The following is a 67,323-nucleotide window of genomic DNA, read 5'->3' as shown; positions in this document are numbered from 1 at the left end:
TGTAGCAACTTTTTAGACTTTGGGGTCCAACTAAACAAGGCTTAAATAGATTTCTCACGAGAATCTAACGCTCATTTGGATGGTGGTATGCTTATACACAATCTGATCATGTCATCATGTTACGTGTGCTTGGAAGGGAATTGCAGCTAAGCTACCAGCCTACCGGCTACCGGCATGGGAGGGAAGATTGCTTAACAAAGCTGGACGATAGGCGCTGGTGCACTACGTTCTGTAGCAGAGATTCGTACCCACGATCCGGACCTAACGGGTATTTACTTTATTACTAGTATTGTATACAACTTTTACAGTGGTTGAAAAATATTAACCATCAATTCGGAGAAATTGATTTCTGATTTTCTGAAAAAAGTATTCTCTTATATTATTATAGGTATAATTCTATATTGTGCGTTTGACAATGAGAAATGTTTCTAATTCTTAGTAGAATTATAAACCGATTCTCATTTCTGCACCAGTTCAGAGAAACACCTAAAATCTAGTTTTGGCTGATTCTAGTTATGGTTTCACGAATTCAACAAACTAGCCAAACAGTTCCATAAAGTTATTCTAATTTAGCATAGAAATGTTTCTAGAGAGAATTTAAAACTAAAATATTTGGGTTTTTTGTGTTCTTGCCCCTCACTTTAAAGTGCAATTGTGATTTTGCCCTCGTTTTTCTAACTTTGTGATTTTGCCCTTCACTACTAGCAAGTCAACGCGATTTTACCCCTGGTCTTTGTGAATTTGCCCCTGTTTTGACCGTTGACTAGGGGCAAAATCGCGTTGACTTGCTCGTAGTGAAGGGCAAAATCACAAAGTTAGAAAAACGAGGGCAAAATCACAACTGCACTTCAAAGTAGGGGCAAGAACACAAGAGCCCCAAAATATTTTTAGTAGAATATGGGTCCCTACTAAGGTCTTGTTTGGATGCGCATGTATTCATCTCAATTCACATGTATTGAAATTGATTGGAGTGGAATTAAACTAAGCTCCATTTCATCCCATTTCAACACATGTGGATTGAAGTTGATACACATGCATCCAAACAAAGCCTAAATATACCCTAAATACACTACCCAATGGAATACTTCATAGGGAAACCCCGCCCATTGGGTGAGTGGCGGTGTTAGTTTGGGAGTTGGGAGGGTCAGACTGCTGATACGGTTTTCTTCCATAGTGAATATGCTATTCAGCCACTTCATAGCCTTATTTTGGTTTTCTTGGTTATTACGGTGGTACCCGAGGCACAAAACTGAATTAAGTGGTTAGTAAGAACACAAGACTGAACATATGATCGATTTTTTTAACTTCGGTTAGTCTGGTTTTGGTCTCTAGTAGTTCAGTTTGATTTTGGTCATCAGTTAATTATACCAACCCCTACCATTTGGAATTTGGATCCATGGCTGTGTTAGCTAGGAACAAGCTAACAACTCTTTTACTTAACAATATTAACCTATTAATTTAACTGGAGATTTAGATGAGGCATCTAATAGTTTTTAGCAGCTAACTATTAGCTGCATGACGCCAAAATATTCTAAATTCCTGGCACAGTTTTGTTTGGGCATGGAGCAACACAAGGAGCTTTGTTTTAAGAGACTCTTAGGGGCCTGTATGGATGATGTGGTTTTCAAAAAATGTAGTATCATAAAACCATGATTTTCGTCCTATTTTTCAGCACTACTTTTTTAGTGAAGGAACAACGCTTTTCTCTCTTTTTTTTTACGTTAATCAGCGTTTTTCTCTCATAACAAATCAGCATAAGCCAAATTTCAGCGAAACGAACAGGCCTTTATAAGCTATAATGTCGGGTTCATAAACCCGGGGTCCCTCATGGACCTGCTTCCAGCAAAAGATCGGCTCAGCAGACGACGTTGCGAACGACGCACAACTCCTGAGTCGGCCCAAAAACCAAACGACAGGCCAGAAGGGCGATTGTCGACAAAAGATGCTCGGCAGTCCTTCGAGGGGTATCCCACGAAGGTAGATTGATCGGTGGAGGTGTGCATAATCAGGAACCGGATGGTGACACAAGACGCAGAGACAGGCGATTTAGACAGGTTCGAGCCGTCTTATCGACGTAATAACCCTATGTCTTGTGTTTTGGTGTATTGTATTGAGATGTAGTAGCTATCGACTAGGGGACCCCTGCCTCTCCTTATATACTCTAGAGGGGTAGGGTTACAAGAAAAGTATCATATTTGGTACTATATAATATCTTATGGTTGCACGTCGACCAGAGTGCGTGCACGCCTGATCTTGTGGCTGGGCCACCTCTGATGGTGCGGCCCATGTCTTGTCTTATGGATACCGGGGGGTCATATCCCCCCAAGCTGTCCCCGAGCGCCTTGATCAGTTGGCAACGCTTGTCTTGAAACAAGTCCGAGCACTTTGACGTGAAGCGATCAGTTTAACTGGTGATCCGAGCAGTGGAAGTCAATAACCGATCAGCTTAACCGGTGGTATCCGAGCAGTGGAAGTCGAGAAGCCGACCAGTTTAACCTGGCGAACTAAAACGTGAATGAAAGTAGGAGCCAACTAGTTAACTGGTTAGGAGACATCGGAGTTAGCCAAGTAAGGCTTGCTAGGAGAGGATGTAAGGGCTTAAGATACAATTTGAAATTCTTTCACTTAGGAGAAGTGTAGCCACTTAGACTCCGTCAATAGGGAGTAAATCAAGAGAAATAAGCACTACATTCACCGCCAGGTGAAGTGGTAGCCAATTAGTCCCTGAGCCTGCTGGAAGATGAAGAATGAATCTTGTAGCAGGGTCAAGAAAAGAAGTATGAAAGCTTACCGACGTCATCTGACATGCACGTATCAAGATCCCAGACGTTGCGCCCAAGATCAGCACCCTGATCCGAACAGCATAGAAGCAGCTGATAGCACACCGATGAGATTGTAGCAAGATCCGACCACCAAGGAAGTCCTCAGCTTAGCTGGCGATGCTTGCACAAAGAATCCGAGCATCGAGAAGTCCCTGGCCTAGCTGGCGATTATGAAGCAACGAGCGACGAACAGTCGGGTCAACTGGTCGACGATGAAGTGAACATTGAGTAGAAACGACTGGCAAATAGTCGATCAACTGGTCGACGGCGAAGTCCATGAACCTAGCGTTTCGACCAATTGATCGGGGAGAAGTTCGAGCACCAGGTGGTCCGATCACCTGGACGTGATACCTGCAATACAAATATGTAGAACGGGTAGTACATGATGTAAAATATATGAACTCCGGAGAAAAATCAGCAATGTGTATGACATAGCGGTGATGACATAGCGTATGCAGCTCGGCGATCAGTTGGTGTGAAGATGTATTTTATTTAATATAAACCGCCCGACCAGTTAGTGTATAGCTGAGTCTCTGGGCCTAGCTAGCCTGTTAACCATAACGCAGAGCGCGGAGCCCGTGTGCGCGTAGGAAGAACAAAGCGTCGCTAAGGAGCCGTTGCGACCACCCATAACGCAGAGGGCAGACGCTCGTGCACATATAGGGAGGAGCTGGAGACAGGGCCATCTCTGAGGATATCCGAGCATCAATATGACTGTTCGGGGGTTCGCCTTAGACTTACCTATATGTCATCTTTAAAATGGTATACATGAAAAAAAATTGTTTGGAGAGCAAACATAGAGAAAACAGCTCGGAGAAACATTATGGCGATATACAAGGATTAGAGAATATTTATAAGAATATTAAAGCGACGCGGGCAGCTCGCTTAGCGGCTCGCTTGACGGCTAGAACAAAGTTGATCTCGTGTTGGAGTAGGACGGACGTAGTTGGAGCTTGGCGATATCAATCTGCGTACGAAGACATGTGTCGTGGTTGTCGAAGGATGTCGACGCGATTAGCGAGTTGCCACGAAGGATGTTGATCTTGAGTTACGCCATCTGATTCGCCAGGGATCAGCACGCACGAGCCCCACGGTGGGCGCCAACTGTCGACAAAAGATGCTCGGTAGTCCTTCGAGGGGTATCTCACGAAGGTAGATTGATAGGTGGAGGTGCGCGTAATCAGGAACCGGATGGTGACACAAGGCGTAGAGACAGCGATTTAGAGAGGTTCGGGCCGTCTGATCGACGTAATACCCTATGTCCTATGTCTTTGGTGTATTGTATTGAGATGTAGTAGCTATCGACTAGGAGACCCCTGCCTCGCCTTATATACTCTGGAGGGTAGGGTTATAAGGAACGTATCATATTTGGTACTATACAATATCTTGCGGTGCACGTCAACCAGTGCCATGCGCGCCTTGATCTTATGGGCTGGGCCACCTCTGATGGTGCGACCCATGTCTTGTCTTATGGATACCGGGGGTCATATCCCCCCACAGCGATCCAATATCCGACCAGAAGGCCTAGCCAAGAAGGAACAACGCTCGCTTCTGACTCCGGCCCGCCTCTTCGACCGGAAGGCCTCGCTTCCAACTCTGTCCCGCCTCTCTGACCAAAAGGCCTGGCCAAGGAGGAATGAGGCTTGCTTCCTACTCCAACCCGTGTCTCCAACCGGGGATGCACTGAACCTCTGCTTACAGCTCTTCTCCGACTGGCGTAGTCGAAGCCGACTGGGACCAACCGATTGGGGATGCCAGCTCGGTGAGGACCCAGGAAATGAGCGGAGCTTTGGCGGGCTCAAGTGATACTACTTGCTTTGGCTCGCTAGAGTTTCCCGCACTCCCACGTGTTGGGATGTGGGATCCTCCCATCTTTGAGCCATCCTAGGCCTTTCTCTTCGGAAGCCTGGACTTCATCGCTGACTGGCTCGGCGTGCGGCACCTCCATGAGGAGGCACTTGTTCCGTTACTCGTCGGAGGAGGCGTGTCCTCCATCAGCTTCGAGACACCCGATGACTTCAACGGCGAGCGCCTGCACTTCGTTCCGAGCATACGCTCTGCTCAAACCCCACTGTGAGTAATGTATGTACTTTTGTTTACTTGCTTTTTACTATTTTCCGTCGATTCTCTGGAGGGACCCTGTTGTCCCTACCGTGACCGCCATGTAAGCCTGGGCGTTCGGGTTACCCGATTTTTTCGGGTCGGGTAATTCAAAATTCGGTTAATGAAAATTGCTACCCGATATTACCCCTGAAAAAACACTACCCGCAAATTCGGGTACCCGATAATTCGGGTTCGGGTATTACCCGATATACCCAAATTTACAGAAAACAACCAACTACACTAAATTTCAATAGCGATCTATACATAATTTCAGCAGCAATTTGTATAGAATTTCAATAGCAATTTGTAGAGAATAATATATTACAGTCACTCATTCAAATAGAGAGAATTATATTCTAATAAAGTGATAAGTTAAATGGTTCAGCTAACAACACATGATAAATACAAAGACAAAAACAAATCTTTGGGTAGTTCGGGTAGTTTGGGTACCAGGGGATATTACCCGAATTACCCAAACTAATTTCGGGTAATCAAAATCGCTATCCGAATTTGGGATCGGGTACCTCGGGTTCGGGTAATTCAGGTCTGGGTTCGGGTAATTCGGGTACGGGTAATGGGTATCGGGTATTTGCCAAGGCTTACCGCCATGTGACCAGTTCCCCTATGGCCTCGCATCCCCCGTAGACATGTACGCCCGGGGGCTCCTAAGGATGCTGGCGCCGCCCCCTCTCATATCCAAATTCGTGGGGATGGCGAGCTACGCTCCTGACTCTTTTCATGACCTCATGGATGACGATGTTGAGAGCGACGGCTCTAGCAGCGGCGATATCGTGGCACCTAGCCACCCTCTGTCCCATGAGTGTGCTATGGTGGATGCTCTGGGACAGCCGCCGGTGGTGGTGGAGTCTCTTCAGACCCACACCCCTCTGGACCATCATGCGGATGCCCTCGCATGTGCCCAGGAGCATGGCTACGAGCTATGACAAAGGCGGCAGAACCAGCCGCCACCTGCGCTGACGTGATCGGCGCACCACGATGCGCCCCGTGCACGTAACCCATCGAGCGGCGCCTAGGGTCACGCCCGCCAGGTCCAGCGCAACATCATGGATGGGGGGAATGATCCCCCATAGTTCGCTCGGGCTGGCCAGAATATCACCCTGGCGGCGATGCTCCTACGTGGTCTTCTCGAGCCGGACAACCCACAGGAGCAGGCGGTCCACCGAAACCTTCGAGCGCTGGTGGAGACTGTCGCCGTTCAACATTCGAAGAGCTCCACATCGCGACAACCGACTCGCGGCCTCTCTCCCCACTAAGGGGACGGGGACGCACCAGATGCATCGCTCCATCCGCTTGCTACTACAGCCACCAGGCATGGAACATGAGGGTGCAGCTACGCCACAGCCTGACCCGACGCTCGCTCCACACCGACTGCTTGTGCGCAAACACCACGAGCCGAACCAAGACCCTCACAGCGTCATCAGCAACCGGCGTTGGGCCCAGCATGACGATGACGTCCATCGAGCGATGGTGAGAGTAGACAACACAGGCTCTGGCCAGACCATCATGGGGACTGGTGAAACGCACCCTAGGCGTGGTCACTGACCCAACGACTAGAGTCCCAACCCAGATGGCCTAGGACCATGGGCCTTTAGTCGATGTGTCCAGAGAGCGCCGTTCCCACAACACTTCCGACCATTGACCAAGATCGCCAAATATACCAAGGAGACGAATCTCGGTATATGGCTCGAAGACTTTCGGCTCGCCTGCCGAGCCAGGGGAGTGGATGATGATCACTTCATCATTCAGTACCTCCCTGTCTGTGTGGGGGAACATGTTCGAGCGTGGCTCGAATTCCTCCCGCACGACAGCATCCGCGACTGGGCGGACCTCAAGAGGGTCTTCATCGGGAACTTCTAGGGGACGTATGTCCACCCTAGGAACTCCTGGGACCTCAAGAGCTGCCAGCAGGAGCCCAACGAGTTCCTATGGGATTATATCCATAGGTTCTCAAAGCGGTGCAACACCCTTCTTGATGTCATCGACATGGACATCGTTAGCGCATTCCTCTCTGGGATAACCTGTGAGTCCCTAATCCACAAGCTTGGCTGCCTGAAGCCCCATACCACCCGCGACCTACTCGGCGTCGCCATGAACCATGCCTTCGGTGAGGAGGCAGTCAGAGCAGTCTTCAACAGAGGTTGGGACGAGGGCCCCTCCACGTAGAGGGGCAAGAAGAACAAAAAGGATCGATGCCGACAGGCTAACTCTGCGTTGGTCACCGTAGCTGATCACATGGGAAAGCAGACCCAGCAGGGCCTACCTAACCACTTTGACAAGCTCATGGATAGCCCATGCACCAACCATGTGTACCCCATCAAGCACCTCTACAAGGACTGCGAGCTCCTCAAGCGTTTCCTGCGATAGACCGGTGGGCCGAAAGAAGGAAAGGGCATGGAGGCAGCAGCCAAGAAAGGAGGCACGGTGGGCAAGGGTGGGGACAACTTTCCTGACCCCGAGGAATGCATCATGATCTTTAGGAGATCTGATGCCTTCTACTCCAAGCGCTAGCACAAAGTGCGCTACCGAGAGGCGTGCGCCACCAAAACGGCCGCCCCCTCCTTTCGCTGGTTGGAATCTCCAATCACTTTTGATCAGAGGAACCATCCATCCTATATTGCTAGACTGGGATGCTACCCGCTCGTCATCAACCCCATTGTCTACAAGAAGCGCCTCACCAAGGTGTTGATGGATGGAGGCAGCAGCCTCAACATCCTCTATGTCGACACCCTCGACGCCGTGTGCATCCTCCGGTCGGAGCTCCACTCGACGAGCTCTTCCTTCCACGGTGTGATCCCGAGAGCGTAGGCATACCCGCTCGGGCAGATCGACCTACCTGTCACATTTGGTGATTGAGCCAACTTCTGCTCGGAGGTGCTCACCTTCGAGGTGGTGGACTTCCCGGGGTCTTACCACGCCATCTTGGGGCGCCCATGCTACGCCAAGTTCATAGCGGTCCCCAACTACACCTACCTAAAGCTAAAGATGCCGGGACCAAACGGCATCATCACTGTGGGTAGCACCTTCTCACACGCCTTCACGTGTGACCATAAGCATTATGAGCTCACCACTGCCGTCATTAACTCTTCCGAGCTCCCGTGGCTCGGGGAGTCATTGACCCGAGTAGCCCTGGACTACAACAAACTGACCTCCTCGACGGCCTTCCACCCACTCAAGGAAACTAAGGCGGTGGGGATCGACCCCACTAACCCAACCAAGACGGTGTGGATCGGGACCTAGCTCCCGACCAAATAGGAATGCGAGCTCATTGACTTCCTGCGCGCCAATTGCGATGTCTTTGCATGAAAACCATCTAACATGCTAGGCATATTGTGGGAGGTCACAGAGCACGCACTGCGCCTCATCCTAGGCTCAAAGCTCGCCAAGCAATGCCTGCGCCACTTTGATGATGAGAGGTGCAGGGCCATAGGCGAGGAGGTCGCCAAACTCCCGGCAGCTGGATTCATCAGAGAGGTATTCCATTCTAACTGGCTTGCCAATCCTGTTCTTGTTAAAAAGAAGACCGAGAAATAGAGAATGTGCATTGATTATACTGGCCTCAACAAGGCATGTCCAAAGGATCACTTTCCTTTAGCGCGCATAGACCAGATAGTCAACTCTACCTCGGGATGCGAGATCCTCTCTTTTTCTGGATGCCTACTCAGGCTATCACCAGATTGTGATGAAAGAGACTAATCAGCTCGTAACCTCGTTCATCACCCTGTATGGTTCATACTGTTACGTAACCATGCCCTTTGGTCTAAAGAATGCTAGCGCCACCTACCAAAGGTGCATGCAGCAATGCTTCACCGATCAAATCGACCCACTCGATCAGCCTGATCAAGCCGAGCGGCCAAAACCAACAATCGTTGTCTATGTTGATGACATAGTGGTCAAAATAGCTCAAGCTTGTGACCTGATCGTGAACTTGGTCATGACATTCGTGAACCTCTGAAGGTTCAACATCAAATTGAATCCCAAAAAATGTGTTTTCGAGGTTTTGAAGGGGAAGCTGCTTGGATACATCGTATCCGAACGTGGTATCGAGACCAACCCTGAAAAAATCACGGCCATCTCCAACATGGGCCCTATACGTAATGTCAAGGGCGTACAAAGGCTCACCGGCTATCTAGCTGTCCTGAGTCGGTTCATCTCCTGGCTCATAAAGCGAGGGATGCCTCTCGACAAGCTACTCAAAAGGATAGACACATTTGTCTAGACTGAGGAAGCACAACAGGCTTTGGAGAGCCTCAAAGCATCACTGACGTTGGCCCCAACCCTCATCGCTCCCGAACGGGGAGAACCCCTCATCCTCTACGTCGTGGCAAGCAACCACGTGGTAAGCACCGCCCTAGTCGTCAAAAGGGAGGAGCTGGGACACCACCTTAAGGTCCAATGACCTGTATATTTCATTAGAGAGGTACTCACCGACCCCAAGGTCTGGTACCCCCAGGTGCAAAAACTCCTATACACTATGCTAATGGCGACTTGGAAGCTTCTACACTACTTCACCGACCACGAAGTCGTGGTCGTCACTTCATACTCGCTTGGAGACATCGTCTACAACCGTGACGCCGTAGGACGGATCTCCAAGCGGGCACTTGAACTCATGGGCCATGACATCAGGTATATCCCCCGTACCGCTATTAAGTCTTAGGCTCTCATGGATTTGTCGTTGAATGGACGAAGGTCCAGCTACTGACCCCAGATGTCACCCATGAGTACTGGACAATGTACTTCGATGGGTCCATCATGGCACCCGGCTTGGGGGCTAGAGTGGTTCTGATCTCCCTGGACAAGAGTAGGCTCCGCTATGCCATCCGCCTCCATTTTTCGGCCTCAAACAACACCGTAGAATACGAGACCCTCATCAATGGACTGCGCATCGCCATTGAGCTTGGTGCTACGTGACTCTACGTTCACAGTGACTTAGAGCTGGTCATTGACTAGGTCATGAAGGAGTCCTCCTATAAAAGCCCCCTCATGGCAGCATATTGCCAAGAGGTGCGAAAGCTCGAGGACAAATTTTAGGGGATTGAGCTACATCATGTCCCCCTGAAAGGACAACGATGCCACCGATTTTCTCACAAAATTGGCCGCTAGGCGAGATCCGTCTCTGAGCGGGGTCTTCATCAAAGACCTCCATGAGCCGTTCACCCGCATCCTGGAAGGTCTGATCCAGACACACCCCGACGCCAACCCAGTGCTCGAGGGCTCTAACCCTGATGCTAAATCAGTGCTCGGGGGCTCTGACCCCAATGCCAAACTAGTGATTGGGGGCTCCGACCCTAGTGCCTCCATGATGACGTCGCCCACCGATGTCGCCATGTTGGCACTCGATCAAACCGACTAGCGAGCGCCGCTACTCGCCTACCTCCTCAAGGAGGTTCTCCCACCTAAAAGGACTAAAGCTCGAAGGATTGCTCGACACGCTAAGACGTTCATCACCATCGGTGATGAACTCTATAAGCGAAGTCCATCGAGGGTACTCATGAAGTGCATCCCTACCAACCAAGGAAAACAACTCCTCCTTGAGGTCCATGCCAGAATCTACGGACATCATGCGGCCCTGAGGTCGCTGGTCGGAAAAGCCTTTCACCAAGGTTTTTACTAGCCTACCACACTACGAGATGCACAGGAGGTCGTCCGCAGGTGTGAGGGATGCCAGTTCTACGCTTGGTAAACTTATTTGCCAGCATAGGAGCTCCAAACCATCCCCATCACCTAGTCGTTCGCGGTCTAGGGCCTCGACATGGTAGGACCCCTCAAAAAGGGCCTGGCCAGCTTCACTCACCTACTCGTAGCAATGGACAAATTTACCAAGTGGATAGAGGCAAAGCCCATCACTAACATCTGATCGAAAGAGGCGGTCAAATTCTTCCTCGACGTCATCTACCGGTTCAGTGTTCCTAACTGTATCATCACTGATCACGGAACTAACTTCACTGGAAAGAAGTTCCTGGACTTCAGTGATGGATACGGCATCAGGATCGACTGGGCCTCTGCCAGACACCCACGTACTAACGGTCAGGTCGAGTGTGCCAATGGCATGGTCCTCTAAGGACTTAAGCCACGCATCTTTGATTGGCTCAACAAGTACGCTGAGCGATGGGTCGTAGAGGTCCCAACAATCCTCTAGAGCCTAAGAACGACCCCAAACTGATCCACAGGGTTCACACCCTTCTTCCTGGCCTATGGAGCTGAAGCAGTGCTGTCCTTCGACCTCGACCACGGCGCCCCAAGAGTGAAGGTTTTTGACCGCGATCGAGCCGCATAGGCTCAGTAGGACATAGTCAACCTGCTCAAGGAGGCCCATGAGACGACCGTCATCCGCTTCACTCGCTACCCGCAGACTCTCCATAGGTACCACGAGAGGAAAATCAGAGAAAGGATCCTCCAAGTTGGAGACATAGTGCTTCAAAGGACCCAGTCGACCAAGGAGAAGCACAAACTCTCTCTAACATGGGAAGGACCCTATACGGTGACCGAAGTGATCTGACCGGGCACCTACTGACTGAAGGACGACAACGACGACGTTCTCTCCAACACTTGGAACATCGAACAGTTACGTCGTTTCTTCCATTAAAATTCGGTCTTTACCATTTTCTTTCATTCAACGTTCGCTCCTGCAAAGCACCCTGGCCTGAACACTTTCGACCCAGGTCGCTCGAGGACTCCATGAGGGTGTAATACCACCTTTTTTTACTATCATATGGTAAATACATTTTTTACCCAAACGAAAGGGTAGTCCGTTCCTTTAACTATCTTATGTAACTTTGCTTCAACATTCTGACCAATCGCACCTCGCCTCTACCTATGGTTACGAGTAGCTGAGCCTTGCGGGCCACGCTCAGGCTCTTAAGGTTGTAGCCTACGGGATGAACGGGCAGGTGTAAAAAAGAAAGAATAAAAACAAAGCTATGCTAAGGTAAAAATAAGGAACGAATAGGACAAGCTTTCTCGAACGAAGTAATTCATCACAAAATGAAAATTGATGTATTCGTCAATACAACTGTTTGCACGGGGGCTCTCTCACGAACTTAAACTATTACATCTGCTGGCTACTACTGTGGCCGCCTGGCGGCATCGGCTAACGACACGACCGGTGAAGATAAAGGCTGCTCGCCCTCTGACAGGGCAATGCTTGGCTCGGATAGAGCTTCCGACCTGACCTCCACTCCATCTGCAGGCTAGGTGACGTCTTCTTGACGCACGCCTTCAGCCATGCTTGCACAACAAGCCTTCATCACCCACCACACGGAGACTTGCTTGGCCACCAAACTGTGCGTATGGCAGCAAGCTTTCCTCTAGCGCATAGATGGCATCTGCACTCCAGTCATCGGTGTACCCTCTATAGATAGCGGCAAAGTCTAGGTCCAGGTGTCTTTTGGCCGTAGGCACCAAGTACCACAACAAGTTCATAAGTTCATGAGCATCATCCAAGAGCATTAATTGCCACCAGACATAACCACCACCGCAAGGGTCCTGCCTAATTCCACTCCCTCGACTTCGATGAGCGCAACGGGTACCTCAAGGGTGTCACATCTAAGATGCTCAGTAGAAGAACATGGAGCTCCAAACTTTACCATACAGACAGGGCAGCTCCTGGACAGGGACGCTGCCTGCCGTGGTATGGCCACCATGGCTGGAGGATGTCTCTGACATCTCATCAAACTTTATGAACTAGCCGACCTGAGCAGCTGCAAGGGCAAAAACCCCCATCGGCGTGGTCTCGTGCGGCTTCCCCTCCGACAAAGCTCGTCCAATGAAGATCCATTGAAAAAGTTCACATGTGGCAACATCCCAAAGAAGGCCTCGCAGACGGTGACAAAGTCAACGATGTATAGCACCCTAGTCAGATTGAGGTGCTGCAGCTCTAGGCCCCACTCATCAGGGAGCCCGCGTAGGATCTAGCGTGCCACTTGCTTCAGTGGAAGCTACCCCTTCTCGGTGAAGGTGGCCAGCACTGCCTTGGATGGCCTCCAGCTCGACATTAGGCTCTGGATTCACAAACGGATCTGTGAGTTCTCCCCCTCACTTACCCTCTCTCTCTCACTAAGGAACCGCCGTGGCACACAAACGCTCTTGGCGAGAAGAAAGAAGGAGGAGAGGTGGCAGATGGGGAATAGGCGAAGGAATGGGATGAAAGCCCTCTCCCTTCCCCTATTTAAGGAGGAGGCGTAGCAGTTGGGGAAATGTGTGGGATTAAAGCAAAAAAACCCTCTCTCTTCCCCCATTCAACGCGGATGGGATGTGCCCTGCCCGACGAGACGGTGCCTGGTTAGACGGGATGTGGCCTAGGCATGGCCCACCACTACCGCACGCTAGGCATGGGAAACAAGATGCAACCACCCCAGGCGGCCGTCTGCCTTCCCAGGCGGGACTTGGAAAGGCCCAACTACGGGATCTCCGCCCAGGAGAGACCAACGGGCTTCCTGAGACGATCAGACGGCTCAGGCGAACGCCGAGAGACAGGTAAGGAGCAAAGGGGCGCCCCATGTGGGCCATGCTGACTCTGTCACGAACGACGAGTGTGGATCCCGGTCGGACATATTCGATAGGAGATCCTCAAACCCCGTCACTCAAGTCATCAAGGTAACTCTACCAATCCCCCTTACTTTGTTTGAATTTATAAATACATAAACATCCATTCATCCATTCTCATACATGCATTCACACATTCATCCATGCACGCATTCATTCATTCCATACATCCAAAACATCACATATGCAGTTAAATGCATCACAACGCTTCGTGTTGCGTCATGAAGCGGCAGTTGCCTCATTCAACATGAGCAACGACCGACCGGGGTTCGAAGGCCGGCCCACAAAGGGCTCGAGGCCACCCCGCATCAAACAGAGCCAAGGGAAAAAATGCAGATGAGCCCTAGTGGCCCTCGCCTAGTCTGCTCTGAAGCAGACAGGGTCATCTCAACCTTCTCGTCCAATCCTAACCTCGAGCCATGTCCATAGAATCTCCATCGAGGGGAGGCCAGTGGGCCACCTGGGTCGATCTCCAGAATAACCCAGGCATCTATCGGGACGCGGGTTAAGGAGCAGTAGAATGCCACATGAGGGCTATGCCGATCCTGTCACGAACGATGTACCCGGATTTCACTCGAACGTGCCCATTAGCGAGCTCACTGAGCACGTCACTCAAGCCATCGAGGCAAGCGACGTTAGCTCAGCCCCTCCGGTTGCGAAAACCATAGACGGGGGGTAACGCACAAAAACTCAAAACCAACCCCTTCCGAGCCCAATAGGGCTTAAGGGCTTGGGACGCCCAACACCTCAGCACGACCTTGGCTATGCCTGGATCCGCAAATACGACTCACCCGATCCCTCGGCACATCCGGCGCCTGGATCCATGACTCTGACTCGTCCGATCCCTCGACACGCCCGACGTTTGGATCCGCGACTCTGATTCGCCCGATCCCTAGATCCGTGACTCCTTCTCGCCCGATCCCTCATTGTGCCTAGTGCCTGGATCCGTGACTCTGACTCGCTCGATCCCTCGTTGCGCCTATCGCCTGGATCTGTGACTCCGACTCGCCTGATCCCTCATTACACCCAGCGTATGGATCCGCAACTCCGACTCGCCCAATCCCTTGTTGCGTCCAACGCCTGGGTCCACGACTCCGACTCACCTGATCCCTCGTTGTGCCCAGCGCCTAGATCCATGACTCTGACTCGCTCGATCCCTCGACCCATCCGACGCCTGGATCCATGACTCTGACTCACCCGATTCCTCGTTGCGCCCGGTGCCTAGATCCATGACTCCGACTCGCCTGATCCCTCATTGCGCTCAGTGGGATCCATGACTTTGACTAGCCTGATCCCTCGGCACATCCGACGCCTGGATCCATGACCTTGACTCACCTGATCCCTCGTTGTGCCCAGCGCCTGGATCCACGACTCCTACTTACCCGATCCCTCGGCACGTCCGACGCCTAGATCCATGACTCTGACTTGCTCGATCCCTCATTGTGCCCAGCACCTGGATCCATGACTCCGACTCACCCGATCCCTCGGCACGTCCGATGCCTGGATCTGTGACTCCGACTTGCCTGATCCCTCGTTGCGCCCAGCGCCTGGATCCGTGACTCCAACTCGCCTGATCCCTCGGCACGTCTGATGCCTAGATCCACGACTCTGACTCGCTCGATCCCTTGTTGCGCTCAGTGGGATCCACGACTCTGACTTGTTCGATCCCTTAGCACGTCCGACGCATGAATCCATGACTTTGACTCGCCCGATCCCTTATTGTGCCCAGCGCCTAGATTCGTGACTCTAACTCACCCGATCCCTCGGCACGTCCAATGCCTGGATCCGCGACTCTGACTCACCGATCCCTCGTTGCGCCTAGTGCCTAGATCCTCGACTTCGACTCGTCCGATCCCTTATCTATGCTCGACGCCTAGGTCCATGAGTCCATCTCGCCTGATCCCTCGGTTGACCCTCGGTTGTGTCTGATGCCTGCGTCCACGAGTCCGTCTCGCCCGATCCCTCGGCTGTGCCCGATGTATGGGTCTGCGACTCCATCTCGCTCGATCCCTCAGCTATGCCCGACACCTAGGTCCGCGACTTCGTCTCACCTGATCCCTCGGCTGTCCCTCGGCTATGCCCGAACGCCTGGGTCCGCGACTCCATCTCACCTAGTCCCTCGGCTACGACCAAATGCCTGGGACCACGCTCCTAGAAATGATGGGTCAGAAACTGGAAAGAGGAAGCTACGCCCACCAAGGTGCACACACTCACGACCGCTGACAAAAACCCCTAGGCGATTCTGCCCGAATTGCCCGGGGGCTCCTGTCGGGTTCATAAACCCGAGGTCCCTCATGGATCTGCTTCCCAGCAAAAGATTGGCCCAGCAGACGATGTTCCGAACGATGCACAACTCCCGGGCCGGCCCAAGAACCTAACGATAGGTCAGAAGGGCGATCCAATATCCGACCGGAAGGCCTGGCCAAGAAGGAACAACGCTCGCTTTTGACTCCAGCCCGCCTCTCCGACCGGAAGGCCTCGCTTCCAACTTCGACCCGCCTCTCCAACCGAAAGGCCTGGCCAAGGAGGAACGAGGCTTGCTTTCGACTCCGATCCGCGTCTTCGACCGGGGATGCACCGGACCTCTGCTTACAGCTCTTCTCCGACTGGCGCAGTCGGAGCCGACTAGGACCAACCGACCGGGATGCCCGCTCGGTGAGGACCCAAGAAACGAGCGGAGCAAGTAAAGGCAGGGCGTCCAAATCAAACCGCAATATCAAGGATCGTACCCTGTACACCTACAGCACAGTACCAACAGGGCATGTCAGAAATGGTGCCTTGCCACCGTCCAGGCATGTCAGAGCCCCAATAGTGTTATGGGCGCCGACGTTTGCCCTACAGTGTTGTGGGCGCCCTCAACTCCCATACCAGGCAAACACGGTAAAATCCCCCACATGCCTCTGGGCATCAACATTATGGTAGACGCCGGCATCTGCTATACCAGAAGAAGACGACGGAACCTCCCACATGGATCTGACATTAAAAACAATATTGTGGGCACCTACAATCATCTTATACCCGATGGTATGGGCAACAAGACTTAATAGACATACTCTTTCTCTCTCGCTTGTAAGGCCGTCCCCTTTATCTATAAACGGAGATGCGCTCTCTCCTAATAAGGGCTCTCGGATGACCAATCTCACAAACACAGACAACAACTCCAACAGGACTCGAACGATTCGAACAACCAACGATCGATTCACCCCCTGCTAACTTTAGACACTCTAAAGCTACACCGAGCACACGCTCGAATACTTAGCGCACGTAGGAGCTCCCGTCACTCTCGGCCCGGAATAAAGTCACCGACCGACTCAAACTGGACGTAGGGCACGTTGCCTGAACCAATATAAACCCTGTGTCATTGAGTGCTAGGCCACATCCGATCACAACGTACGACAAAACTACAAATATTTACGTGTTGGTCACTTTCTGCACCGACACATAGAGACACAAAACCGTGATTTAGAAAAAATAGCTCATGAGTGGAGTTTCTAAAACTAAAAAAAAACTATAGTTTTGACAAAATCATGGTTTTAGAGACTATAAGATTTGTTGCATCCAAACACACAGTAGCTTTTAAAAATCAAAGTATTTCTCCGATCCTTCAAAAATACTTTGCATAAAAAAAAGCCTAAATCTTAATCAGAGGTCACAGCCCCACATGTCATGCAGATGCAGAGTTGTGCAGCCAATCAGCCACCCAAGCAGTGGTCCAGTCCTACGGGTCGGGCAGCGTACCTGGTTCGACCACACCAGAGCCCAAGCTGCCAACGGACCTGAACCGGTCGCGCTTCCGTCTTCCCCAAGTCCTCCTGCCCACCGTCCCGTGCGGTGCGGCGGCGACATGGCGGCGGCCGGCGACCTGTCCGACGATGAGAAGCGGGCGATGCGGGGCAGCAAGTTCGCGCCGCTTCCTCCGCCTCCTCCCTCATCGCGCCCCCAGCCGAGGTACCGCGCGGCCCCCTTCTCCGTAGCCTGCGTCCAGATCTACCGATAACCGATTCAGCGCGTGTTGTGTTGTTGCGGTTGCGGGTGGCGACTGGATTCTATTCTACTGGATACTGCTTGCTTGATGTTGCGAACAAATTGATAGAGCGGAGGCTGTGTAGGCGTGGAGTAAGGTTTTGCCAAACCGCCATTTAGCTGCTTTGTTAGATGGAAACAGCGTGTATTTGAAGTAAATTTCAAATACTGATACTAGTTTGTGTAATCCGTGACTCGTGGTTTGGAGAAATATAATTTTTAGTGCAAATTATGCTTTAGATTTTAGTTTCAGCTAATCAGTACCCTTTTTGTTCATGATACTGACAGGCGCCTCCCCTGCCTAGGGCTTCAATATGAGCAGAAAATTACTTGTACCTTGAAATTCGTATCACTGGGATGCTATTGATTGATTGGCACGTATGAATTTAGGTGTAACTGCTTTTGGAGTTCTAGGAGTTCTTTCATTTGTGCTTGCTTCTGTCAATGCAATGCAAGCTTATACATATACACCTAAAACACAAAATCCTTGTACATACCTAAAAAAAGCAAGAGAGCAAGTTGAAGCCTGACTTGTGTGGCACACTGGCACATGAATCATGAAGTATAGTAGTACTGCAGCAAATCTTGTAGTGCTAATATAACTTTAGTTACTTTAACAATATTGCTCTGTGGAAATCATATGATCTTTCCTGTGTATCTTTTTTTTTTCCGATACGCGCATAACATTATTATGTATTGCTTTATCAAATAGGATGGCCCATCCTGGAGGACCACTAACTACAAACAAGGCTGCTGCTTTAGCAAAATTCCTCGAGAGAAAACTTCAGCAGCCTGATGGCTTGGACTCCCTGAACCCTGACCTTGTAAAACTGGCTGTGAAAAATGCAAAGGAAACCATAAAAGCTAGCAATGGTACACTTCTCCCACCATTCCTCTATATGTAATGTACTCTGGATTCTGGAAAATATGTATCATGTGAATTATCCCTTTATGTAACAAGGTCAGGCCTTCATTGGTGATATTGATTTTCTTCCATACCATGTGGCACTTGTTGGTGCAACATAGGAGTATGAAATGGACCTCATATTAGTTACATAGGAGTATGAAATGGACCTCATATTAGTTACGTAGCCCACTTTTTTTTTTTGCATGCTTTACAAGTGTTTATCTGTACTGTATCCTTTTGCTAAGATACAGTGACTCATTGGGCCACATGGAAAAAGTTCAGATGAGACTGCCACATACTGTATGTAGTTTTACCTTGTGTGAGACTTGATAACGATATATGTCTGAAATAGTAAGGACAAAATTAAGCTTGACACTAGATTGATTTTACCCTTTTACCAATTAATAAACTGCGTCTAACATTTTGCTTGGTGTCGAATTGGCTTCTAAGATGATATTCTTGTGGCAAACCTCATTCACTGTTTTGTCATTCGTGATGATTGTCGAGTTACTTCCCATATATCTGTAAGGTAGCAAAGTTGACCTACATAGTACATCCACTCAGAACAATATTGGACCTACATTTTTACGGCTTTATATTGCTGATTGCAGGAGAGCCTTCAACTTCAGGAAGAGTAGTACGGCATGTTTCCTCATTTGAGGATGGATCTGAGGTATCGTTGTTGATTATAGATTTTCTTAAATGAGTCCCTTAATTTGATTCAGCACTTAACTTTTAAGAGTAACAGGATTCTGAAGATGAAGCAGAGGTGAAGGGGATCAAAAGAAAAAGGAAAAATAAGGTACATACGTATCCTTATTATGCAGTTAAAATGTCCTTTATATCTGGCATATCATATATCCAGTTGGTTTTGTGCAAGGTTCATTGAGTTGCATCTGACATAGTTATTTGTATTTATCATCAGAAGGTTAAAGCTCATCAAGATGACGAACAACAGAGCAAGAAAAAGAAGAAAAAGAAAAATAAAAAGAAAAAGGGCAAAGGTAATACAGTATATGTTCTTTTTTTCTCCCTTGCTTTTTCATGTAAAAGAAATTGATTGGTGGATGGGCAACGTACTGAAACTAAGCCACCATGCCATTGCTGAACCTGCTTGTTGTAGATCATATAGGTTTGAGGTGCTGTCAGAGTGTCAGCATGCAAACTTTCTGTTGATAATGATCCATAGTGTTCTAATGCCTCAGATTAGATCACTGGATTTTGCTATATGAAATACTCCTCCATTTGAAATTATAAGTCGTTTTGACTTTTCTATATACATAGCTTTTGCTATGTACTTAGTAACTTAGATATACACTGTGTCTATAGATTACATAGTAAAAGCAATGTATCTAGAAAAACCAAAATGTCTTATAATTTTGAATTGGATGGAGTAGTTTATTATCTGCACAACCACCTTAGCAGATACCACGTAAATGGGACATTTCTGTTTGTTTATGCTATTTTATTCCTTAATATTGAATGCACCATGATATTACTGGGGATGTTCAAGTCGTCTGCAGATAGCACTTTGTATATGTGATGAATATTTTCCTAATTGAATGCAGGTCTTTGATGATTCCATGCCCCAGGAAGCGTCAAAGAAGGGATGATTCTTTAACTAAACTTGTACTAGGATGCTACAAGCAGACAAGCTCAATCTCAAAAGAAGGGTGGGTGGGGGAGGGAATCAATCATCCCCCTTTTTGTGTTCCTGCCGTTCAAATTTACTGGTTTCATCTGGACCCGTTAGCACTGTAAACTTACTCCGCCTATCACATGAGCATCGAGAGTTCCATTTGCTCTAAAGGGGCAGGCTTAGCAAGGATCCTTGCATCTATGTGCAAGAGGGTACAATGAGACACGCACTTTACATGGGAACTAATTCCTTCCAGGTTGTACAATCGAGTTTAGCAGTCTTTGTTTGCAGATGTCATGAATGTCGTGTGCTGCATCTCCGCAAGTTTTTCCTATGCTTGCTAATCATGGTATGCAGCTGATGATCAACCTCCCATCAGGCTTTACTTGTGTGTTAAAATGCTCGCGTGTCTTTTCACTGCATACAAGACCAGTCGCATGAATATTGAAATGGGATGGGAAAACCTGGCTCTGGCTGGGCCCTTTCCCCTCCGTCCGCAGAATTCCTGCCCGCTGTTGTGTCTTTTTCTGGGATTACGTGCCATGTTCGTTTGGCTGATAAGCTATGGTTGAAATTTTGTTTGTTGGCTGAAAAAAAAAAATACTACTTATAAGCGATGATTATGGGAGGCTGACCCGGCCGGATGAAGCTGTCAGGCTCATCACCAGGACCAGGCCTAGCCTGTTGTTTCCTGAGGAGTCAACATGTCGTAACGAGAGCAGCCAAGCCATGGCCCTCTCCGCTCGTGCAGCCTGCGCTACACGGGCTGCTAGTGTACAGTTAAAGCAAGCTACGTAGGATCTGCCTGCAGCCATTGCTCTAGGAATTGGAGACTGCCCGTACGTGCACCCCACCCCCAAATGAGAGAGAGACCAACTGCTAATTGGTAAATCAGTGTAAGGACAAGGATTTGCTCTATATTTTTCCTATAAAATGGACTGTTTTTTTTTATGGAATTCTACATTCAAAACGGGCTCTTGTTATATAGTGAAATTTTGCATACTAGTAGTCCGGCAAAACTAGTGCAAAATAATGAAATTGACTCTTTTAACAAATTAGGTTTTGTTTGGAACACGGAAATTGTTTTTCCTTTTTTTATGAATTCAAATTGATTTTCATAATTTTGAATGGATTTTTTTTGAAATTCCTATATTCCACATGGATCCTTGTTATATATAGTGAAATTTTGCATGCACAAGAGGGGTGAAGCAAGGGATAGTCCCGCCAAAACTAAGGACAAAATAACAGGTTTCGCAGCATGGTTATTTGACTCTTGGTATCAGAGGACGCCTTAGAGCTAAACCTGGTAATGTTGTGAAATCTGATCTGAACTCGCCCCCAACCATTCGTGATGAGCTCAAACTTAAAAACCCACCGAGTCCACCAACTGGATTATTCCAACCACACCAACCCAGTCCCGTATGCTATTTGAAACCAAACCAATCCAAAACCCAGACCCGTGTGCAGGCTGAGCTTGCTCCCTACGCCTGCAGTACCCAGAATGCAAACGCGTCGTTGCATCTTTGGACTACGCCTGCAGCAAGCAGCAAACGAGCACATCGTTGCAACTAGGTACTTTGGAAAAAAAAAATCAAAACATAGATATGGCGATATGGCATGGTGGGATGCCATGGCGGAGTCGACGAGGCTACGAGGGTTTCCATTGGATCGAACCAAACCAACACACAATGGCTATTGCCCTAAACCGAACCGGCCCATTAGATTTTTCAACCTATTTCCAACCAAACTGTGGTAGCCCAAATACGAAACCAAACCGCTAAATCCGGTTTCGGCCCAGACCCGGCCATTACCAGCTTTACTTAGAGCATCTCCAAAGGTTAATTATCCCGCCTCTAGTCTATACCAAAAATATGCAATGTAAGGGATTGTGGTTGCTCTAATAAATTATTCATACTATTTGTAATGCCTAAAAGCTTTATGTAACTTAACTATTCAAAATCTATCCCCTCTTCCTCCAACATCGGAGATGTGGGATTAAAGATGCTGAGCCAGCCATGGCGATGGCAACACATGTGTGTACAGTACATCGTGGATAGGATAGGCAGGTGGAGGACGGAGTTTCTCTCTTTTTTATTACCCATCGTGGAAAGTGAAAAAGCCCGGCGGGCGCGGAAGAAAAGAAAACCAACCACGGTCCTTGTTGCCATTTCGGGAGGCTGTGTGGCCTGTCTGTCAGGCTCATCAGCCTAGCTGTGCGCGAATGGACCAGGCCGCGGCCTGACACGTCGCCGGGCGGCGGATTCCTCCTCCTCTCGGGCCTCTGCCCTTCTCTCAATTCATCCATGAGATTCACCGTGCATGTGTCGCGTGAACAGTGCCCCCATCCATCCATCGTTCAACTTGCTGCATCCGTCACTCACCCGACACCTGGTCTGCCTTGCTCAGTTGCTCTCTAGTCTGGTCTGGTCTGCCAGGGAGAAGCGATGGAGAAGGGAGGGCCCGAGCTGCTTTCTATTCTACCGGTACCAGTACATGTCACGCTCGGGGTCGGGGATCCGGATCATGAGTGAGAGTGAACAGTCACCTCAAGCCGGGCGCTGTCAGCTGGATGGATCGTGACATTCCTCACAACCACAGAGCGCGCGCAGGAGAGAGGACGCGTACACTAGCTAGGTAGCAGCAGCCAGGGGGAACAGGGAGCTACGCACGCACACGCATGGTATGGTATGGCGCCGAAGCACAACATGGCGAGCGCCGAGAGCAGCGCGGCCGGGCACGTCTTGGGAGCGGCGCGCGGTGCACTGCCGAGGTAGGCAGCAGGAGTGAGGCCGGCCGGGAGGCTACGCATGCGCATCCATTCCTTGTAGGGCCTCGTTTAGATTGCGAAAAAATTTCAACCCGATAAATAGGAGCACTTTTGTCTTATTTAACAAATATTGTCCAATCGTAGATTAACTAGGCTCAAAAGATTCATCTCGTGATTTCGAACCAAACTGTGCAATTAGTTATTTTTTTTACCTATATTTAATACTCCATACAAGCGGCTAAAAATTGATGTGATGAAAAGAGAGTGAAAAAACTTAGAATTTAGATGGCATGTAAACAAGGCCCAGGTCTCATGCAGCGACAACGAGTCGACGGACGACCCTTGCCTGCATGCCTTTCTTCCTTGCTGCAGTGGTTGTTGTTGGTAGCTTTTTTTTGTACGTTATCCATGATTCAATTCGATCTGACCTCAGGGCTCAGGATGCGTACACATACCGGCGACTCTTGTAGACAAAGAGATCGATCATTCGAGAGGACAGTCAGCTGGGGAGAGAAGAGAACCTCCATTTGTTTCGTTCACTCACGGTGGTCACGGTTCACCACATGTGCTGCGCCTGCGGGCGGGCAGGCACGCGTAGTGGACTGTACAAAATCAGACACACACATGTACAGTACAGGGCTACAGCCTACCCGGCCCTCTGTATGGTCATCAGAGCGGAGCGACGATCCCCCTCGTACTTGTCTCTCACTCTGCTCTCTCTCTCTCTATGGTCATCAGAGCGGAGCGACGATCCCTGCTCTCTCTCTCTCTCTCTCTCTTACTTGTCAGTTTTTGCTCCAACACAACATGCACGCATGTGCCCGGCCATACCACAGTCCACACAAGGAGGCTTCTTCCATACATGATATGGTGATATACTACGATACTATGTTCGGTAGGCTGGCCGGTGCTTAGCCGTTCGGCAGCCCAGCACCAGCCGCATCAGCCGAATATGGACGGATCCAGCGGTGGGGCTAGAGGGGCTTCAGCCCCCCTACCCATCCTGAGCACGTGGAGTTTCTCTAAGCCATCTCTTAAAATTTTATGCATACATGTATTAGGTAGAAGGGGCTAAGGTTAAGAGAAGATAAAAAACCTCTATTCTTTTGTTCAGCCCCCCCTAAATTTTTTCATGGCTTCGTCACTGCAGCCGAATGACTGGTGTTATAAGCCGTAGCGTCCAGCGTGGCTAGGGTTCGACGTCTCTCACTTTCTCCCCTTTCTCCCGTCGGTGGCTAGGGTTCCACGCGCCGCTCGTTGCCGTCTCTCTGCGTGTTTCCCTGCGGTGGTCTGTGGCGCGTCGTCGGGCCCCGTCGGTGTCCACCGAATCCGGCCGCCGCCGCCGCCTCTCTACGCCGTCCTCCTCGCCGGGGCTGCGGTGACAGTGACATCCTCCTCCTTCCCCCACCCCGCCTTCGCCCAGCAAGGTAACCCCTGAATCCCACGTCGCCGTCCTCTCACCTGGCCGCCTCTGAGCCGCAGCTGTTCGTCTTGTAGTTTGACCCCCGCGCGGCTAGGGTTTCCCGCACTCTTGCTGGGCCTCGGTGACAGGGCTCTCCGCCTCTCTCCTCGGACCCCGCCTCCATCAACGACGACTCTCTCCAGCATGGTAAGCCCCTCGGAACCCGACGCCACCGCAGTTTGACCCGGCCGGATCTGAGATCCAACATGTATTCATGTCTGTTCCTGTATGTGTAGGATAGAAATCCCCACATCTTGTGTAATTGAATGTACGCTTATTTGAGGAAGTTTCTGATGTGTGTTAGAACACCTTGTATCAAGTTGACAAATTTTACAGATTTGCAAATAAATGCAAGGAATTTCGGCTGTGTAATGAATTTGCGTTGTTATTTTTTTTGTTTCTACATTACAGAACTGCTCTACCTACAGATCCATGTTTTAGCTTACTATACCGTATGCTCCACCTCCGCCTCCCACTGTTTCCAAGGCCAATCCATGTTTTAGCTTACTATACCGTATGCCAATCCATGTTTCCAAGGCCAAATCAATTTGCCACAGTGCCCATGTAAGATTGGTTCTACTTATGTTGGCTCTTTTCAATTTGCCACAGTGCCCATGTAGTAACTCTTGGCCTAAGGGACCTCTACATCAAACTGCCATTGAACATGTCATCCTTGTACATCTGATGTTGCTGTTTGCTTTCAATCAAAGTATACTAGTAATCAATATATTTAATGCAATTTCGAAGGTATGCAATATATTGAACATGTCATCCTACAATGTGCACCTGAACTTTGCAAACTAAACATGAAAGTATGACTAATGAATTTACAACATTACTATTCCAGTGGTCAAAATGTGAGACAAGAAATTCTCTGTTGATATTCTAGTTCAGATTATGTTTGACAACACACATTTAATGTTCTTCACCACTGCAAATGTTCTATTTTTAGATTATGTTTAACATCTTACAAGTGTGCTCTATGTTTGCACTGCAGACATAGAAGGGACGTTTCGTCCGGTGGTGACCAACGCTGCCCAAACTGCCAGCGTCGTCAGCTTCGTCTTGTTCTCCAACTGCTGCCAGCCATTACAACCTCCGCTCAAAACGCCGCAAATGGACCCAAAAGGCAAGTTCTCTTTTTCGTCGCTGTCGACGAAATATGGTCGGCGGTCTACCTAGGGGTATGCCCAAGGTAGTAGATTGTCGGCAGACAGATGCGCAAGCTACAAACAAGACAGTGACGTAAGACAGACACGAGGTTTTATCCAGGTTCGGCCACCAAGAAGGCGTAATACCTACGTCCTGCGTCTGATTTGTATTGTTGTATGTCAATGAGAGATGTTTTTTAGAGGGGTCCCCTGCCCGCCTTATATAGTCCAGAGGGCAGGGTTACAGATCTGGAAACTAATCCTAACCAGTTACAATTGCCATATGTGACCGGATAAGGATTCCTATTCTAACCGACTAGGATCTTGCCCGTTCACCAAATCTGCCTTGACTCCTCGCGCGGGACTCCGAACAGGTTGGCCGGGCCACGCGTCGTCTTTTGGTGGACCGGACTCACCGATCCGGGCTGGCCCAAGCTTAGCTGTAAGGATATAGTGGTTAATACCCCCACAGCTAGTCCCCGAGCACCATGTATTATGCTGCGACACGCCATTTTAATCTTCTCCGACAAGTAAGGCTTGAGTCCTTGACATCTTTGACCACCATTGTCGCCAAAGAAGTAGGTTGTCTGAAGAATGTATGGTGCTCTTAAAAAAGAAAAAGATTTTTGTCCTAGGAAGTGTGCCCACTTGTATTTCTGAACAGAAATGTAAGTGCGTCTTGAAGCGTAGCGCCCTTGATCATCAGAGGCGTAGGAGTCGAAAAACAAACACATTCACCACAAGGTGAAGTATGCCCACTTAGTCCCTGAGCCTGGTAGTAGGTGACGTAGGCACGTGGTGCCAGGGTCTAAAAAGAATTCCCAGTTAAGTTGAGAACCCAAGTGTCGTACAAGCAATACGAGATGCACCGGCAGGTGCATCTTACCGATGTAGTCCCCGAGCTTACTGGAAGGCGAAGTATGAGCCTTGTAGCAAGGTCTAAATAAATGTCTCTCAACTGTACGTGAGTACAAATCACATGTAGTCAAGGAAAGCAATCTCCGAGCAGTGGTCGGGATAGTCCCTGAGCACGATAGTAATCCTTACTATCAGTCAAAGCATAAGGGTCGATTAAATAAACACATTCACCGCAAGGTGAAGTGTGCCCACTTAGTCCTCGGGCCTAGTAGTAGGTGACGTAGGCACGTGGTGCCAGGGTCTAAAAAGAAGAATTTCCATTAAAGTTAAGAATCCAACCATCATGCAGGCGATACGAGATGCACCGGCAGGTGCATTGTACCGATGTAGTCCCCGAGCTTGCTGGAAGGCGAAGTATGAGCCTTGTAGCAAGGTCTAAATAAATGTCTCTCAATTGTATGTGAATACAAATCACATGTAGTTGAGGAAAGCAATCTCCGAGCAGTGGTCGGGACAGTCCCCGAGCACATTAATAGCCGGAGCAATCCCCGAACACGGCAGTGGTCGGAGCAGTCCTTGAGCACGACAGTGGTCTGGGCGGTTCCCGAGCAAGGCAGTGGTCTGAGCAGTCCCCGAGCATGGTAGTGGTCTGGTCCATCATTGGGCACAAGACATGCAGCGAAAGGAAAAAGAACGCCGCTTGTATTATTATTTGGTGTATTTATTTATCTCCTTACTCTGTCAAGTCTAAACTGCCACGTCTGGTCAAAAAAGTAGACATATATAACACGTCACTCTCCCTTATTGCTCTTTCTGGCAAACAGTCGCTTGGCACCTATATGGAGGTGCGTCAGTGTGGGCCCTCTCACACTATCAACAAAGAGGCGCGTACACTGGTAACGAAGGGTCACGTTTATTGGCGTAGATCTCGAGGTTGTGAAAACAACCGTCTACGTTGCGTGCGCACGTCTCCCAAGAATCTCAGGCAGACAAAACAACAGAGCTCTTGGTTATTTATAATATAGAACTGGTAAGTTACTTTTTACCGATCCCCATTGTCATTCACCGCCGCAACCTTCTTCTTCCTCTTGCCGAACCCTATTCCTCCGAAAATCATCACCAACCCCCCCCCCCCCCCCCCCGCCACCGCATCCACCCCCTTAGTAAGGACAGATTAATGGCGAAGAGAGACGCCCAGAAGAAAGGCGGAGTCATGGCGAAGGAGTGGTGGAAGTCAAGGAGCAATGAGCAGACCATCAAAGACCTCATCGCCATGGGAGTGCTCCACAATAAAGCACTCGTGGGATGGCGTGCGCCGGAAGGAGAAAGCTTCCCCGATCCACAATCAGGTGAGATTATAGTTTTCGAGGATTTCTTCAAATGGGGTTTTGGGGTTCTAGTGCACCCTTTCCTTCAGGGTCTCTGCTTGTATTACGAGATTGGGATTTGCAATCTGCATCCCAACTCGATTCTTCTTGTCTCCACCTTCATCCATCTTTGTGAGGTCTATGGTGGCTTCTAGCCCCATTTTGACCTCTTTCGCCACCTGTTCTGTCTGCGGAAGAAAGGGAGTGGCGGCTCGAAGATAGCCAGAGGCGTCTACCTCAATCTGCGTGATGGTATGAAGGCCTAGTACTTGCACTGCCCCTAGAACACCTCGTTGGACGAATGGTACAAGAAGTGGTTCTACATCCATGAAGAGCCGAACACAATCACCCTATGTGACATGGGGTTGATTCCAGAGAAGAAGAACAGCTGGTCAGAGAAGCCCAGGCACTTGGAGCAGATCACAGAACTGCTCGGGATGATCCCATGGGGAAAGCTGGATGGTCCAAGTGTGGTCGGGAACTTTATCAGCCGAAGGATCCAGCCCTACCAGAAGAGGGTACATCCTAGCTTCGAGTACCAGGGGAGCGCAGATCCAACGAGGACTAGGAAAGAGGTGCTCGACAAGATAGAAGTCAAGGCCAGGATTGGGGAGATATTCAACCTAGCCGATCCCAATTACGTTAGGTTAAACGACATCGAGCACGCCTTCAAGCTGGCCCGACCTTCCCCAAAGGTAAATGATGCTTCCTTGTACCTGTAGAATCATGTTGTAACAAGAATTTGACTGTTGTCTCCTTTATGTTTCCTAGAGTAATGGTCGTGACCAGGCAGCAGTGTTCGTGTCTCTGCCTCTGGTGTGGATTGGCCATAAGTTGTCAGCCCAGCCGCCTAGACCAATGCCAGGACCAAAGATGTCCACTAGGCGGCACTCGAGGTTGTGGAGGATGCATCGGCTAGAGTTGCTGGCAAGCGGCCGGCTACCAACAAACGTCGCTAGGCCATCTTCCCCCTTTCAGATGATGAAACAGAGGATGCGGACATCTTCCGACTCATCCCTCGAAAGAGGAGACAAATGGGGTCGACGGAGCAGGGTGGCTCCTCTGTGCCAGCAGTGATCGCATCACCGACCATTACAACACAGAGGACAAGTGGGGGAAGTGTCGAGCACCAAACCCCGGCACCCGTACCGATCATGGAAAAAGACCCGGTGGAACCCACCGAGCATGTGGAGCAGGCGTGATCGAAGAGACGCTCCTTCGCCACGTCATTCCGTGCTTCCAAGCTATAAGTATCTATAACTTTGATGTAAGCTTATAATTTGTATTGAATACTATTGTCTTCTGAACTTTTCCCTGGTATATTAGGTCGGCGTCCACCAAAAATCCCGACCAGCTAGCCGGGTGTGGCATGGCTTCACCAGTACTGGCAAAAAGAACTGCTCGGTAGCCGATTGTGGAGGAACCTATAGAAGAAATTCCGCTGGAACCTCAGCAGACGAGCGGCCAGACATCAGTCCCCGAGTAGCTGGTCGAGAAGACAGCCGAGCAAAGTACAAGTGCTCTGAGCACTAACCCTGCTGAAGCAGGTACCTTGGCGCCAAGGGAACCAGAGCAAGCTAAGGAGCAGCAACCGGAGTTGGCACAAAGCACGCTAGCCGATGCTATGGCTCGTGGGAAGGCCATAGTGGTCGCGGAGACTACAGACTCAAGACTAGCGCCGCCCCCTGAACAAGAGGCCGAAGAGGACAAAGTAGAAGAAATCCTGGGCTGTCCCCAAGATAAACGACAACATGTATATGTGTCGCGCTGGCGGAACCACGAGTGGGTTATGCACGAAGAAATCCCAGAGGTTGAAGAGACCCTAAAAGTTGAACGGGCGGCAAAGCGTCTGGTGACAGAAGTCCAGGTATGTTTGGCTTGACCACTTGACCCTGTTATGTAGTCGATCTGTCTGACTTAGCTTGTTTATATGCAGGACTTGATGAAGACCGCGAAGTACCAAAAGAGGTGCTTCGACCAGATTGAGGGAATCACGGCGAGCAATAAAGAGCTGGCGGCCGAGGTGGAATGCTTGCGCCGCCAACTTGAAGCCGCCGACCAGGAGAGGACAGAGCGAGAGGCATATAACCAGAACCTGGTTGGCCAGCTCAAAAACAAAGAGCAGGAAAAAACAAGTAAGTTGTCATTTTATCACAGCAAGTGTATGACGCATGTTGTTGCGTTGTTGGTAGTGACTGTTGTAATGCAGGCTTAGAAGCTGAAGTATCCCGCCTCCAAGAGGAGAATAGCCGTGTGACCGCAGAGTGTGGTCGTCTAAAGGAGGACAACCAAAAACTGGCCCGCAACTAGTCTCAACTCCAGGACCACACCACCAAAATGAAGGAGGAACTAAAAAGTAAGTATTCCAGACCACCTTTCTCATTATGTTGCCCGCCTTGTCTTGTCGTGCCATTACATTTGATGTCTTGTACGGTGTGCAGTTTTAAAAGTCAATGCTAAGAGGCATCTAGAAGCCGTGATTAAAGAGCGTGACGACTGGAAAGCACGATGCCTCAAGGCCACCGAGGATCAGGACACATGGAAGAACCAGTGCCAGGAAGTGGCAACTGGCATTTTGCCCGTCCTCGACCTTATCAACCCGACGCTCACAGAGGAAGAGCCAAGGACGCCCCAGCTCGAACTGGTCAAGAGATGCAGACAAGCATGGGGATGGTTCCAAGAGTTCGTGAAGGAGGCGGGTGAGTACACGGGTGCCCATGTACTAAGCATGGTGCGTGCCCACTACCCCCTGATTGATCTCAAGCGCCTGGAGGCTAGATACCCAAAAGAGGTAGACCCAGACAAGGCGAAGGAGCTTTGGATGGCATAGCTGGACCTGTCGTCAAAGATAATTGGTGGCATTAACCTATGTGGAGGTGGGACAGCACCTGTACAGGGGACGCCATCGACAAGTCAGCTGGAAACGCCATCAGTTACAAACCAACCAACGAAGCCTGCGGTCTCGACCAGCCAGGCACCGATGGGGCCATCCCCTTTAGCTCGACTAGCACAAGAGTCCCCGAGACTCGAGTAGGATATCGGAAGCAGCGAGCAGTAGGTGCCGCGTGCCCCGACCAGCCAATGTAATAGGCTTAGAGCTGTAGAAGGAGGACGTAGTTGTGTTATTGTAAACTTGGGCCTCTTCAGGCAAGCTTGTAATAACGTAACTGTATATCATTATAAGCTTGTTTGCTTTGTATAAAACATTTTTAAGCTTGAAACTTATATTGGTGTAACTAAGTGAGAACATGTTAACGTTCTATTTAGTTGTACCATTTTGCTTGACACATCATCCCGAAAAGTTTGTGTGGCCCTAGTTTGCCATGTGGTCGGAGTGTGAGGTGCATGACCTGTGCACACGTAGACACGGACAAGTCAAACTAAGGGGACCTACCGATCACCCATAACGTAGAGAGCAGATCCCATGCACGTGTTGGGAGAAACCGGAGACATAGCCTATTCCGAAAACCGTAGGAGTGGTGGTCAACTTTTACTGGCTAAGTTAGAATAACCATAAAATTCGAAGTGACACATTAGAGTGGTCGGAGAAATCATAATAGCTTTATTGAAGTAGATCGAAAGTACAAGAGGAGTACATATCTCAGTAGTTAAGCATAGAAACGTCTAAGCTTGTCGATGTGCCACGAGTTTGGTACGTCAGTACCGTCTAGGTGAGCTAACCTGTAAGACATTGGTCGTGTGACTTCCTTGATCATGAAGGGACCCTCCCATGGGGTTGCAAGTTTATGGACACTAGCCTAATTTGTCTTCCACTTCAGGACTAGGTCCCCAACCATGAAGAACCACTCTTTAACATTCTTGTTGTAGTACCTGCGCAAAACAGCAAGGTATTTGGCCGTACGTACACAAGAATCGAGCCGCTTCTCTTCTGCGCTATTCACTTCTAGTTCCCGTACTTCATTGACCCTTTTTTCATCGAAGTTCTCTACCCGTGCTGATCTAAAAGCTATATCTACTGGAAGGACTGCCTCAGCACCGTAAACCATAAAGTACAGTGAGACGCCGGTGTTATGACTGGGCTGAGTTCTGAGGCCCCAGACCACGGCTGGTAACTCTTTGAGCCATCTTCCAGGAGCTTTGTCATTTTCTCTATATATCCTCTTCTTTAATGCATCTAAGATCATGCCATTGGCCCGCTCGACTTGTCCATTAGCTCTAGGGTGTGCCACCAAGACGTATTTTACTACTATACTCCTTTCATCACAGAAGTCCCAAAAAGCGTTCCTGATGAACTGAGTACCCAGATCAGTGATGATGCTGTTGGGTATGCCAAAACAGTGGATGACCTGGTCAAGGAACGTGACAGCCTTTTCTGAGGATGCCTGTACTAGAGGCATGTATTCTATCCACTTAGAAATTTATCGATCAGCATAAAGACGCATGTAAATTTCCCTAGAGCCGGTTTGAAGGGCTCGATCATATCTATTCTAATGGAGATGGGCATGTATTCAGATCGAACCCTGCAATCTTAGCACCACAGCTCTTCTAGTTATCAACCAAGTCTCGAACCAGGTTGACCTCACCAAGAAGGCTAATCCTTGCCTGCGCAATGAAGAACACAAGCAAGAACAAGAAAGATTGCAACCAAATTGTAGATGTATGATTAATCTCACGAGTTGGGGTCTCACAAACCGAAGAACGGCGAAACTGTTTCTTGACAGAATAATCTAAGCAAAACCCAAACCCTAAAGTAGGTGGTGGCTACTGATTATATAGCCTAAGAGATGTCCAAGGATCCCTCTTCATGTCCTAAAGGTGTCCCAACATGTTACAAGGCCCAACGACCCAAAAGAAGGTGTCGCAGCACCCTGATAGATTCTGGACACTGACTTGTTTTGACGATTCCTATTGATTCCGAAGAGCTTTTGATGTGAAACCACTTAGATTGGCTTTCTTATCAAATTATCTTTCCATCCATATGTGGATCATAAAAAATGGAGTTCGGATGCGTCTTGGGCGTCCATTTTATTGTAGACTGGTCCTAATGGCCGAGGCAGACTCAAACTCAGATTGGACTGGGCCTCTGGCTTGGCTTGGACGTCCTTGCTGGCCTCCTAAGGTGGTGGCCAAGGAGGAGGACATCCAAGGCCATCTCTTAAGTGTTCTCCATCTTCTTGGGGCATGCTCCAACTTGGGCCTGGGTCCCAAGGATGTCTAACAAGCCTATGACGACAGTGTAGCTCCTGCCAGAAATAGCGATAGAATATATTGGTGATTTTGAGGCATTGCCGACGTGATATTGAGATGGAACTAGATCTATTTGAAAGCTTATCAAACAAGCTTTCCATCAAGTGCTCATTGACCTTGATCGCACTCCGGATGGATGAGTTATGACCTTCCCAATAAGGCACTATCGGGCTACCGACGAACCGAAAGTTCAACTTTGATGAACTTCCATTATGAAACACATTTGAACCTACAATCAAATAGTGACATATACATGTGGAACCAAGTGAATTATAACCAAAGCCACTATGTAAATGTAGGAACGAGCGCACCTTATAATCATTGTTCATATCCAAATGTGCCATGTCCTCATCATCCTCCCCTTCTTGACAACAAACCATCCTCAGTTTGAGCTTAGCTGGTGGACAAGTTGTCGATAGTAGCCAATATTGCTCCCCTTCTTGAAATTTAACATGTTTCTTTATAACAAAACTAGGGGAACTTGACATGATAAGATTATAGCAATTGTAATCCTTTGGTTGATCATACTTTTGCACAATATAAGGAGATTTCAGATTTGAACAAATATAGACACGATGCACCATATACTCTCCTTTACAATTATATTTCCAATAAAATGATATGTATGTCTAGAGAACCATGGTAAATCAGCATAGGCACAAAGTTTCTCCTCTAAAGAACTAAGATTACACGGAACATCAAATTCAATGTAACCCAAAGTATTTAAAGAAGACAATGATTTTAGCTCATCAACTTCACTAGCATTATGAATAACAAGTCTATTTTCAGCACACATATAGCGTGATCATTCTTCAATGATTGCATGGGTATAACATAAATATCATCATGCAAGTCATCTTCGTCACAAGAAATATCAAGCAAATCATCTTGTGACAAAGGTAAATCAAGCGAATGCTCCACTAAAATTTGCTCTATCATAGCATGATTGGTGGAAAAATTCAGCACATCAAGAGAACTCTCACCTTCTGTGAGTTTAGCATCATGGGCATTACCTTTGCTCTCATGTTCAGCAGGGGTAATAGTTGATGGTTCTGAATTTTCACATGAGGCTGTGAGCTTCTCATTTTTTGTCGCATCATCCTTGCTCTTTTCTACATTGTCCTGCAAAAGGTTAGGCATAGCAGGAGGAATAACAATCGACTCTTCCTCTAAATGGTGCATCTCATCATATGAAGTCAAAATAGGAGGTGGATTAACAAAGGTTTCTCGCATAAGAAGTTTCATATCATTCCAAGTTTGAGGCTTATCAGAAGGATCTAAAGACTCCCACCAAGATAAAGCAGAATGTCACAAAACACTAGCTGCATTTTTACCTTCCTCCTTGGATACATAAGGTGAGTAGCAAATATGTTATCGATAGCAATTTTCCACTCCATATACTCATCAGCACCTATACCATCATAAGTTGATGGATACAAACAACCTGTCATTGTAAACACAAAAACAAGGAACAAACAGTGAAGGTTATCCCTAATAATCCTACTACGCAGGTGGAGTGGTGCTGCATCTCAAGATCACAGCAAAAGGAAACACCTTATCAAGCTCTTATAAGGTTCTTATCAACACAAAGCAGTGGACGGTACAACCGGTGGCTGGTACGTGATACCTGTGAGGGTGTGACACCAAGATTGCAAGGGTCTTTTTCTGTACCAATCTGAAGTATATGTGGAGCTTGGGAGGCACACAAAAGAACAAATATGTATATGTGGCACACAAGTCAGTGACAGACAGCAATATTGAATAAATGTCCAGAGCACTTGTCCTAGTTGTTGGCCTATACGTGTTCCTATCACCAGTTGTGATAAACAAGAGAGGAAACAAGGATGAAAGGAAACAAGTATTAAAGGTAGCAACGAATATGAACAAGGCAAAAGGTACCACAAACAATAGAGCTATTGAGTGTTCCTTATGTGCTCCTTTTCGATATCTTCTATTCTCTTTTACTATTTTTTTCTTTTATTTTGTTTGTCCAATCTTTTTTTTCTTGCTTTTGCTCTTTTGATATTTTTTTCTCAGCAAGGAGCACACAAGAATAAACCACAAAAAAATTGAGCTCAATTGAATAAAAGACGTGGCCTATAGAAAATTAGGACTGTGCTCTAAAAAGCATATCAAAACTTGTGGGCCTAGAAACTTAATTTTTCTAATCGAATTTTGCAAATCTAATTTTTGCGAACCCAGCTTTGCTGGGATGAAATAGATCTAAAATTTTCTGGCGTTCTCCGTAGATATAAAATTTTCCCCGTTTCGAGTTCGGATGTAAAAGTTATGACTATTTTAAAGAAGCTGCTCGAATAAGGGTTTTAGTGGACACAAGATGCAAACCGATGGTGATACGGAATAGCGGCGGGTGAAGGGATCAACACAAATAAGAAAAGAACACAATCTAAACTAGCAACAAGACTTTGACCTAGGACACAAACTCAACAGAGCGGACTCTGAAACTGAAATATGCAAAGGCTATGGCGCGAAAGGTTCTAGGACAGAAAAAACAAGTATGGCACTGGACTATGGGACGAGTGCAAAACACTCAAACGAGGGAATAAATGTGAACCTAACGGTATACCTTAGCTCTGATTACCACTTAATGTAGACAAGGGTCTCGATCTTCCGTCAGGTTCAAGATAAACAACGATTTGTTCGGAGAATGACACACCGATCTGGCTTCAGATCGAAAGATCGAACCCTGCAATCTTAGCACCACAGCTCCTCTGGTTATCAACCAAGTCTCGGACCAGGTTGACCTCACCAAGAAGGCTAATCTCTGCCTGCGCAACGAAGAACACAAGCAAGAACAAGAAAGATCGCAACCAAATTGCAGATGTATGATTAATCTCACGAGTTGGGGTCTCACAAACCGAAGAACGGCGAAACTGTTTCTTGACAGAATAATCTAAACAAAACCCAAACCCTAAAGTAGGTGGTGGCTACTGATTATATAGCCTAAGGGACATCCAAGGATCCCTCTTCACGTCCTAAAGGTGTCCCAACATGTTACAAGGCCCAACGACCCAAAAGAAGGTGTCGCAGCACCCTGACAGATTCTGGACGCTGACTTGTTTCGATGATTCCCATTGATTCTGAAGAGCTTTTGATGTGAAACCACTTAGATTGGCTTCCTTATCAAATTATCTTTCCATCCATATGTGGATCATCGAAAACAGAGTTCGGATGCATCCTGGGCGTCCATTTTATTATAGACTGGTCCTGATGGCCGAGGTAGACTCGAACTCGGATTGGACTGGGCCTCTGGCTTGGCTTGGACGTCCTTGCTAGCCTCCTAAGGTGGTGGCCAAGGAGGAGGACGTCCAAGGCCATCTCTTAAGTATTCTCCATCTTCTTGGGGCATGCTCCAACTTGGGCCTGGGTTCCAAGGATGTCTAACAAGCCCATGACGACAGTGTAGCTCCCGTCAGAAATAGCGATAGAATATATTGGTGATTTTGAGGCATTACCAACATGATATTGAGATGGAACCAGATCTATTTGAAAGCTTATCAAACAAGCTTTCCATCAAGTGCTCATTGACCTCGATCGCACTCCGGATGGATGAGTTATGGCTTTCCCAATGAGGCACTGTCGGGCTACCGACGAACCGAAAGTTCAACTTTGATGAACTTGCATTATGAAACACATTTGAACCTACAATCAAATAGTGACATGTACATGTGGAACCAAGTGAATTATATCCAAAGCCACTATATAAATGTAGGAATGAGCGCACCTTATAATCATTGTTCATATCCGAATGTGCCATGTCCTCATCACAGTCCCCAGCATGCAAAGGGCCAAGAGGCTGGTATTATCTGGATCTCATGTGCTGGTATGTGGATTCTCTTGGCGAAGAACTGACAGCCCTCATAATGGCGAACTAGCTTCTCTGTGTTGGCTACTGCTGACAGCCAATAGAACCCTGCTCGGAAAGCCTTACCGACCAGCGTTCTTGAGGCCACGTGGTTACCACAGGAGCCAGAGTGGATTTGGTCCAAGAGATGTTCGCCATCCTCCTGGGTTATACACTTCATCAAGATTTCCTCCTTTGCGTTCTTGCGCCATAGCTTGCCATCGACAAGTAGGTACTGCTTACTACGACGCATTAGGCGCTCGTTTTCTGTCCAATCAGTGTAACCGCTGCCATCTATTTGGTACTTGATGAAAGGTATTCTCCAGTCGGGCTCATGAGTGGTCGGAGGCGGCTCGGCGGTGCTTGACGCCGGAACCATAGCCACCAACTGCTGGTCTAGAGGCTTGTCTGCCATGGAATCTTCCTCTTCGATGGAAGGCGTGAGTAGGTCTTGGACAAATACGCCATACGGGATTTTGGCTCGGGATGATCCTAACTTTGATAGTGCATCCGCTGCTTGATTCTTGTCCCAGACCACGTGTATGTACTCGATGCCATAGAACCTGCCTTCTAGCTTTCTGATCGATTTGCAGTATGCATCCATCTTTTCGCTGGTCGTGTCCCAGTCCTTGTTGAGTTGGTTGATGACCAGAGCAGAGTCTCCGTAGACATAGAGACGTTTGACGCCAAGCTCAACCGCAATGCGCAAACCATGTAGGCATGCTTTATACTCGGTGGCATTATTAGATGCTGGGAAATAAATCCTAAGGACGTACCAGAGCTGCTCCTTGGATGGTGACATGAAAAGGACTCCTGCTCCCGCACCATCAATGTTGAGAGAGCCATCGAAATACATCGTCCAATACTTGTTTGATCCCGGAGAAGCAGGCGTGCTTAAGTCTATCCACTCGACGATGAAATCGACGAGTGCCTGAGACTTGATTGTAGTACGGCTTGCAAATTCCAAGGAGAAGGGGCATAGCTCCATTGCCCATTTAACGATGCGCCCATTTGCATCCTTGTTGCTAATGATATCTCGCAGAGGGTACTCAGTCATGACCACCACACGGTATCCATTGAAGTAATGTTTCAACTTTTGGGATGTTATCAGTATGGCATAGATCAACTTCTGAATCTGTGGGTACCTGGTCTTGGACTCATTAAGTACCTCACTGATGAAATAGATTGGCCGTTGTACCTTGTAGACGTGGCCGGGCTCGTCTCGCTCGACCACCATGGCCGTGGAGACCACTCGATTAGTAGCCGCAATGTAAAGCAGGAGTATTTTGTCTTCTCTGGGAGCAGTGAGGACCAGAGGTGATATAAGGTATTGTTTTCGCTGTGTGAAGGCAGCGTCTGCTTCCTCCGACCACTCAAACTTTTTGGATGCTTTGAGTAGTTTAAGGAACGGTAATCCTTTTTCACCTAATCTTGATATGAATCGACTAAGGGCGGCCATGCATCTGGTATGCTTCTGAACATCCTTCACCTTTTTGGGTGGCTTCATGTCCAAGACAGCTTTGACTTTCTTCGGATTAGGGCATATGCCGTCGTGACTGACGACGTTGCCGAGTAGTATGCCAGAAGGAACACCAAAGATGCACTTCTTTGGGTTTAACTTCCACTAGAATGTGTTAAGGGCTGCAAAGGTGCATTCTAAGTTATCAACAAGGGTATGTGCTTCCTTAGTTTTGACAACTATATCATCAACATAAGCCTCGACGAGGTCGTCTTTTATCTCGTCTTTGAGGCAAGCTTGTATAGCTCGTTGGTAGGTAGCCCCGACGTTTTTGAGCTCGAACGACATAGTCATGTAGCAGTAGGCGCCGAAGGGCGTGATAAAAGATGTCTTGATCTGGTCGTCCTTTTTGAGAGCGATCTGGTGATAACCAGAGTAGCAATCGAGAAAGGAAAGCAGCTCGCAACCGGTGGTTGAATCTACAACCTCGTCTATGCGAGGTAAGCCAAAGGGGTCCTTAGGGCAGTGTTTATTGAGATCAGTGTAATCAACGCACATTCTCCATTCATTTTTCTTTTTGCGTACAAGAACCGGGTTGGCTAACCACTCCAGATGATACACCTCTTTGATAAATCCGGCTACCAAAACTGTGTAACTTCTACCCTAATCGCCTCCTTTTTGTCGCGAGCAAAACGCCGTAGCTTCTATTTGATAGGTTTGGCCTTGCCGTTGACATTTAAGGAGTGCTCGATCAAGTTTCGAGGTACACCGGGCATGTCAGCAGGTTTCCATATGAACACATCCATGTTGCTCCTCAAGAACCCAACGAGCGCGTCTTCCTATTTGGGATCCAGGTTGGCCTCGATAAGGGCTGTTTTGCTGGGATCACCGTCGACCAGCTGGATCACCTTATGCTCCTTGGACTTGATGTTCTTGCATGGGGCCTCGAGCTCCGGGATCTCTAGGTGGTCGATCGAGGTCTTCTTAGCATCGAGCGTGGTCTCGGCCATGCGAATAGAGAGGTCGTGAGCCTCTGCTATTTTGAAACTGTCGTCTTCGTAGGTATAAGCTGCGTATATGTTCCCTCGGAGGCTCCTTTCTTGGTAGGCATCTTGAGCACCAGATACCTGTAATGAGGTATGGCCATGAACTTGGTGAGCGACGGTCGACCAAGAATAGCATGTAGGTGCCGTCGAAGTCAGCAACCACGAAGTTGACGTAGTCGGTGCGGAAGTGGTCCGGGGTCCCAAACTGCATAGGTAGCATGATCTGCCCGAGAGGTGTAGAGCTCTGTCTAGGGAGAACACCCCAGAACTGTGCCTCGTATGGCTTGAGGTCCGCCTGAGCTATCTTTAGGGCGGGCAGACTGTTCTTGAACAGTATATCGATGGAGCTACCGTCGTCGATCAGTACTCTGTCGAACTAAACCTTGTTAATACAAGGATTGAGGACCAAGGGAAAATGCCCTGGCTCAGGTATTGTGGCCCACTAGTCCTTTCTGCTGAAGGAGATTTTACGGTGAGACCACGGAGGGAGCCACGGATTGGTGAGGAGGTTGTCGGTGTTGGCAATGTTCAAGCAAGCATGGGCGAGCAGCTTGCGTTCTCATTTGGTCTTGATGGACACTTTGCCTCCGATGATGGTGTGTACGTGATCGGTTGGCTTGACGTACTTGTGACGAGGGTCTGCATCGTCGTCGTCGTTATCCTCGTTGCGCTATTCCCCTACATCGTTAGGCTTGTCGGATGTATCCGGAGCCTGTTGATGCATGTAGATAGACTTGAGAACATGATAATTCTCCATGGTATGGTTTGACTTAGGATGGAGCTGGTAGGGCCCTTCAATGCTTTGGCATAGTCGTCTTCATAGTTACGACATCCGCCACCCTTTTTAACGGTATTGACCTCGCCATTGTCTTCTCGAGCATGCTTGCTCCTGTAATCGTCATAGCGGTTACGCCGCTGATTACGTTGGTCACGGTGGTTGTGGGAGTCGTTGCGCTGGTTGTGGCAGTCAAAATTGTTGTTCCGACCATGGTTGCCGCGGTAGTCGTCGCGGTGTGGGAGGTGGTCGGAGCGTGGAACCCTTGCTGCTTCTTCAATAATTATCTTTTTAGCGTCATCGACGTCCGCATATTTCTTAGCGGTGGCCAGGAGCGCTGTGACCGATTCAGGTCTCTTGCGGAGGAGCTTGTCCCTTAGGGTGTCATGGAAGCGGAGGCTAGTGATGAAAGCCTCGATTGCCTCATTGTTGGAGATTGATGGGACCTCGATGCGCATCTCCGAGAAACGCTAAACGTATTCACGCAGTGGCTTGTCTTTTTGATCTTGAATCCATTGCAGATCGTATTTGTTGCCTGGTTGTTCATAAGTTGCAATGAAGTTGTCGATGAAGGCTTGCTTGAGCTCCTGCCAAGAGTTAAAGTAGTTCGCTAGCAAGCTGACCAGCCATTGGTGACCTGCATGGCCAACAGTGACAGGGAATTAGTTAGACATGACGTGCTCATCAGCCATGGCTGATCTGCATGTAGTCTTGTAGAGCATGACCCATAATTCAGGGTTTTCCTTGCCGTCGTACTTCTGAAGTTTCTCGAGCTTGAAATTCTTGGGCCATATGACTTGGCGAAGGTGTGGAGTAAACTGCTTCAAACCCGGCAGGCCGTGGGCAGTGTCATATTCCATACGGCGATAACTTTCATGGGATGCTTGATTGTTGGCTCTCTGGTTGATGCGAGCGCGTAGATCGCGTCCACCGAGGTAATGGCGGAGATCGTTATTGCCATCGCGGCGATCTTGGTTGCCATCTGGATTAGCCCTGCGACCATGGTTATCGCGGCGATTGTCATGGTTGTCTCGGCGGTTGTCGTCCCGGACATCGCGGCGGTTGTCATCCCGGCGGCGGTTGTCATCCTAGCCACCATCATGGCCACCGTTTCTGCCTTAACGGTTGTTTGATGGGTCGTTGTTGCGCGAGCCACGTTGGTTGAGTGGCTGTGAGCGACTTGGGTGCTAGCGGCTATGGCTTGACTCGACCGAGACGGATGGGGCCCGGGCTTGGTTTACAATCTTTGTGGTCTGGGCCATAGCAGCCGTCAGATAGGCTTGTATTTTATCGCGAACTGCTTGGGTTTCCGGGGTGTTGGGTAGCCGTTGCATTGTTGCCATGGCAACGGCTACATTGGCGCTTGGAGTCCTGAAGACCTGTTTGTCCCCCACCCTGTCGAAAGCATCGTTGAGGTCACGTGGCTGGACCCTTATGCGTCGTGCCTCCTGGTCTACTTCGGCTTCGATTTGTCGATGATTAAACCGGTCAATATTGCGTGCTTCGCGTGCAGTCCTTTCTTGTTCTATTTCGCTAAGCGCTGGCGGTTTGTCATTGCTGACAACATGGATCAAATCCCCTCATCTTGGCGGGAAAGACGGGAATTGTGAGTACCCCGGGGCATGGTGTGGGATATCCAGATCATACTTGACACCTTCATCTTTGTGATGCTGAAGCTCGGTGTGGATAGATGCATTAGATGCGATGCTAGACGAGGAGCTGGAGTCACCCTCTTGGACTGTGTGGATGGATCCTTCTTGATAATCTTCAATCCGGATTATGTTGACGAAGTTGTGTGGCTTCGGCCGAGGTCGGTGCATAAAACACAGATCCAAACGGCGTTGTAGGTTATACGTGTAGCTGGAGGCAGCGTTTTGTAGGCCGTAGGGCTGGACCTGGTTGTTCTCCATCGAGGCTTCGTACTCGGAGAGCCAGATACCCATCGCGGAGGCTGGCAGGCGACGAGCGGAGCGCCCTTTAGGAGTAGATATGACCACGAGATCTGTACCAAGTCATGCAGGGTGATTGGTCTGAGCTAATCGGGTAGATCTGTTGTGGGAAGTGGTTACCTGCTCATTAGGTTGACTTTGAATCGTACTTATCAGAGCTAGGATTTCAGCGAGTTTGGTGCTGACCCGATCGATGGAGTCGAGCAGGTCGGTGTTGTCGATCTGCTTCCCTTTGTAGCGGGGAAGCGGATGACGAGTTATCGGCGTGGCTAAAGATGATGCAGGCATGGTCAAAGCCAGATCCATCATGGTCGGAGCCGTATCCATCATGGTCGGAGCCGTATCCATCGTGGTCGGAGCCGTTTCTGCCATGGTCGGAGCCATAGCCGACACAGGTGAAGCAGTGGTCAGCGCGGACTGAATCCACTCCTTCTCTGGGGCCATGGTGATGAAGCCGTCGGAGCCGGTGGTCCAGGTGATCTGGCCAACGGTGAACATGAGGCCGTTCGGCGTAGCCGTGGAGCCGGAGATGATGACCATCTTGTTTGCTTGGAGAGCAGTACGCACACCCCCTACCTAGTGCGCCACTATCGATAAAATATGGTCGGCAGTCTACCTAGGGGTATGCCCAAGGTAGTAGATTGTCGACAGATAGATGCGCAAGCTACAAACAAGACGGTGACACAAGACAGACACGAGGTTTTATCCAGGTTCAGCCGCCAAGAAGGCGTAATACCTACATCCTGCGTCTGATTTGTATTGCTGTATGTCAATGAGAGATGTTTTTTAGAGGGGTCCCCTGCTCGCCTTATATAGTCCGGGGGGCAGGGTTACAGATCTGGAAACTAATCCTAACCAGTTATAATTGCCATATGTGACCAGATAAGGATTCCTATTCTAACCGACCAGGATCTTGCCTGTTTGCCAAATCTGCCTTGACTCCTCATGCGAGACTCCGAACAGGTTGGCCTGGCCGCGCGTCATCTTTTGGTGGACCGGACTCACCGATCCGAGCCGGCCCAAGCTTAGCCGTAAGGATATAGGGGTTAATACCCCCACAGTCGCCCACTCTCAACTATGCTTACTTGAAATACCATTCGTACGACATAACATATGCATCCATGTGTGAAATCCCTAAAACTATCGATCCTTGAATCAGATGAGCTAGGACCGTGCTAGCTAGGATGACAGAACCTGCTCTCTGCTTCTTGACCTAATCATCAAGCAGAGAGATCTCTGTCACTGGAACTCCACTGGTCCAACCTCACTAGGGTGGACCAATGTCATTCGTGACTTCAATGAAGTCACGAGGCTCGAGTACAACAAGAAAATGTGCCAGAATAAGTACAACGAGCTGAAATGTTGTTACTTTAATTGGCGCGACGGACAGACCCATACTGGGCTAGGCCATGACCCGCTTACTGGAGAGGTTACAGCTGACCCCAAGTGGTACGGTGCCAGCCCTAGGGTACTAACTACATGCATTTCCTTGACTTTTTTTACCAATTAGGTTCCCACTAACTCAGTACTAACTTCGCCATTACTAGAACACGTGCAGGAAAGTAGCCAACCTGCTAGAAACAAGTTTAGACGGCCCCAATGCTATGAGCAATTGATCATGATTTTGGGACGCACCCCACATGATAGGGGCGAGTTGCTATCGGCGGGGGGCCATCGACCTGATAAGTCACCCAGTAGTGGAAGCCCTCACACTCCTCCATCCTTGTCGAATGAGCCGATCTTGCCACGTAGTGGTCATCAGCCCTCGAAGAGAGTCCATAGGGATTATTCTGTTAATATTCCTCGCAGCAAGAAGAGTAGCCAGACTCCATCCATAGAAGAGTGCCTTGAAGACCTGGGGCAATTTATCAGGGAGGCTAGGTCCTAGAAGGCCCGTCATAACACAGATGCTCAGGAGTTGGCCCAAGTCCATGAGATTCTGTTGCAAGATGGTATCAGCGAGACTGATGTAGTATTCGTGCAAGCCCTAAACCTTTGCAACAATAGGCTCCGTCATCAGGGTTTTCTTAATATGAAATCTAAAGAGGGCCGACTGAACTGGATCAATGTGACGTGGGCCTTTGTGTGCTCCACAAAGTCCCAGTGATCATCACATTTCATTAGACTGCGTTTTTTCTACTGTTTTTGGTTATCCACCATGTGCATGTTGAGTTGATTCTGTTTGTTGTTTCGTTATCTTCGTTTTTTTGTATTAACAAAGACCATTGCGGAGAACTAAGTGCATGTCATTGTCTCGTGTTTTGAATAAAATATTTGTGTCGTGTTGTGAGCATTGTAAGACATTATGCATGTATCACTTTTTTCTTGTTCATTCCTTACATACATTTGTCTAAGGTGGTTGTGCCACCTACCTAGTTCAGGTATCTTGACATGTTCACTTATTAGCAAATGTTTTGTTTCTAATATCTGCATTACAATCTTACTAATTTCTGCCCTTTTACAGGTAGCATAATGAGCAGCACTGATGAGTCATCGTACAGCGACACGTCTAGTGATGGACCAAGCACTGTGACCTTAGCGAAGGCAACAGTCGTCCTTCTAAGGTTGAAAGGTATTATGTCACATCAAATGCCTGAGGTAAATCCTCCTTGTCCCATTCCTAAGCTATCTAGAGCCCAATGGATGCAACCTACTCTTGCCGACCAAACAAAATGTATAGACAATTTGCGCATGACGCATGATGCCTTCATGTATTTGCATGACACCCTGCTGCCGTTGGGCCCGCCATCAACAAATAAGTGCACCTCGATAGAAGCTCTAGGCATGTACATCTGTGCCTGTGCCCACCAATCGACAAGTAGAGAGTGCAAAGATAGGTTTGAAAGGTCTTTAGATACAGTGAGCAGAAAGATTACAGTAGTTGCAGAGGTCATGTATAGGTGGGCAAATACTGTTCTAGTGCCAGCAGATAGGAACTACGCACGCGTAAGCCATAAACTTGCTGCATATGCACCATGGTTTGATGGATGCATAGGTGCTATAGATGGCACACACATAAAGGTTGAGGTTAACCGTGAAGCAAAGGCTGATTTCTTCAATAGGAAAGGCGAAACAACAATTAATGTTTGTGCCATCATGGATATGGATGTCCGTTTCACATACGTGGGGGCCGAGAAGGCGGGGGCATGTCATGACATGGCGGTGTTGAAAGACTGTGAGGGCGACGGTTCGTTCCCACATCCTCAACATGTTCGTGATGCCTTGATGTTCACATTCCTTAATTGTTTGCTTGTACAAGATGTATTGAAGCATAATTTTGTTCAATTTGCTATGACAGCTGATGCCTATATATTGTCTCCTTAAACAATTTGCAATTTGATTTCTCAATATGACAATACAACATATATGAATTCTCAATAAAGCAGTACGGATATGTTTTTGTTCTCTATGCCTTACCCAAATTCTGCTGCTCCTATGATGTAATTTGTTATGACAGCTGATGCCTACATATTGTCTTCTTATTAAATAATTTACGATTTGATTTCTCATTATGACAATGCTAATATATGAATCCCCAATATAGCAATGCTGATACATTTGTGTTTTCTATGTCCTATTAATTAAGTTCAGGATTGCAAATGATGAGATTGTCATGACTGTACCTAGTAAGTGATATGTTGACAAAACTAATTGGTGAACTGTTTTCATTTCTTGTAGGTCGGTACTACCTGACGGACGCAGGTTACACGGAGATGCTAGGTTACATGACCCTCAACAGAAACACAAGGTACCATATCAACGATTTTAGGGGCGTAGATTTGCAGCAGTTGCAGAGGGAGGAGAAATTCAACTACATTCATGCGAAGTTGCGAAATGTCATTGAAAGGAGGTTTGGGGTGTTGAAAGAACATTAGCAGATTCTGAATGGGGTACCGTACTGTAAGAGGATGAAGCAGGCTATGATAATTATTTCATGCTTTGCTTTAGATAATTATTTGTGGATGCATAAGTACGGAGCTGATCCACCTTTGTATGAGCTGCCGGAGTGGGTTGAGCTAAATCGGGGAACCCCAATCTCTGGAGTTAGGGAGTTAATATATATGGTTGTGTGGAGTGGTGTCTGATTTATGAAAGTTGAGGTAATGCAGCTGGTCCTCTATTGTTGTCCAGTAACCTACCTGCTTTTGTTCTAATAATATGGCTTCTTTCTATAAGGTGTTCAATTCTATGACAGGGCTTATGTATTGCATGGATTACTTGGAGAAGAATATTGACTGGATTGAAGAAAAACTGAAGCCTTTTATTGAAGGTGAGTAAAAGAACACCTCTCTATAGTTTGCATATATGTTCAGTGGCAATATATGTACAATGGTCATATCCCAAAAGGACAGCATCTGATGGAAAGACTTATAAATTGGTAATATGAATAAATTTGTTATTTTACATTACACAGGGCTTTCCATGTGCTTGGACTGAACCAATTACATACTAATAAACAAATAACCCAACCAGGATTAGAATTTTATAAACTGTATTATGTTATCCTGAGGGTTGCACCTCAGTTTATTGTGCTATTTCTGAGTGTTCAGAGTCATAGACTTATTGGAGGTGAGCTGTGAGCATTGAACATTGTAAACAATTATACTGCTCAAATTTTTGACCTACAAACTTAACATTTCTGTAGATCAGTATTTGTTATTTGATTTTCCGGAGCAAGTGGAACTTTTCTTCCTTCACTCAAATGCAAGGAAAGAGACCATCCAGATGTAATGGGTTGCTTACCCACACTACCGCAGCGAGGAGTCAAGCCTGATGCTCCTCATATCAAGTCATTCGCGGAGCAGGAGGAAGAAGGATCCCAGCGTCGGCATGTAGACCTGTGTCTGTGATTCTTTGAAGCTGGGCTAAAAGAATTCGTGTGAAACTTTGTATAGATTTTAGCTGTGCACTCTATGAGCCTGTTGCTGTTGAACCTGTTGCACGTGCTGTTGCATTTAGCATTAGCTGGCAAACCTCTGTTCAGCATGAACCTGTTGCTCTTGCAAACTGTAAATAGTTAGTTGCACCTGTTGTTGTTGGATCTAATTTTGAAATCAGCATGAGATTGAAATGACTGGTAGTTTGAATTTGAAATTTTGAATTCTGCATGACCTACAATTGCCTAGAAAGCATTGGCGCCATTATTTGAACTGGAGGCTGGAATCAGCATGAGCTGTTGGCGAAGGCTGGAGTTGGCTAGCTGGGCTGGCTGGTTCAGCCCCAGCACCAGCCAGCCTATTCAGCCCTGCCGAATAGGCTATACTGCTACTACTTGTACTGACAGTCCTCTGCGCATCTCTACCAATCCCCAGAAACACACACAAGGATGATGACTAAATTAATCCTACTATAAGTTACAGCGTTTCAGGCAGCAGTGACTATCCATCCATACATTTGTTAATCATTGCTCAGTCAAATAGACGCGTGCAGGAGCCTCACGGTTCCGTTCATGGGAACTTGGAGAAAGAAACAAAAACACTTGGATACTCTTTGGCATTAGTCTTTTTCCAAAAAGAGTGAAGTCAGGAAAAAAAATGTTTCAATGGCTTCGGCTTCTGATACAAAATGGCTTTGGCTTCACTGTTTTTAGCTTGGCTGTGGCTTCAAAAGCTATTCTCGTATGTACAAGTTTGGTAGAGTTTTTGACTAAACTGGTGGAGAGGTAAAAACAAAACAAAATTCTTAAGGGTTTGTTTGGAACGCAAGAATTTAACAGAAATTGTGCAGGAATTTTATAGGAATCAGTTCAATTTCACGAAAAAAACACAGAAAGAGATTTTTTTCCCGCGTTCCAAACATGCCCTAATTAAAAGGACTTTGAGCTAGGTCTGAACGATGCCAATCATCTCTTGTGTAACTGCATTGCTTATTGTCTGCTGATGCTAAGATATGCATGCATGACGACTTGACGAGGTGTTTGGTGTACTGCTTGCTCTGCACAGTGTGTGTGTCCTCTTCGGTACTTGGTCGCTTTGTTTGATTAATCGCCACAAACAGCACCACTACGAGACCACTTTGACCAATACAAGAACCTTGTCTAGCTAGTTTCCGGGCTTGGGGTTTGAACTCCTGTCTTTCATGATCCCGTTATATATTTATTTATTTATATATACACATATCTGCTGCCTTTAATTTGGCGCCATTTTGTGCGGTGGGGGTGTTTATATACGTGTAAATTTGTCCCAGATTAATAGTAACTCCATAATACTATATATATTTGCTATGTCCGAAAAATATGTTACACCTCCGTTCCAAAATATAAGCCGCACGTGTTTTAGGTTTATCTTAAGTCAAATTTATCTAGTTTTCACCAAATTTACACAACAGTGCATAAGCTTCTACAACATCAAACCAAATTCATTACATACACGGATGCACCATGAAATGTATTTTGACACTGTATTTATTTGATATTGTACATATTAATATATTTTTTTATAAACTTGGTAAAAGTTAGATAAGTTTTACTAACTAAAAATAACTTATAATTTGAAATAGAGAGAGTACCGGTCAGCTTCAATTTCCAAGTATGTACTGCCACTAAAAAAAAGTAAGCGTCCTTATTAAAAAGGATATTATTCAGACGTACTAGCTATGCAATGCTGAGTACTAGTAGTAGTATGAGAAGGGGCGGAGAAACATGCGTAAAAACAATAATTACAGGAAACTTAGGGCGCGTTTAGATCCAAATTTTTTTTGGGTTTTGGCTACTGTAGCACTTTCGTTTGTATTTGATAATTAGTGTCTAATTATGGACTAATTAGGTTCAAAAGTTTCGTCTCGCGATTTCTCACCTAACTGTGCAATTAGTTTTTTTTTCGTCTACATTTAGTACTCCATGCATGTGCCGTAAGATTTGATGTGACAGGTACTGTGCAAATTTTTTTGGGAACTAAACGGGGCCTTAGTTCCGGCCAGTTAGCAATGAATGAAGATCCTACAAACTGAACTGGGAGTTCAAATTTGAAATGATTAAAGCAAGCTAAGTCTGGGGAGCTTGCGAATTAATTTCGTGACCGCACTTTTCACTATCAAATAAACAAACTCGTCGTCTCTCACCGCTTCATTCAAACCACAAGTAGGTGAGACAAATGTGCATGCCCCAAGTGGTCTTTTTCTACCTTTTCTACATTTTGTTTAGTGAGCTTGTCTTGCATACTTGTAGCTACAGTGGCCCACTCCTCTTTTCCCCCAACACTTGTTCCTTCTATAAAAGAGGTCTAAACCCTAAAGTCAAAGTAGCGCAAAGGCCACCCACAAAACCCGGTGAAATGGACAACAACATGTGTCTTGTGTGCTGTGCTCCTCCCATCATAATTAGTACTACTTCTGGTCTCTCTGCATATTAACAAACTTAATCAATCCTAATTATATATATATAAATTCTGATAGTACATCTTGTGCCATGGACTCATCTAATTAAATGGAAAAGAAAGGGATCTTGTCATGCTTGGACATTATGTGGGAACCTCCTTGTCCTTAGATTGTGCAAGCCCCAGCTGCCTTTATTTTTAATTTTCTCCCCTCTTCAGTTGAAGACCACCCTTCTCCATCCTCACACCTTTTCAGATGTCTAGCTAGGGCTTGACCTGGGGCCCCATCCATGTTGCATTTCACATGCCAGCATATAAGTATATGCCAAATTCACACGAGATGGAGAGGGCCGGCCGGGGTATATGTAGGGCCGGGGAAGTCAAGGGCACCAGAGATAAGATCCTGCACTACCTCTACATGCATCCATCCTCGTGTCTAGTTGCATATGTAATACTAGGAGTAGATAGAAGCTATGGCCTTAGATGCAAGAATTGCACCAAATGCAGCTCCTCATAAGAATCCAAGTTTCCCTTTGTTTTCTTGAGGACGGGAAGTCAAGGCTTTGTACACTCCAAGAACAGCCTTTACCAAGATGCTTCAAACTATGAAGATTAACGCGGTTTTCTCACCCGTGTAACTAATAAGCTACTGACCACGTGTAGTAGTGCTTACTTATTTGCCCAGAGGCTATGTTTCAGTTGAACCAAGCAGGATAACAACAAACACTCGCTTCTAGAAGTGGCATTCACATTTCTGATTTCTCTCTCTCTATATGGCACTAATTCGTCATCTCGAACTCAAGAATTTTACAGGAACATTACATGAATTTCATAAAAATAGGTCTTTTTTTTAAAAAAAACATAGAAACAAACATATAAAAAATCCCGCGTTTCAAAGATAACCTTGGTCTGAAAAGTCTTCATTGCATTGTCATACAAGAATCGATGATATCATTGATGAAGTTTAATTACCCGTCCCGAGGCAAAATTAGGTGGGTAAAAAGGTGGTATCCACTATAGCTAAACCGTGTACATGTGTAGTAGTGCATATATATGCATGAATCACCTCACATGGCACACACTTAACAGTGGGTCGATTGACGTTGCGTGTGCTGCTGCATTGGATGCATTACCTAAGTAGCTCAAGACCAGTCACGCCCCTTTCCGGTTTGGCTCCCTCTCCATCCATCTTTTTGACCCCAAAAAGCCAGCGATTAGGCTCTTAAAAATGGCTCTAGAGAGACATGAAAGGGATACTTCTCTAGCCTATTTCCCGTTTAAATATCACTCCTTTCGACAAATCGATTTGTTCGCATTTGAACCCGGCACCGGCACGCACATGCATGCGCACTACCGTACTAATCTAAGCTATCAAATGTCCATTTGCGCGCGAATAGTTTATATTTTATGCGAGCGATTCAAGTATGTAATTTGGAGGGATAATGATCCTTGTCGTCCATGGATTATTTGTCTGGCTCTTGCGAAGCTTTATATTTTCAACCGCAAAAAGGAGTCAAAGAAGGGGAGACCCAGTGGACCCTCACCTCATGTGAGAGTCACTCAACAATGCAAGGCTACTAGCTCTCATCTATGCATGGAACCAAAGGAAACACGTCAAAATAATAGCAGGAAATATATGGGGCATCAGAAAGAGTGCCTGCTGCCTGTGCCTACTAGCTTCTACACTTTTCACAATGTTGTCTGTATCTAACCACTCCATTTGTTTCAAAGCTTGCATTGGTTTCTCTTACACGCATGCAAGGAGGCAATTTTTCTTTTTCTTTTCTAGCTAGTTCGTTCGGACGTCTCATGTATTGCGCAAGCAAGCACATGCACTCATGAAAAGCAAAGCCATATGGTGGCTTATAAAAAAGCACATGCATTATAATGTTGTGTAGCATTTTGACATGTATCATAATTGCTACTGTGGTAGTATCTTGGGTATAGATCACCACAACGTTTAAAAGGATCGGTTGATGACTAGATATGTATTCCTTCTGTCCCGAAATACAAGGGACTGAAGTTTGTCCTAAGTCAAAATATCATAAATTCGACTAAGTTTATAGAAAAGAATAATAGTATTTACAACACCAAATTAGTATCATTAGATACATTGTTATTATATGTAGCTTTATAATTTACCTCTTTGATGTGATAGATACTAATACTTTTCTTATAAATTCGGTCGAACTTAGAATATTCTGACTTAATTAGAAACTTTGATTCTTTATATTTCCGGACATAGGGAGTATATATGTTCTGTTCATTGTTGGCCTCGCTCCCTCCTTTTCTCATCAGTGGCAGGCACCTTTTCATAATCTTTTATATATTTATGTTTGTGACACTTGGTACCGAGCACACAGCACCATCACCACTACGTGCAAGCAAAGGCAATATAACTTATGTAGGACCCAATAACAGACTCAATGTAGTATCTTATATTTCAGCCTAGCGACCTTGTGTGTGTGTGTGTGTGTGGGGGGGGGGGGGGGGGGGGGGGGGGGGGGGGGGGTGTTCTTCATCACTGGCCTATGCTTGATTAGTGATGTGTGTGTTTACCACAGACTGCGTCTGCTCTAATACTATACTAGTGACTTGCTTGCTCTTGCATGTAACATTTATTGCCATAATGAATGAAGTGCTGTATGAAACTACTACCTACAATGAGGGCAGACGGGAACATTCTAAAGATTATTTCCTAGCTAGAACACGCATTTAATTTAACACAACATTCCTTCCATTGGTCCTAACGTTAGGGCACACAAATCCAAACACTATACTTGGAGACTTGGAGGAGAATAGAACAGAGAGATGCATACAAACCATGCAAGCTCCCAGTAGATCGAGTCCCTCCTTAATATTTGCTCCTGGAATTGAACATGGTTAAACAAATATGCAGGTGCACCATGCATGTCACCCATGCCATCTCATCCACAGTGCCAGCCCTGCCCTGCCCTCCTTCCTTTTCCCTCCCAAAGGACACCTCCAAGCTCCATTTAAATACCACCCCTCCCTCCCTCTCTTGTGACCACTACTACACTACACTACTCCAAAACGACCTCAAGCCAGCACTCAAGCTAGGTAGCTCACAGCCTCAGCTAAAGCCTAGCTCACTCGTGCTCGTGCTCATCGTGCCATGATGAATACCCGAGGCAGTGGCAGCGGCAGCGGCAGCGGCAGCAACCAGACCATGATGGCCTTCTCCGAGCATCCGAAGCCGGAGGCGGCGTCGTCGTCGGGGCAGCATCAGCCGTCCCCGCCGTCGTCGCCGAGCGAGCGTCCGCCAGTGGGCCGCGGGCGCCGGCGCGCGCAGGAGCCCGGGCGGTTCCTCGGCGTGCGGCGCCGGCCGTGGGGCCGGTACGCGGCGGAGATTCGCGACCCCACGACCAAGGAGCGGCATTGGCTGGGCACGTTCGACACCGCGCAGGAGGCGGCGCTCGCCTACGACCGCGCCGCGCTGTCCATGAAGGGCGCGCAGGCGCGCACCAACTTCGTGTACACGCACGCCGCGTATAACTACCCGCCCTTCCTGGCGCCGTTCCACCACGCGCAGCAGCCGTCGTCGTACGCGCACGCGCCGTCGTCCGTGCAGCAGCTGTACGGCGTGGGCGCGCCGCACATTGGCTCATACGGCCACCACTACCACCACCACCAGGGCTCGGCGGGCGCTGGAGCAGCTGGCAGCGGCGCGCCTTCGGGCGAGTGCTCGTCGACGATGCCAGTGCCCGTGGAACGCGCCGACGGCATGCTGCTGCTGGACCGCAGCGGCGGCGGGCACCACCACCACGAGTTCCTGTTAGCGAGCGCGGACGACAACTCCGGGTACCTGAGCAGCGTGGTCCCAGAGAGCTGCCTCCGGCCACGGAGCAGCGCGGCGGCGGTGGAGGACCTGCGGCGGTACTCGGACGCGGACGCCTACGGGATGGGCATGGGGCTCCGGGAGGACGTGGACGACTTGGGGCAGATGGTGGCCGGGTTCTGGGGCGGCGCCGGCGACGCGGACCAGCTGTGCGGGTTCCCGTCCGGCGGCGCCGGGGACAGCATGGTGGCGTCGTCGCAGGGGTCCGACGGCTACTCGCCCTTCAGCTTCCTCTCCCACTGATGAGCTAGGAATGAGGATGAGCTGCCGTTGCCGCGCGCCCATGCATTGCATCTGCTGCGCAAGTAGCGCGATCGATCATCAATTAGCCTAGCTAGCTCGTTTGCTTATCATGATGATCGATCCTGATCATCAGTTCTTTCCGATCCCTGCTGTTTAATTCCTTTCGAGAGAGTTGGGTCGACCAGTGTGAGTGAGTGAGTAGTATAGTAGTGTTAGCATTTAGCATCCGCAGTAGAGGGAGCGATCGAGAGAAGAAGAAGAGAGAGTGGCTAGCTGCGCGCCCTAGCTCCTTCTTCTTCCTGTCTTCATGTCCTCGTAGGCTCTTATCAGTCTTCGATCTTCTAGTCCTAGTACTTTGACCAAATTTCATGTTTCATCCATGCATGAAGACCTACTTTATTTGTAGTAGCTTTAACATCGAGCTTTTTAAGATCATCAACTCGGTCCAACGCTTGCTTATTATTGTAGTTAATTAAATACCTGCTTATTCATCAGTTCGTTAAATTAAAGTAATTAAAAGATCATTCGAAAAGTAGCTAGCTAGTAGAGAGGTCCGGTCGGCAAGCAGGTAGGTACAGTATATTATACTTCATCCTAAATTATAAGTGATTCTAAAAATCTTGGAGAGTCAAAGTATCTCAAGTTTGACCAAAATTATAGAAAAAATCACAAAGATTTATGACATCAAATAGATATAGTATGAAAATATAGTTAATAAAGAACCTAATGATACTTAGTTGATATCATAAATGTTATTTATCTTATCATATAAATTTGATCAAACTTGAGATACTTTGACTCTTCAAGATTCTTGGAATGATTTATAATTTGAGATGGAGTAAGTAGTATACTAGTATCTGACGAAGTGAGCAGGACACAGGAGTACAACAGAAACCAACGAAACGGATACACGATGGCCGAATTCAGAAGATGGCAAGTACAGAAAGGGCTGTATGCAACAGCCTTACAGAGTTACAGGCAACAGGGCGCGCCGGACAGTTCAGTTCAACGGAAAGCTGCCTCTGCCTGGACAAGTGTCACGCCAGCAACACGCTCTGCAGGGTACTTGGTGCCGCTTCCAGCGTACTTGAGGGTCAGGCCGTGCCGAGAGCGGTGTTTAGACGAAGGACGTAAAGTTGCGGAATATTAATAAAAAATAAAGTATAGAATTCGTCAGTAAATTATGAGATGAATTTATTAAACCTAATTAATACGTTATTAGCACATACACACGGTAGTACTTTATTATCAAATCATAGACTAATTAGGCTTAAAAGATTCGTCTAGTAAAGTAGTCATAATCTGTGTAATTAGTTATTTTTAGTCTATATTTAACGTCATGTTTGCTTGGCTTATAAGTCGTACTTTTTCAGCCAACAAATGGTATTTTTCTCTCACAACAAATTAATTTCAGTCATGACTTATCAGCCAAACAAACAAGACATAATACTACACGTATATGTTCAAATATTCGATGTGATAGGATGTAAGTGACAGTGAGTAGTGCAGGGGGCAGGCACTGTTTAACATGCCCGTGTAGTGTCTGCACTTGCACTACTGTGTGCAGTGCAACAGAATTGATCTAGACATACGTACATGTACCTGTAAGAAATACATACTACAATAATAGGACTACATACATGCACGATACTACTGGAGTAGTAGTAGTTAGTACACTCCTGGAGTACATACATAGGCTGTGCTGTCAGCTGGGCAACGTCTAACGGTACATACAGACCGGACGGCACAACGTTGGGCCGCTGTTGGGCCTGAAGCCGCGCGCAGGTTGTTGGGCCTGGAGGTGCTGGGCAGGCGGGGAAGGAGGTGCGGTCATATATATATATATATATATATATATATTTTTTTTTTCATGCTGAGAAAAAAGTCCATCCGCCTCCCTTAACGATTGCCTGAGTCTAATTTACATATCACAATAGAAAAAATCGTTTTTTTTTCAAACCATGCGATTTATTTCTTTAAGCGGTTTTGAAAGTTGTTTTGGCTAACGTGTAGTCACGCCAGCCATCCTAAATGGCGCCACATCAACCAAGAGGGAGACAAAGCAGACTTTTACTATAGTTCAGGGAGATTAATTAAAATTTATAAAAATATTTGTAGAAATATTTTTAAAAAAATAGTAATATATTTTCTAAAATAAGTATGCATTTCAAAATGATAAAATCAGATTTAACATTAGAAAATTTATAGAAAATTTGCTTAACTTAGAAAAATATGAAACATTTTCATATATTTTTTTCTAAAATCATGCTTTATGTTTTTCTAAGTTAGCCACCATAAATATAGCATGATTTTAGGAAACACATGAAGTCCGGCATTCTGAACCCGTCCAAACTGCCTTCCTGCTCAATCATATGCTCCCGGTTTGTGGGCAGACATATGACGGTAATGACGAATGAGGAAGCAATTGCGCCTATCCAAATGTTATTGACCAAGTCACAGACACCAATTCGTGAGCTAGAGAAATCACTGTTGGCTACCGCTGATGATCAAATGACTATGCACACGGCATCGTCGTGATGTCCCATGAAGAAGACAATGCTACAACAAAGCTAAACCACATGATATATGTTGTTAATAATGTGTAGTCAAATCTTGAATTATATTTTTTATTTGAAATTTTCCACGCATGTCTTGATGGTTAAGAAGGACATCGCTTCTAAGGAAACATTTTTTGTAGTTTGCATGGTGGGTTGTGTGGTGAGTCATGTTACGGTCTGTAAGGATTTGTCTTGGTCTTCGTCCCCTTTTCATATTTGGCCTAGTGTCAAGTTTTAGGAGATTATATAAGATTCAAACAATTCTAAGCAAGAAAAAAGGTAGAGCATGATTTTTAGAAAAAATGGTTTTCACATTTTTCTAAGTCAAAACAAATTTTCAAATATTAAATTATAAATTTTAGTATTTTAAGTACATATTTATTCTAGAAAAACAGTTGTTGATTTTTTTTTAAAAATACTTCTGTAGTTTTTTAAATAAAGTTTATCTCCCTCGTTGCTAATATGGCGTCATGTAGAACAGTTGGCGTGATGCCACGTTAGCTAAAATCATTAAAACTGTCTAGGAAGGAACATATGATGGTTTTAAAATTGTGGTAGTCTAAACATCCATTTTTTATTAGGAAAGCAAATCGAACTTACACAATGGTGAAGGAGGTTAAATTGATTTTTTCCTTCATGCTGCTTTTTGAAGTGAACATAAGCCAATCTACCACTGCCTTTATAGATACATACATACCGGACGGCAGAACACTTTCGGTTGGCCTAAAGTTGCGCACAAGTTGTTGGGCTTGTCAGGCCTGGAGTTGCTTGGCAGACCAGGTGAGAGGGTACGACCCTATGCCCCTATTGATTTCATGCTGCTTATTAAAGTGAATCAAAGCCGATTTGTATGCACAATATTTTTTTTTTGCAAAACACACAAATTTGGATCTCTTCTTAAGAGGAAGAATGTTGTACTGATATCGTGGGACTACGTCGACTATAGGACTCAGCCTTTCTTCGGAGACGTCAAAAAGTTCTAGGAGAGCGCTAACAAGGGCATGATTTTGATGAGAGTTTTGTTGGATCCTGGGTTGGATTGTTCCATGGCCGACTTGTGGGTAAAATCTCTAATAAATTTATGGCTCTCAGTCAGCTCAATTTGGTGTATTATAGTGTGTGCTTGATTTTGCTCATGAGTACTAGCATGTCTCCGCCGCGTGTCTCTGCAGTCCTAGCTCGCCTGTCTCAGGTTAGTTCCTGATCTACCCATAGGATCCACCACCAATCCTAGCGTGGCCTACTTCAAGGAGCGCGCAAAAACCTTCGCCCAGTTGATCGACGGTGTGGAGATGGTCGTCACTAGAGTTTGAGTCTGTCCTATATTGTGTTGTGTCCGTGCGTCCGTGCAGATGATGGAGTCCGTCACCCATGCTATGCGCATCGCCAGGGCCACCCTTCACCGCTGCATTGACCACATTGTCGTCGTGGCCAAGAAGCTCCTCCGGTTCGAGGACCTTGAAGACTGGTGAGGGGACGGGCCATCGATGCTCCCTGTAGGTGGAGTCCTGCACCGAACGATGTTATCACTATCTATTAGAAGTAGTAGCATCTATCTATCTCATGTAGTATTATTGATCTATCTAGTTGTCTGTTATTAGGAAGTGGTAAGTGGTGAAGGTGTATGGACTATTAATATTTACCCAACTAGCTGTCTGTTGTTAGGAAGTGGTGTCTATTGTTACGGAGTGGCATGTGGTGAAGGTGTTTGAAGGTAGGGCGAGGCATGACTTTTGAAGTTCGGCATGCATGGCCCTGGTGGTGTGGTGTACGTACGTACATGAACTACTTTGTTTGTTGAACTAATGGAAATTTTAGTCCCTGTATCGTCTGCGTACGTGAACTACTTTGTTTGTTGAACTGATGGAAATTTCAGTCCTAGTGTCGTCTACGTTGTTCAGTGGATATCATGATAGAGAAATTTGTTAGGAAGGTAGGCTATTGTCATTGTGATAAGACAATTCAATGGCCATTATGTTGGAACTGGTGGTTCCAAACAAGAGAGAGAGGGAGTAGAGAGGTCGATGATGGAGAGGAGACACGCTAGTATTTTGAACAAGTGGAAATGAGTGGGAGGTGAGGCCCTTGCCCTCATGCCCATGGGCACTTATATAGGCAAGGCTATTTATAAGTGAACCCTGGTGCGGTTGGTTTTTACATGACACTACTCTAACTACTAGTTGGGACTCTTTTAGGGGTAGATTTGGCCCATATACCTCATGGGCTCCCCCAACATCGCCCCTGATAGACACTTCAGTGGAAGGGGCTTCACCAAGACTTCAGCAACTACAACGACTCACCCATGCCAACACTTCGATGCAAGGGGCCTCAACATCATCTTCGACGACTGCAATGACTAACCTTCGACGCCATTAGCTATAGGAGCTTCTCTGGCATCCCCGATGTGAGCACTGCAACATATCTTTGGCGACTACAACAACTTACCTCCACCAAAACTTTGACATGAAGGGCTTCATTGACATCTTCGGCATCTCCACCAACATTGCCTTTGTTGACACCTTCGGCATGAGGGCCTTCGCCAACATCTTCGGCATCCACAACAACTCGTCTCCATCCACACTTTGGCATGAGGGGCTTCACAAACATCTTTAGCGACTATAATGACTTGTCTCCGCCAACACATCGGCAGGAGGGGCTTTGTTGTCATCTTTCGCCACTACAATGGCTCTAGAGCCTTTGCTGACACCTTTGGCATCAAAAGTTTATGATGACTTGCCTTCATTGCTAAGTTTGAGGGGCTACATCAACTCCTTCGGCGGGTTCTGTGCGCGGGGAGCGGAGGAAAGGTGGTTCTGATCGCTATTTCCGTTCTGTGCGGGCGGACGGGCGGGCGTGATTCCATGCGTAAAAGGCGAGGTGCGGTATGAAAGTCCCGGCGTCGGGACGCTAGCGCAACGTCCGGACGCTAGCAGTTCCTGTTTGGGAAGCTACCGTGAGAGCTTGGTTCGCTGGGCGTGATTGGTAGGTTGAATCTGCTGGTGCAAGGCCCGTCACATGCAGCATCTTTCACTTTACCGCTTGATTGGTTTCCTGTGCCGGTTGTCTCAGCCAGGGCCCACGGGAACTCCAAAGTACCTTTAGCCAGGCTGAAGAGAAACGCAACTCGGCTTCGTTTCTCACGGGCCAGGCCAGCGCGGGGCTCAAAGCGGTGGGCCAACCTTCATCCTTCACTCTTGTGCATGCACTCTTTTACACGGTGGGTGTTTGCCTATCGCATAGGCTCAGGCTTGGCTCAGCTGATAGCCAACCTGTTTCCCATATGCCAGTATGGCATGAGCCTGGCCGAGAAAGCTGATGCAAGGTACCAATCACGCCCTAAGAGGCAGAGCTGTCCCGACATCTTTCTGGCCTCTTTGTAACAGCCGGAACATGTTTTGTGTGTTAGGGTGTGTTTGGTGCGGCTCCGTATAGCTCCGGCTCCGGTGGCGGAGCCGCACCAAACGCTGGTGGAAGAGGAACCCTTCTGGTGCTTTGATCAGTGGGGAGGAGCTCTTTTTAAGTACGGCAAGTGAAGCCACAAAATAAGGCTTCGGCACTCCGGCTCCGGCTCTCGCACAAGAGCAGGCTGAGCGGAGCCCGGCCAAACACAGCCTTAGAGAGCGCAAAGTGATAAATGGTTTGACAGAGTTTTATTGAGTGGCAAAAAAATATTTTTTATCCATTACTCGGATGGACGTTCAGAGACCATAGATGCATAGAGCTCGTCGAACACATTTTGTTTGACTACTCATATACGCTGTTCAGAGGTCATCATTGAAAGATGTAGGGAGAGAAAGAGTCACATGAACAGTAACTCCTCCGTCTTTCCTCACTTAGCCGTCCTACCTCTTTTCCCTCATCGTCATGTCATCTCCTTCCCCTCCACCATGGCATCACCTTATTCCCTCTGATCTCCCTCTCCAACGGTGCAAGAAACTCTAAGACGGATAGCAAAACGGATCGAGGACGAAGAGAAGATCAGGGAGAGATTCTAGGGCCCTGTTTGGTTGAGCTGTGGCTGTGGGAAAAAGCTGCTGTGGGCTGTGAGCTGTGGAAAAGCTGCTGTGGGCTGTGAGCTGTAGAAAAGCTGAAAGCTGTTTGGTTAAACAACTATAAAATATACCTTTTATCTTTATCTCTCTTGAAACAACTATGGAAGAGCTTTTTATTCCACCAATTTCGAAAAGCAGAAAGCCAAAAGCCAAAAACAGGGTCAAACCAGCTTTCAAAAATGAACTACGGAAAAGCAGCTGCTTCTGAAAAAGCACCCTCTAAAAGCAGCCCCTTTGGTTGGGCTTTTGGCTTTTGGGGCCAAAAGTCAAAGTCAAAAGCCCAACCAAACAGGGCCTAGATCGGTGGATTTCCCACTTATTCTCATTGTTCTTCAAGAGGAAACCCTAGGTGAGGTTTGATCCTTTGCCATAGGACTTGATTTAAAGTGGATTTGTTGTGGTAAATCGTGGTAGGAAAGGATTAGGGGTGAAGTTTCAATGTTAGACCTCGAATTTATGTTTTTCTGTAGTTCTCGGATGTGGCAGTTTATATTGTTTGACAGTTTTTGATATCTTAGAGGTCGAATTATGTTTTCGATTGAACTAAGAAGTTGTAGAGCACTCAGAAATCTTTCTACAAAGTCCAAGTTCAAGATTTTAGTCCAAATGATTTAGAGATATGAAATTCTAAATTCTACTATACAAGTCTTTCGAAAATTCAGAGCAGTTTAGATCTAACGCCTTTTACACCTTCTTACTTGCTGAATTGAAGATTTAGATGTGAACAAAAGTTGTATGCAATTTGATAAGCTTTCCAGAATGGTAAAGAACATAATTTTTGGTTAAGTATAACTCCAGATACGAATTTTAGAAATTGGCTGTCATGTTTTACTGTCAAAAACATTCAGTGAAGTTTAGAGCTTAAGTACGTTGTGTTAGATGCTTCTGCTGCAAATCTTCATGATACGAAAGTCATAGAGAATGGACTTTTCTATGTTATGACATAATTTCAGAAGTTTTGGTTGGATGGTTTGGGAGATATGGTTTTTGTTTAAAAATGGCACTGCTGTTAAAGATAGAGCATGTCTATCAGTTTGTAGGATCTTTTAAAAATAGTAGATGGCATAACTTGAACTTTGTTTGAATAGCAAAATTATAGCTTATTCTGTGTAGATTCTTGTAGAGTATTTACTTGCTATCATTCCTATTATAGTTTTAAAGATACAAAAATCATAAACAGCGCTGCTGCTGTTTTATCGGGGTCAAGTGGGGCTGTTTTCACCGGTTGTTGGTTTGAACGTAGGAACACTTCATATATTGTTTATGAGTGATATTTGGAGTATTTAGGCTGAGTTCTTTGTTCTAAAACAGGTGGTGTGCTTATGGATCATTCTTAGCAAATATGTTTGATCTTCAATGAAGGCAAATAAACGTAGCAGTGATTTGCTACAGCTTGGCATGTTATTTAACCTACACTTTGTCAAAACATTAACTAAATCACGATAATATATCTAAGTATGAATTCACTTATCCTTTAAAGTATTTTATATATGGTCTTCATTGTTGAATCGTTTGTCATTTGTCTATCATCATGAGGTAAGTGCTATGTTTTATAATGGTGGATGTATGTGAGCATAGCTATGTCATATATGGATGAGGCTTGTTGGTACTTGTGGTATGTTGGCAAATTTGGATCTTATGCTATACTTTATTTTGGGTAGGATTTATGTTTTTGCAATATGTTGTTGAAGTAGTTAACCATTTACGGATATCTCATATCCACATTGCATGTCATAACATTTATATTTGAAGTTATGTCGCCGTTTGCTGGCCGTGACTTGTACCGGTACAGCATCATACATGTCCCGTGGAGGGGTATTATGCACACTCTTACGATGTCCCGTGGAGGCATAAGAGTGCAGAAGAGCATGTCATTTGCATTACACATGCATTCCTTTCACATGGTGTGGAGTGAATGGAGATAGTGGACATGCATATGCATTATATTGCACTCTTGGAGGTTCATTTATATTGATGTTTTATGTTGGCATGAAGTGGATATGAGGAGCATTGTTTTTATTTATACGAGGAGTATTGTTTTATTCATATGTGGATGTCATTTATTTATTATATATCATACTCATTGCATGTTTATGGAAATTTCAATGGATAAATATTCTTATAATGAACCTTTATTTAGTATGGCATGCATTCTTCTTTATTAAATCGATATCTAATTAATTTGTAGGTTGAATGCCATGTTTAGACAGTTTGCTTGCTGAGATTTATTGTCACCCATCTTATCTTTCCAGGTGCTTGATTGGATACTTTGCTTGAAGGGATGGGATTAGCAGCGCATCTTCACTCTGTTATCCACTTAGTGATAATAACAATACGTCTCGCTGTAATAAACTTAGAATTAGCTAGCCTGGTCACCGTTTGTGATTTAATAAACATTTGTGTTGGAACCTATCTTAATCATAGTTTATTCTCGTTGTAGCTTCCGCGTTATAGTTTGTGTAGGGGTTTCTTTTGCCGAGTTTTATACTCTAGCATGACGGAGGGGACGTTAGTGACATCCTGGGCTTTTGTGGCACTTGGGTGTTACACCTCTATGTAGTGCACACGCAATTGGTTAGGGCAAGGGTCAGTTAGAATACATCCTGTTAAGCACACCAGAATTCAGTCGGTGAAAGAAAGAAGACTAATGAACACTACATATTTGCTTGCGTGTACTTTTTACAATGCAAAGAGATTTTTTAATTTATAATAAGACATATAAATATATACCGATATACATATAGTACATATAGGTAGCTGAGGTAAGTGTGGATGATGTCGTTGTAGCAATCCATCACGCGCTTCCTCTCCTCGACGAAATAACGACGATAAGCCAATTCGTTCGGCTGATGCGGCCACACCGGCAGCGCGCCGCCACAATTGTGCGCTCGTACAACGAGACATGGTCAGATGGCGCCCGGCTGGCTATAGCGCTGCTGCTTTAGGGTCGGCCAGTGGCGGTGGCGCTCATGGCAGCCCAGAGGAACGAAGGCCTACATGCTAGGCGGCGGCCTTGCTGTCACGGAGACCACGAATGGAACCAGTGCCCGTGGGATGAGACGACAGCTCTGCTAGGACAAGGATCGAGTTGTTCATCTCTGTCGATGTCGACGTATTCTTTAACTTGTGCTTTTGGCGTGGAGGATACCCAAGGCGTTGAATGTGGTGTTTAAGTAACACAAGGAGAGCGCAGGGAGGGAAACGAAAGCGACTTTTAACTCGGACAAGGAACGACGTTCTTTGGGTTGGCTATGCAACTACCGATACGGACTTGGTAACATGGTCAGCTCTAATGGGCCGTGGCCCGTGGGGCCCTTTCAGCCGAACTGAATACTCATCCATCCCCTTCTCCCCCTAAAAAGATCCATCCCCTTCTCTTTTTTTTCTTTTCTTTTTTTTCTAAAAAACCTTAAATAACAAATATATATTCCATCCTTAACTTTCTTTCTGTTTGCGTGTAAATCTACTCTCTAGGTCCAGTGACAGAGTTGTTTGGAAGAGTGTTGATTTGTGGTGCCTGTATTCTTGAGAAATCCATGATCGCTCGCCCACCTAGCTCAGAAAACTATGAGGTGTGTTATAGTTTAGGCATTATATATAGTCCTATTTTGATGTGAAACCTATATATGATTAGTAATTTAATTTGTATGGATCTATCTTGGATTTTATTCCATATATGTAGGCTTTAGCTACCATAGAAAGGAGATAAAGGTGGCTGCCATGGATTGCCAAAAAGGGTCTCTGCTGTTGGAACTTGGGGTTGCGAACGGGTGAGAGTGAGAGAGGAGAGAGCTTGGTGGTAGATAGGGGGACACATTTAGAGTTTTAAGAGCACACAAACGAGTGAGGGGATAGAGTCCCCTTGCCCTCATGCCCTTGAGCACTATATATAGACAAATGTTATTTACATGCGGCCCCCGGGTGGATTTTACATGCCACTGCACTAGCATTAATTGGGCCTCTTCAAGAGGGACTTGGCCACCATATGGGCTCCCCCCAACATAGCCCCTCAGCTATTAGGTCATGGCCGGTACTGACATGACCTAATAGATGCTCATACTAGAAGAGGCACAAATACAACTTGAAACCTGGTCGTGAGGACTGCCTTTCGCAACCTACATGTGCGCCACACTAAAAACTCCATCCCAAAAACCCTATGGGAAAAAGGGCATGGAGAAAAGAGCACGTGCATGACTCTAGCCTATACATGTGCTAACTACCGAGGCTTTTAGCTACAAGTGCCTTGGTGTTGATTTTTCCCATGTCTTCATCTTTGGGCTTCACTCTGTAACCCCTGGTATTACGAGCTCGCTTAGCACCAAGATTAAGTCTAAGAGAACTTTGCAGAGTAGGTTTTCAGGTGTTAAAAATTTAACACACACGTGAAATGATAAACACAACTTATGTGACTCATTTTTGTGGTTGAAAGAAATTCAATCGACGTAGGTTAATTTACTTAGTGTGTAAAATGTTAATAGAAATCCTAACAGGGAGAACGAAGTAAGGGCTTTAATCGGTTGGCGTGAAAAAACAATTTTTATACGCAAAAACAAAATATAGCTTGTATTTAGTACTTAAATGAAAAGTGAAGTACAAGTTTAGTAGATAAAATTGCAACTTTTGTTTTGGTGAATAAATGTTGTTCAATAGTATTTTTGATAGCTCAAAAATCAAATCTGAAATTAAAATTAGATCTTTCCGTTGAATAGGGAGGAAGTTGAACTTGTGATTTAAGTGCCATTTTTGGCGAACTATATTGAGCAAACTAAGTAAATAGTGTTTAAATATTTTGTTCCTACGGCTTAATATAAAGTATGGACTTTCGCATGGAGTATTTCTGGGTTGCAGTTAACAAGGTTTAGGCCTTTTAAAAATTGTGGCAAAAGTGTTCATGGTTGATGAGTTCAAACCGGACTCTTGCCCTTTCTAAGTCTAAAAAGGGAGTAGACAATGCCGTTTTGTCGTTTAAGTTCTAACTAAAATGCTTAAACACTAGCTTCATGTTTTCATATTGTTGGTTGCCTCTAAGTGAGTACTTTAGCATAGTATAGTTCACGGATGAGTTGGAGTTGGCGTGGCGTCGCAAAAATTGCCCTAACTTCGCTAGAACGCGCTGTCGGTTTTGTTTTGGGCTTCGATCGTGAACTGGCGTTCAGCGCGACAAGCTCATGTTGGCATCCTTCTATCTCCCTCTATGGTTTCTCTCTAGCCATAGTGATGACTTTGCTAGGTCGCTGGTAATGTTGACTTTAGTATAGGGGAATTAGTTGGGCCTCAATTGTGATCATTAGTAGCGTTTGCTTCGCTTTAAAATGCGTGCACATCACCAATAGCAGTCGCTCGGTCTGAGTTCATGATCACCGCGGGCACAACGGTGTTGGCGCTAGGCTCACATCGTGATCGGGCTGTGGTTGCTGCCCAGCTCGTGCGCCAGGCCGATGCCACACTATGCCCTGGCCTTGCGTTGGCTGACCCGACTGGCTGTGGTCTAGTCTCACTACCGCGGTGTGCGCACGCCAACATCCAGCCGCTGAGCCACACGTGGGGTTGAGACGGGGCTACGGCTGTCGCCGCCTTACCGTCGTGGCACTCGCCTCGCCCTTCATTTTACATACCGCATCGAGTCTCTAAGCATGTGTCATTGCCCGCCTCATCTAGGTCGATGACCTCGATCACAGCGGCGATGGTATGCCTCCCTGCCACACTTGCCCTCGCTAGCTGACGTTGGGGAGCCCTGCTCGGGTCTAGCCGTGCCATTCCAAGTGCTTCATGCCAAGCCTTGGGGTCTCATCATCCGTACGCACAAGCTCGTACTGCTGCCACCATCGTGTGGAGCCACCCATCTTAACTTGCGTAGGTTCGCTCGTGTGCCCTCTCCATGACCGCATGGTGTGCAGAGCCACCGCTCCTACTTTACTCCTAGCGCCAGCAGCTTCACCGTATAATTCCTCGCTCTAGCGAGTAGCTTAGGAAGTAGGCTAGCCATCTCTCCCCCCTCAAACTTGGTCATGCCCTATCGACTAGCAATTTGGTCTTTTGCTCACCGCCGGTCATGGGTGCCGCTAAATCGGTAGGTTAGGAGGAAAGGGACGTAGAAGTGGTAGCAGTTCGATTGCTCATAACCCTGAGCTCGCCTTGACTCTCTCTATTCGGTTCTCATGCTATTTTGGCCAGGATGCTCGTTGACGGCGTGGTGATGCATCGGTGTCCATCACGGAGCACCGCCATCTCGCTAGGTCATACATGGCTAGCACCGCATAGGGTCTCTCCCACTTCACGGATGTGTTGGTTGTACTCGTGGTATGTCACTGGTGCTCATGCACCACTTTTCCTCCCCCTCCATTCTCTTCTCTTGTCGGAACGATCACGACGCCGCTACGGATAGTCGCTCGCCGCTACAGCTCGCACTAGTGTGCCTCTGAGCCCCTAATCGCCACCCATCTAGCGCATTTAGCCATAGATGGCGACCAACCTGCTAAATGGGTCTGCGTAGGCCCCTAGTCACCGGCGTGGATGCTCAGTGCCGCCGCTTGCCGCGCCACCATGTACGGGGTGGCCAGGGGTGAGCGCGGGGAAATTTGGTGTAGCAAAACCATCCAATTTATAAGAGCACAAGTACTATAGCAGCCCATAAGCGGTCGCACTGTCATACTTGAGCCCATATAAACCCGGTAGTCCATCGAGTACCACGAAAGGTCTCGATTGACCAACATACAACCAACAGAAATGAAAATCTAGGCTCTAGGTTGTAAGCTAAATACTTCCATATATATATACCCATATATATATATATATATATATATACTTCCGTATCAAAGCTACCCGAAAGTGAATATATATATATATATATATATATATATATATATATATATATATATATATATATATATATATATACAACCGTATCAAAGCTAACCCGCAATTAAATACCTCCGTATATATGAGATATATATATATACTTTAGTATCAAAGCTAACTCTCCCCATTAGACCGCACGCTCACATCTTGCGGTCATGCCACTATGATGATGAGTGGCATCTTACCTTGGGCGTAGAGGCATTTGATCCATATATTACCACTGAAGTGAATGGCATCCATACAATAGCACGCCATATGGACGACGAAAAGAAACCCCCCCAAGTTAGTACTTAATTAGCCACCTAAAATCCTTAAGTGGGCATAAAGGAAGTGATCACTAGCACACTTTAGATTTAAACTTTAGGTTTAAACACCTATATATCTATTAGTTGCCAAAACTGGTTTTAGAAAAACAAAACCCTTTGTTTTAAGTACACATATGGTAATTAATGTTGAATCTTGCTCTGATGCCAGCTA

General features: G+C 46.9%; 3 protein-coding genes across 3 annotated transcripts; all 3 read left to right on the top strand.

Moving 5' to 3' along the window:
- The first annotated feature begins 17,246 nt into the window (after positions 1-17,246).
- Positions 17,247-20,348, top strand: LOC136547439 (nucleolar protein 58-like). Its single transcript, XM_066539388.1, has 6 exons — positions 17,247-17,435; positions 18,223-18,383; positions 19,029-19,090; positions 19,166-19,219; positions 19,343-19,421; positions 19,986-20,348. Exons 1-6 carry the CDS (start codon positions 17,332-17,334, stop codon positions 19,991-19,993), a joined length of 468 nt encoding a protein of 155 aa, XP_066395485.1. The 5' UTR covers positions 17,247-17,331; the 3' UTR covers positions 19,994-20,348.
- An 8,937-nt stretch (positions 20,349-29,285) lies between these two features.
- Positions 29,286-29,971, top strand: LOC136544663 (uncharacterized). Its single transcript, XM_066536742.1, has 3 exons — positions 29,286-29,372; positions 29,598-29,796; positions 29,871-29,971. The coding sequence occupies exons 1-3, from the start codon at positions 29,286-29,288 to the stop codon at positions 29,969-29,971; spliced, it is 387 nt and encodes a 128-aa protein (XP_066392839.1).
- Positions 29,972-52,412: 22,441 nt separating this feature from the next.
- On the top strand, positions 52,413-53,513 carry LOC136547438 (ethylene-responsive transcription factor FZP-like). Its single transcript, XM_066539387.1, has one exon. The coding sequence runs from the start codon at positions 52,413-52,415 to the stop codon at positions 53,376-53,378; it is 966 nt and encodes a 321-aa protein (XP_066395484.1). The 3' UTR covers positions 53,379-53,513.
- Positions 53,514-67,323: the final 13,810 nt, after the last annotated feature.

Source organism: Miscanthus floridulus, chromosome 3, assembly GCF_019320115.1.
Source record: "Miscanthus floridulus cultivar M001 chromosome 3, ASM1932011v1, whole genome shotgun sequence".
In the NCBI taxonomy this organism is placed as follows: domain Eukaryota; kingdom Viridiplantae; phylum Streptophyta; class Magnoliopsida; order Poales; family Poaceae; genus Miscanthus; species Miscanthus floridulus.
The sequence above is the reverse complement of the archived record's forward strand: the minus strand, read 5'-3'. Positions and strand labels throughout refer to the sequence as shown.

Excerpts from the sequence above, each read along its gene's own strand:
- LOC136547439 (XM_066539388.1), top strand. The coding sequence starts at position 17,332 with ATGGCGGCGGCCGGCGACCTGTCCGACGATGAGAAGCGGGCGATGCGG. Across the intron at positions 17,436-18,222 it reads TCATCGCGCCCCCAGCCGAG|GATGGCCCATCCTGGAGGAC; the intron begins GTACCGCGCGGC and ends TTTATCAAATAG. Across the intron at positions 19,091-19,165 it reads CATTTGAGGATGGATCTGAG|GATTCTGAAGATGAAGCAGA; the intron begins GTATCGTTGTTG and ends TAAGAGTAACAG.
- LOC136547438 (XM_066539387.1), top strand. The coding sequence starts at position 52,413 with ATGATGAATACCCGAGGCAGTGGCAGCGGCAGCGGCAGCGGCAGCAAC.
- LOC136544663 (XM_066536742.1), top strand. The coding sequence starts at position 29,286 with ATGGCTCGTGGGAAGGCCATAGTGGTCGCGGAGACTACAGACTCAAGA. Across the intron at positions 29,373-29,597 it reads AAGAGGCCGAAGAGGACAAA|GACTTGATGAAGACCGCGAA; the intron begins GTAGAAGAAATC and ends GTTTATATGCAG. Across the intron at positions 29,797-29,870 it reads CAAAGAGCAGGAAAAAACAA|GCTTAGAAGCTGAAGTATCC; the intron begins GTAAGTTGTCAT and ends GTTGTAATGCAG.